The 71,695-nt window shown below is 37.7% G+C and overlaps 5 protein-coding genes and 1 non-coding gene across 6 annotated transcripts; 2 read left to right on the forward strand and 4 right to left on the reverse strand.

Moving 5' to 3' along the window:
* Positions 1–20,523: 20,523 nt before the first annotated feature.
* On the reverse strand, positions 20,524–20,596 carry TRNAK-CUU (transfer RNA lysine (anticodon CUU)). The gene has a single exon. It is a non-coding gene; the product is annotated as a tRNA-Lys (tRNA).
* A 416-nt stretch (positions 20,597–21,012) lies between these two features.
* On the forward strand, positions 21,013–28,195 carry LOC136222407 (casein kinase 1-like protein HD16). Its single transcript, XM_066010144.1, has 16 exons — positions 21,013–21,848; positions 22,788–22,898; positions 22,989–23,062; positions 23,171–23,240; positions 23,347–23,402; positions 23,491–23,562; positions 25,511–25,605; positions 25,701–25,767; positions 25,870–25,999; positions 26,136–26,354; positions 26,443–26,588; positions 26,802–26,976; positions 27,108–27,198; positions 27,280–27,437; positions 27,524–27,712; positions 27,805–28,195. The coding sequence occupies exons 1-16, from the start codon at positions 21,447–21,449 to the stop codon at positions 27,862–27,864; spliced, it is 2,115 nt and encodes a 704-aa protein (XP_065866216.1). The 5' UTR covers positions 21,013–21,446; the 3' UTR covers positions 27,865–28,195.
* Positions 28,196–29,331: 1,136 nt separating this feature from the next.
* LOC136222411 (uncharacterized) lies at positions 29,332–37,139 on the forward strand. Its single transcript, XM_066010146.1, has 2 exons — positions 29,332–29,722; positions 36,361–37,139. The coding sequence occupies exons 1-2, from the start codon at positions 29,377–29,379 to the stop codon at positions 36,903–36,905; spliced, it is 891 nt and encodes a 296-aa protein (XP_065866218.1). The 5' UTR covers positions 29,332–29,376; the 3' UTR covers positions 36,906–37,139.
* A 2,163-nt stretch (positions 37,140–39,302) lies between these two features.
* LOC136224190 (protein STRICTOSIDINE SYNTHASE-LIKE 13-like) lies at positions 39,303–40,855 on the reverse strand. The gene is made up of 3 exons (XM_066012458.1): positions 40,380–40,855; positions 40,010–40,294; positions 39,303–39,938 (listed from the first exon to the last, which is right to left on the reverse strand). Exons 1-3 carry the CDS (start codon positions 40,730–40,732, stop codon positions 39,371–39,373), a joined length of 1,206 nt encoding a protein of 401 aa, XP_065868530.1. The 5' UTR covers positions 40,733–40,855; the 3' UTR covers positions 39,303–39,370.
* A 2,298-nt stretch (positions 40,856–43,153) lies between these two features.
* Positions 43,154–47,026, reverse strand: LOC136221676 (protein SAWADEE HOMEODOMAIN HOMOLOG 1). The gene is made up of 9 exons (XM_066009094.1): positions 46,908–47,026; positions 46,389–46,474; positions 46,244–46,289; positions 45,993–46,155; positions 45,129–45,192; positions 44,312–44,363; positions 44,020–44,163; positions 43,566–43,685; positions 43,154–43,479 (listed from the first exon to the last, which is right to left on the reverse strand). Exons 1-9 carry the CDS (start codon positions 46,938–46,940, stop codon positions 43,405–43,407), a joined length of 783 nt encoding a protein of 260 aa, XP_065865166.1. The 5' UTR covers positions 46,941–47,026; the 3' UTR covers positions 43,154–43,404.
* A 15,402-nt stretch (positions 47,027–62,428) lies between these two features.
* On the reverse strand, positions 62,429–64,557 carry LOC136223572 (jasmonate-induced oxygenase 1). The gene is made up of 3 exons (XM_066011656.1): positions 63,964–64,557; positions 62,892–63,234; positions 62,429–62,744 (listed from the first exon to the last, which is right to left on the reverse strand). The coding sequence occupies exons 1-3, from the start codon at positions 64,482–64,484 to the stop codon at positions 62,553–62,555; spliced, it is 1,056 nt and encodes a 351-aa protein (XP_065867728.1). The 5' UTR covers positions 64,485–64,557; the 3' UTR covers positions 62,429–62,552.
* Between the last annotated feature and the right edge of the window lie 7,138 nt (positions 64,558–71,695).

Below are 71,695 nucleotides of genomic sequence, written 5' to 3' on the forward strand. Positions count from 1 at the left end.
AGCTCCTATTTGGATTTAACCAAATAATTAAGTACCTTGCATCAAAGAAACATATATAGACGTAAAAGTACTCTAATTGAAAATAATTAGCACGATTTCACGACAAAATTGACGTAAAATATTAATGATATTTTAGGTATATTTTGGGCTTATCAGTAGCTAATGTGCCTTAAACCTTCCCTTGTGAAAGTATATTTACTTTACTGGCTGACTACTAGACGCGATGTCCTTGAACTATTCTGCCATTTATGTAAACGATGATATACCCCACACAGATACCAACATAACACGATCTGGTTCTTATGGTTATGTTCGTTATGGTCATGAACATCGTCTGGTTTTGCAAGAGTTTAAGAGAACTAGGCCCCACTAGTCTCCATCGAAGTGACCCCACTTCGCTTTAACATAGGTGATTTATTTGCTCAGAATTTCTGACGCACAATGTATCATTAAAAGCATATAGCTTAACTTTTTTTTTTCCGTTGGTGTCACTGTTTATATCTAGGAATGGACGAGGGTTTAACCCCCACAGTGAACGCGCAAGGTTTATGCAACTAGGTTGTCCTTTTGAACCTAGATCTTGGGATCTCTAGTCAACTAGGTAGGGTTTTCCTTCATATAACGCCTCTTCTCTAATAGGCTTTAGTCTCATTCCTTTCGATGATTTTTCAATTTGATATTGGTTTAACCTCTATGTTAGCGGATCCGCTGTGTTATCTTTTGATTCTACAAAATCAATTAGAATGACACTCGTTTAATGGTGTTATCACATGGAAGCTTTTCTGCCTGAGTTCATCATTCTGAAGCTTTTTATACCGCATATTCACCAATTGATATGATATTTTTCTTTGATTCCATCATTGTGACGTACTTATTTTAAGACGATTTGATTTCTACATTTTTAATGATTTTCATAAATTAAATATAGCCAACTAATGTTCATCTACCAACGTCTAACTCGACTAGATAACATCACTACTCAGATTTGTCAATTTATGACATTTCACATTTCTAATGTAAATCCATCCTTACGCGCGGGAATATCAAATATTTCGCTTATTATCATCATCTCTAAAGAAAACGTATGTCTTTTTTGGCCAAGTCTCAAACTAGTGAATTTTTCTAGACTTTTGTTGTGGCTTACACGTTGCCACTGGAACAAGTAGGTTTAAAACCTTTGAAGTTCCCATGTTCTTAAAACTGGAACCATCTTCAATTAACGTATGTACCATCACATGCCAAACGATAATTAAGAAGATAAACCAATAATTTATTTCCTGAAATTCCAAACAAATAATATTAGAATCAGAAAATTATAATATATTTAAATAAACAGAATCAATATAAATTTTCAATTATAATATGTTCGTCAAGTCAATCCATCAATGTATTCCCATAAGCATATATATCTTTGGAAAAAATATACTCTATTAGTTCAAATAGACAAATGAAACCGGAACCATAATAACAATATAAAATATATTATTAAAACAGAAATTATATAATTAACACTAAATTATAGAAATAATAGGTGGCCGCTTGATAGGGGTATTTTACCCCTATCTTTTAGCGTGATTTACGGGTTGATTTTAGAAGAAATAAATAAGTTTAATTACAAAAATAAAGTGTTTTGAATAAAATGACGAAATAATAATAAACTCTGTACTTTCGGTTAATTTTCCTTGTTTTTTATTAGTTTAGGGAATAAAAACGTCAAGCTAACTTGGCTCTCAAGATTTGTATTTCAGGTACGAGGAAGGAGTGAAAAGCTGCTCAAATACGCAGGGCGTATCCTCATTTACGCGGGGCGTATTATCATTTACGCGGGGCGTATCGTCATTTATGCGGGGCGTAAAACATGGTGTCAGAAATAATTGCCTTATCCGCAGGCACCATGTGGAAATGACTCAGCATACGCGGGGCGTATGACACCTTACGCGGGGCGTATGACACATGTCGGAAATGATTGGCCTAATCCTGAAAGTCAGACTGCACTGTCTCTCGGAGTCAACTCTTTTACGCGGGGCGTAAAACCATATACACGGGGCGTAAAAGGTAGTTCTTCAATGTAAAAAGATCAGAGAATCATTTACGCGGGGCGTACTTCAAATACGCAGGGTGTATTTGAGACAATTAGACACAGAATTGGTCCACATGCAGGAGATTTCTGACGTAATGGGCGTATACGCGGGGCGTGCCTCACCATACGCGGGGCGTATTATGGGATTTCTGCACTTAATGATGTTGCTCCATACTTGTACCTTGTGAAGTTACAATTCTACCCCTAGCTTGATGTATAAATAAGAGTGACTAGCACTCATTTAGACACCTTCTACACCTTCTACTTTCTATCTTCTACTTTTATCTTACCTAGATAGTTGTTGTATAGTTTTGGTTTGAGATTCAGTTTTTGTGTAATAAAAACTCTCCCACCTCGAGAGCTTGTTCGGTTATTCCGGCGTTCCATCAACGTTCCGCTCCATCATTCGTCACCAAGCTCGAAAGTTCCACCTCCAAGTCCTAAGCGACGGCCTTGAGTCCGGTTGGCTAGTTCCGAGGGCCGATTCTTCCCTCTTCGCTTGCTAACTAGCTTGCACTCTTCCTATGTACTAGGCTTGGTTGTATTCATCATTTTTATTCTCCATATTTATAATATATGATTTGCAATTTCCGTTTCTATATACGTGTTAATGTTTATTACTTGCTTTGATACTTATAATTGACTATTGTGTAGGGGAACGCGATTTCCGACGCCATTCGGGCTATCTTTAGGGATTCATATAGGTGTTGCCTTACCGGAAATGACGCTCTGGAAACCGTAGGAATTGACACACCACGGAACTTACGGGCCCTAGTTTTCTGATCCCCAGCATTAGACACGCCTTGACTAAGAATCACGTAGTCTAAGTACTTCACGGGTCGGTCGAACTACACGTAGTCGTCTTTGCAAGAGTAGATTATTAATCGTATATATTCGGAGTCTTTGTTTGTCATATTTATAACTTATCGTCGCCATTGCACTTCGCAGAGTATTTGCTACATGAATCTGTCTCACCATAGTTAGGAGTAGTTTGTAGTCGTGTCTTACTTTACCCCAAAGTAATCACCGCTTAAATAACATACGAAACCGAGTAGTCTAATACTTGTAATTATAAATCCCGTGGATTCGATACCCGGTCTTAACCAGATTATTACTTGATACGATGGGGTACACTTGCCCCTAAGTAGTCGTGACGTCTAGTGAATCTAGAGCACTTATAAATATAAAATCCATAGTCCCGTAGCTCATACATATCACACCAACATCCGTATAAAACACCGCTAGACTCGCGCCCCATCACCGCTATGGTTACTTTGTTTTTTACAAAGTACCATTACTTGGTGTGTTTTCACCATTGGATGATGGAGCATAAAATTAATCCAACGGTGAAAACACACAAAGTAAGGTTTACTTTGTAAAAAACAAAGTAAGCATAGCCTTTACCAGAAATAATGTATCGACGAATTCTATCAGAGTTCACGGCTTCTTGTGAACTGCCGAAGTTTTCTCCTTTTTGAAAAGAGAATGCTTTTCTGCTTCATCCGATTCATCCTCATCAGATGGATCTCGTAATGCTCTTAAATTGTGTTCAAAATCCATGGCTTGCACATCAATCAAACGGATATTAGTGAAGGAGTTTATGATAAGATCAATGGTAAAAACTCATGCAGAGACAAGTCCATGTACTATTTTTAAAAGAGAAAAAAATAATTAACCAAGTTGAGTCATGGAAGAACGAATTATTTATTTTGTTCTCAGTTATAACTTTTCTCCTAAACAGTTGCGTTCACATGGACCCTGATGACCACTGATGCGGATTCTCGCGAATCCTCACTAAGGGATAAGTGTACCCCGTCATTATCAAGTAATAAAATTCTGGTTTAAGTCTAGGTTATCGTCCACAGGATTTATTTCTGCAAGTATCAAGCTACTCGGTCTCGGATGTTATCTAGGCTTAGGGGGTTTTGAGCTTGGTTGTTTTAATTAATCTACTCCTAGGTTGAATTACGCTAATCCTAGCTAAGTTGTCTAATTCTAACTAAGTTATCTACTTCTAGCTAAGTTATTCTACTCCTAACTAGTTACTCTACCCCTAATTGATCTTTCATTAATGAAACTATTCGAAGGAACATGGAATGATTGATAATAATTAAGATAGATTATCAAGTCTATTGAATAAAAACCTAATCTGAGTCACTTGTATTCAAGGCGATTAACCCTACTTACCCTCCTGAGGTTCCTAGCACGTGATTCCTTAAGGCCAAAACTAGGTCTAAGGCTCAGTAAATTGGCGCTTAATCAACTAAGAGGTCGTCAATCTCCTAGGCTCTGACTAGGTCAGATTCAGCTCGCAATATGTGCCTACTAGATTTTGGGGCTTTTGAATGAGTTAAACCAATTGAATAAAGTGTAAGACAGAGATAAGACAAATAATCATAGAACAAAACAAGAACTAAATTATTATTAAAGGCGAGATGATTGTCACAAGATATAATAAGACAAGTTCGGCAACTGTATCAAAGAGTACAAACATGGAAAGATAAAAGGAGATACAAAAATCCCTTTCAGGGAACCTGTTTACTCTGCAGCCGGCGACTTGATCTTAAGGACGGACCTTGATAATTCCTCGAGGAAAAGCTTTGGAGGAGCTTCAATGGAAGTTGAGGAAGATGGAGGAGATGGAGATGAATTACAAGGGGAAAGCTAAAACAATTTACACAAATGAAAGATATCTAATTTACAATTGAAAATTCCTATTTATAGACGCGTCTCGGGCCTCGTTTTGACCTATTTTCGTGTCCTAGTTGGTGTAGGAAGACGTGGGGCCGAGCGTGGCTTCGTGGGGGCGGAATTGGTCTTTTTGACCAATTCCCGCAGGGCTGCTCGCCGAGCAGGCAGGGCTGCTCGCGCTGAGCAGCCCCCTGCTCGGCGAGCAGGCTCTTGCTCGGCGAGCAGAAATGGCCCGTGGGGCCCTGCTCGCCGAGCGTTTTCGCCCGAAGCGTGCTCGATCCAAGCTCGATGAGTTCCGAGCCCTTTTTCGTCCGACTTCACACCTGCACACGCATAAAAACTCCGGAAAACATTAGTCCAAAGGCCAAATTGATCCGTCAATCGCTTATTTTGAGCAAACGCTTTGTTTGGTGCGACTTTTGACGGACCAATTAGCTTCAAAAGATAACGGAATTCTAATATGCATGTTATTTCGGCCGTATTTGCCTAAATTGATCACAAAACGAGCCTAAACGACGAAAAGTAAATAGAACGTTTCCAATTTCTAACTAACTCACACAAAAGCATTTAAATGGGAGAATTGCTCGCTTATTAACCAAATTACTCTAAAAACCGTCCTAAAATCGTACCCAAAGATAGGGGTTTTGACCCCTATTAAACCTCCTCGCACTTAAAACTTTACTTGTCCCCAAGTAAACTAAAAAACTAAACCCGCCACCACAAGCAAGCTAGAAAACCTCCCGATTTGACTAGGTGCTTGACATAACTTCGAACATCTGTAATTACATGCATTCGGAAATACTAAGTAGAGACACGATATCCAAAAGCCGCATTTCAATTATCATAGGTCATAGTTTTAAGCAAATGGACACATGTTCAATTAAACGAGTTTAAAGGGATTGCTAAGTAAAACACCTCACCATTCACTCATTCACACAGTTTTGGTGGCTAAGGTGTTTACTCTCGGCTTATGTTCTTGCTTAGGATTACGCTGATTTTGTACGTTCATCCGAGTTCCTCTACTATGCTACATGACTCCGATGATATCAAAAACAGCCTCTAATTGGGGTTTTAATGTGGTTAGAGGGTTAAAGGTACAACAAAGGTTAAAAGTTCTAGTGCTACAAAAACAAGGTTAAAATGGCTTTAGCAAATACGAAGTGACTGAGCTTTTTATTCATCCCTTATTTTTTATTTCTTTTTGAGATGTTTTCTTGAGACGTTTTTATTTTTAGGAACTGGGGAATGAAGTTTTTCCCTTTTGTTCGTCTCTTTTCTTTTCTTTTCTCTTTCTTTTTTTTCTGTTTTTCTTTTGGGATAGTGATTCTCATTCACTTCTTAGCCTTTTGGCTTGCTACTATAATGCCATAAACAAAGATAAAGCGCTAGAGAAAAACAAAGACTCAATTCGAGCTTTGCAAAAACAAAGGTTAAGTAGCGAACCAAGTTGTGGTTCGCAAAAACGGGTTAGAACGAAAGAAAAATCTACAAACTACAAAAATGTCGGCTCAAAGGGGCTTCCTAGAGTGAATGGAAAAGAAAAAATAAGGTAAAGGAAAGGTTAATTCTAAGGAGCCTGATTCATCGTTTATCATCTCAAATCATTGCATGTAGGTTCAACACAGTATTAGGTGCAAAATCTGTAATCTTCCACAAGTCAAAGCATTCACACAAAAATGTCAAGAAAAAGAGCTTTTTGATGTTCGCTCTTAGGCTCAAATTCAGCTCACAATTCTTTGGGTTTTAATTTTGTGTTTACTAGTTTTCCCCAAACTCAAGTTTAGTATCACATGCCTTCAATTCTTAAGTTATCTACCTAAGTAATGATTTTAGCATTTCTTCAAAAGTAGGGTCTAAATGCAAACTGTAGCTCATGCTTTTATAGATACAAGGGTTGTGTCCTACACCTAAACTAGTTGTCATGCAATTTTAGATTCGGTTCTCAGCCCTCAAAGACAAATAACGAAGTTTAGATTCGAAGGAGGTTCACGGTTTTAGGTCCTACACATGCAAAAACGTAAACAAGACCTAAAAACGCTAAACTAAACTAGACACGACGCAACAAAAATTTAAAAATTATACAATTTTTGTAAGTTTGTCTACCCCTCCTCCTCACACTAAAACATGCAATAAGTTCCAACATTTCATCATAAATCATGAAGTACGAGTGTAAAGAGTTAGGGTGGAAAAGACAACTTACTGATCGGCTGCCCATTCTGTGCTTGTCTGTAGGCGCAGAACTTGCACGTCCGAATCGTTCTTGCCAAGATAAAGCTTTAGGCGGTGCCCATTTACCTTTTGGGTGTCTCCATCCCTCCCTTTGATTTCAACCATACCGGAGGGGTGTGCGTTGATGACCAAGAATGGCCCATGCCATCTACTTTTGAGTTTGCCCGGGAAGAATCTCAGTCGGGAGTTGTATAGTAGTACTTGGTTACCTACTTCGAAGGTTTTCTTTTGTACTTTCCTATCATGCACCCTCTTGGTTCGTTCTTTGTATAGCTTGGCATTTTCGTACGAGTTGTACCGGAGCTCATCCAGTTTGTGCAGCTGAGTTAGTCGTAGTTCACATGAAAGTTTTGGGTCAAAATTCAAATATTTCAGTGCCCAATAAGCCTTATGCTCTAGTTCAACCGGCAAATGATAAGATTTTCCGAAAACTAAACGATAGGGGGACATTCCTATTGGAGTCTTAAAAGCTGTCCGATATGCCCAAAGGGCATCATCTAGCTTAAGGCTCCAGTCTTTTCTAGCATTCCCTACTGTTTTCTCAAGAATACGTTTTAATTCCCTATTTGACACCTCTACCTGGCCACTCGTCTGAGGGTGATAGGGTGTTGCAACCATATGAGCTACGCCATACTTTTGGAGCAACATGTCAAATTGCTTATTGCAAAAATGGGATCCCCCATCACTAATGATGGCCCGGGGGGTCCCGAATCTGGTAAAAATATTCTTTCTCAGAAATCTCATCACTACACGAGCATCATTTGTGGGCAGAGCTTCTGCTTCTACCCATTTGGAAACATAATCAACCGCCACAAGAATGTATAGGTTGTTGTGTGACATGGGAAAAGGTCCCATGAAGTCTATGCCCCAAACATCAAATAGCTCACACATGAGTATACCTTGTTGAAGCATCTCATTTCTCCTAGAGATATTTCCTACTCTCTGACATGCATCACAGTATTTAATATAACTATTAACGTCTTTATGCATTTGTGGCCACCAAAACCCACTTTGGAGGATTTTTGCCACTGTCCTATCTGGCCCGAAGTGGCCACCTGGTTCCCTAGAATGACACATATTAATCACTGAATCTACCTCTTCTTTAGGTATATATCTCCTAATTATGCCATCAGTGCAGAATCGAAATAAATATGGTTCTTCCCAAAAATATTATTTGTTTTCAAACATGAACTTGCGTTTCTTGCTTGCATCTAAATCAGGGGGAAGAATGTTACCGACTTTGTAGTTTGTGATGTCTGCAAACCAGGGGAGAGATCGTACCAAATACAATGTTTCGTCCGGAAATACCTCCTTGATTGTCTCATGTTCTAAGGTTTGTTGATCTGACTCTAACCTGGATAGGTGGCCTGCTATTACGTTTTCCACCCCTTTTTTATCTCTGATCTCGATGTCAAACTCTTGGAGTAGTAAAATCCAACGGATCAGCCTAGGTTTTGCATCCTGCTTGCTCATCAGATATCTCAAGGCTGCATGGTCAGTAAAAACAATTACCTTAGATAGAACCAAATAGGATCTAAATTTATCAAAGGCAAACACTACGGCTAGCAATTCCTTTTCAGTTATTGAATAATTCTGTTGTGCATCGTTTAAGGTTTTGCTAGCATAAAAAATTGGGTGAAAAAGTTTATCCACCCTCTGCCCAAGACAGGCTCCTACGGCCAGATCATTGGCATCGCACATCAACTCAAAGGGGAGGGACCAATCCGGGCTTACCATGATAGGTGCTTCAATTAATTTCTTTTTTAGCAATTTAAATGCAAGCATACATTCTTCATTGAAATCAAAATTAGCATCTTTCAATAATAATTGAGTGAGGGGTTTAGTGATTTTTGAAAAGTCTTTTATAAACCGTCTATAAAACCCCGCATGTCCTAAAAAGCTCCTAACCAATTTCACATTGGTAGGAGGTGGCAGTTTTTCAATCACCTCAATTTTTGCCGGATCGACCTCGATCCCCTTCCCAGACACCTTGTGTCCTAATACTATACAATTTTGGACCATGAACTGGCACTTTTCCCAATTAAGTGCCAAGTTCTTATCTTTACAACGTTCTAAGACTCGGTCCAAGTTTTCAAGACATTGGTCGAAAGTAGGTCTTACAACATTAAAATCATCCATGAAAATTTCTAGGAACTCCTCGACCATGTCAGAAAACATAGCCATCATACAACGTTGGAATGTGGCAGGGGCATTACATAATCCGAAAGGCATCCGCCTATATGCAAAAGTCCCATAGGGGCAAGTGAATGTGGTTTTCTCTTGATCCAAAGGGTCCACAGGAATTTGCATATAGCCGGATAGCCCGTCTAAAGTACAGAAAAATTCGTGCCCTGCCAAACGTTCCAACATTTGATCAATAAATGGTAAGGGAAAGTGGTCTTTAAGGGTGGTCTCGTTTAATTTCCTATAATCTATGGATACACGCCAACCCGTAACCTTTCTAGTTGGGATTAATTCTCCTTTTTCATTTTCCATTACCGTTGTTCCCCCTTTTTTAGGCACGCATTGAACTGGGCTTACCCATTGGCTATCAGAAATCGGAAAGATGATACCTGCATCGAGGAGTTTTATAACCTCGACTTTTACCACCTCTTTCATGTTAGGGTTGAGCCGTCGTTGAGGTTGGGCAGATGGCTTGATCTCTTCCTCAAGAAAAATTCTATGCATTCAGATTTTGGGGTCGATGCCTTTGATGTCGTGGATTGACCATCCAAAGGCCCCTTTATGTTCCATCAGCACCTCCACCAATTTTTCTTCCTGTTCAATTGTCAACAAAGAAGAAATAATAACGGGTAAATCTGTGGGAGGTTGAAGAAAAACATATTTCAGGTTGTTAGGTAAGGGTTTAAGCTCCAATTTTGGAGGTTCCTCTAGCGAGGTCTTAGGCTTAGGTTTGATCTCACGATCAAGGTCCTCTTTTCTACCCTTAACCCAATAACATTTTTCAGGTGGGAGATCTTCAAATGGCTCACTCGAGCTTTCACATTCCTCACCACCTAGACCGAGTTCTAAAGAGGCATTTCTTATATCAAGTTCAACTTCCTCAATACATTCATCTATTAGTGCATCCACAAAGTTACAACTTTTGGAGCGTTCTTGAGGAAATTTCATGGACTCATAAACGTTAAATGTTACCTCTTCGTCCTGCACCTTTAGGACTAATTTACCTCCATGGACGTCAATTAGTGTCCTACCGGTTGCAAGAAACGGTCTCCCAAGAAGAATGGAGATGGAGTCATCTTCTTCCATGTCGAGGACCACGAAATCGACCGGGAAGATCAGTTTATCCACTTTTACCAACACATCTTCAACTATGCCTCTAGGCCGTGCAATTGACCTATCCGCTAGCTCCAGTGTCATGTTTGTTCATTTAGGTTCTCCGAGCCCCAATTTCCTGAAAATTGATAGAGGCATAAGATTCATACTTGCTCCTAAATCGCATAATGCCCTATCTATGTGCATGTTGCCTATCCTACACGGGATGGTAAACCTCCCTTGATCTTTAAGTTTGGGGGGTAATTTATGGGTGATTATGGCCGAGCATTGTTCTGTTAAAGCCACTATCTCATTTTCCCCAAACTTTTTCTTTTTCGACAACATGTCTTTAAGAAATTTTGCATAGTTCGGCATCTCCTCTAATGCTTCCATTAATGGAATGTTTATTTCTAATCTACTAAGGATTTCCAAGAACCGGGCAAATTTCTTATCTAGGTTGGCCTTTTTCTGCTTCTGAGGGAATGGCAATTTTGGTGTTTAAGGCCTAACCACTTTTTCTACAGCTATTTCAAAAGCTGGGGTTTCAGATGTGGGACCGGGGTTGCTTACCACTTCCGGTTCCCTACTTACCTGAGGTGACGGAGACAATTGCGATGGAGATGCCATGAGTGTGTCCACTTCCTTACCGCTCCTTAGGGCGATGGCTTGAATCGCCTCTTCTTGCAAGAGGAACGCCTCGTGGCATTCCCTTTCTCCCTGTCTGATCGTGGCGAGCTGGTTACTCAGGGTCCTGCATGTCTCCTCGTTGGCTGCCAGTCAGACGGATATCTCTTTTAGGAGAGCCATTATTCCTTCCGAGTACCCTGTTTGCCTGCCATAAAAATCAGAGTTAGAATGAGGATATGGAAGGGTATCCATGGGTGCCATGTAGGGCGCTGGTGGATATCGTGTATGCTCCTGATCGTAGTAGTTGTAAGTTGAGGGTTCAGAATTATACCTTTGATGATTACCCAAATAACTTACATTCTCACCTCTAGGTACGTAATAATTGATGTGGCATACCCTATCGGGGTGATTCTGGCCGCATCTCTCGCAGAATGGTATCCTTGGTTGGTTATTTTGGTTGTATGAAGCCACAAGGAAGTCCATTTTTGTGTTAAGATCGTTCATGGACGGGTTCGGTGCTCTGTTGTCCATAGTTGCTGGATATACGATCGAATTTAAGTAAAAGTATATCAACAAGTATTTATATATACAAGTATAAATGATATTAACAAAGAATATATTCACAAAGAATGCCTAAAATAACAAGTCAACCTTTGGTTCGATATTGCAGAAGAAATAAATCCCTGGCAACGGCGCCAAAAACTTGATGCGGATTCTCGCGAATCCTCACTAAGGGATAAGTGTACCCCGTCGTCATCAAGTAATAAAATTCTGGTTTAAGTCCAGGTTATTGTCCACAGGATTTATTTCTGCAAGTATCAAGCTACTCGGTCTCGGATGTTATCTAGGCTTAGGGGGTTTTGAGTTTGGTTGTTTTAATTAATCTACTCCTAGGTTGAATTACGCTAATCCTAGCTAAGTTGTCTAATTCTAACTAAGTCATCTACTTCTAGCTAAGTTATTCTACTCCTAACTAGTTACTCTACCCCTAATTGATCTTTCATTAATGAAACTATTCGAATGAACATGGAATGATCGATAATAATTAAGATAGATTATCAAGTCTATTGAATAAAAACCTAATCTGAGTCACTTGTATTCAAGGCGATTAACCCTACTTACCCTCCTGAGGTTCCTAGCGCGTGATTCCCTAAGGCCGAAACTAGGTCTAAGGCTCAGTAAATTGGCGTTTAATCAACTAAGAGGTCGCCAATCTCCTAGGCTCTGACTAGGTCAGATTCAGCTCGCAATATGTGCCTACTAGATTTTGGGGCTTTTGAATGAGTTAAACCAATTGAATAAAGTGTAAGACAGAGATAAGACAAATAATCATAGAACAAAACAAGAACTAAATTATTATTAAAGGCGAGATGATTGTCACAAGATACAATAAGACAAGTTCGGCAACTGTATCAAAGAGTACAAACATGGAAAGATAAAAGGAGATACAAAAATCCCTTTCAGGGAACCTGTTTACTCTGCAGCCGGCGACTTGATCTTAAGGACGGACCTTGATAATTCCTCGAGGAAAAGCTTTGGAGGAGCTTCAATGGAAGTTGAGGAAGATGGAGGAGATGGAGAGGAATTACAAGGGGAAAGCTAAAACAATTTACACAAATGAAAGATATCTAATTTATAATTGAAAATTCCTATTTATAGATGCGTCTCGGGACTCGTTTTGACCTATTTTCGTGTCATAGTTGGTGTAGGAAGACGTGGGGCCGAGCGTGGCTTCGTGGGGGCGGAATTGGTCTTTTTGACCAATTCCCGCAGGGCTGCTCGCCGAGCAGGCAGGGCTGCTCGGCGAGGAGGGCTGCTGGTGCCGAGCAGCCCCCTGCTCGCCGAGCAGGCCTCTGGCAGCCTGCTCGGCGAGCAGAAATGGCCCGTGGGGCCCTGGTCGCCGAGCGTTTTCGCCTGAAGCATGCTCGATCCGAGCTCGATGAGTTCCACGCCCTTTTTCGTCCGACTTCACACCTGCACACGCATAAAACTCCGGAAAACATTAGTCCAAAGGCCAAATTGATCCGTCAATCGCTTATTTTGAGCAAACGCTTCGTTTGGTGCGACTTTTGATGGACCAATTAGCTTCAAAAGATAACGGAATTCTAATATGCATGTTATTTCAGCCGTATTTGCCTAAATTGATCACGAAACGAGCCTAAACGATGAAAAGTAAATAGAACGTTTCCGAATTCTAACTAACTCACACAAAAGCATTTAAATGCGAGAATTTCTCGCTTATTAACCAAATTACTTTAAAAACCGTCCTAAAACCGTACCCAAAGATAGGGGTTTTTGACCCCTATCAACCACGTAAATTTGGCTATTCACCGTTAGATCTAGACGGATTAAATATAAGCCTTAAGATATTTTGAATCTCCGCTTTATGATTTTAATCCGCTTAGATCTATCAGTGGATGACCAAATTTACGTGGTCACCAGGGTCCATGTGAATGCAACTGTTCTCCTAAATAGTGAATGGAGACTTTCATCACATAAAAACCTCTTCCAAAAGCCTTTTTCTTTTCTTTATGATATCCTCCTAAATATCACAAAAAAATATATCAATCAATTGCACATGTTTTTTTTTATCTCTGCCAACATAACTCATAAAATGAAACCTCCCATGCGCATGAATAAGCATAATACTTCTGTATGTGTTTCTGTGTATATTTTTGAAAATCACAAAACAATATAATCTGTCTTAAGAATGTAAGACAAATAACTACTTCTGTCTTAAAAATGTTAGATTCTTAAGAAAATAATCTATTTGTCTTAAGAATGTTGGATGTAATTAGAGCTGTAATCGAGTCGAGCCGAGCCGAGATTTGGCCTGTTCAAGCTCGGCTCGCTATAAAATTAACAAGCTCGAGCCCAAGTCGAGCTTGCTATAAAATTAACGAGCCGAGGTCGAGCCGAGCTTTGGCTTGCTCAACGAGCTGGAGCCGAGCTTCGAGCTTGTTTTGAGCCAAAAATCCTCTTTTGGACTTGGTTCATTAAGAAAATTATCTAACCATGAATTGTTTGTGAGTAAATTGTTAATTATATTTGTGAAATTTTCTCGCAAATAGCTCTTTAATTGTGTACATAAACAACCTCACAAGCAAAGTTCGTCAATAAATAAACAAGATGCTTACAAATAGTTTACCTATTACTCATTTATTATGTTTGTGAACGAACTTATCTAATAGCAAATGAAATAATGTTAAGTTTAGATATTTGTGAACTAACATAAAACTATATAGTTTTCTACAATACTAAAATTTGTTCATAAATGATCTAATCGAGCTTGCTCGCGAGCTTTGACCTGCTCAAGCTCAGCTCTTTTACGAACCGAGCCAGTAAATCGTCTTCATGAGCGGCTCATTTACAAATCGAGCCGAGTCGAGTCGAGCTTCTATCGAGCCGATCACCGAGCCGCTCATGAACGGCTCTGCTCATTTACAACCCTAGATGTAATTAAACAAAAAAAACAAATTGAACATAGAAAAATATACAAATAGTAAAACTGGAAATTAAAAAGAAAGAGTTAGACAAATCTGAGGCCTGTATTAGCAGTTTCCTTAAAACAGATGTCGTCGCTATTGACGATCGTCTCCCAGGATACAACAAATTACGTAAGCAAACTCAAACCGTGTGTAGGCTCGTTATCACCGGAGTAGGAGATAAGAACAGATAAAGAGTTTTTTCAACCAAACTTTAATAACTTTTTTAGTGAATTACTAAACCTAGCCACTAATACCCACCTCTAGCCCCTAGAATTGACCGAACTACCCTTTGGACTAAATTTCAAAAAATCCAAAACCTCTCAAGAACCCTAAACGTTTTTTGCTCAAATTCGGACAACACATTGAGCCGAATCATGGATGGCGACAGAAGACGTAAAGGAAAAGATAAAGTGGTAAGATTCACCGCTTTATTTCGTTGATTTCGAGCTAAAAACGAATTCTGTGTTCTTAGTTTTCATTTCGCCGGAATCGCAGGTCGGGCGTATGAGTATCACGCCCTACCTGCAATTCGGACGTATGAGTATCACGCCCTCACAATGGTGAGGGCGTGATAGCCATACGTCCGAATCGCAGGTAGGGCGTGATACTCATACGCCCTACCCGCTTGTAGGACGTGTTGATATCACGCCCGAACCATTGTTAGGGCGTGATACTCATACGCCTTACCAATGTTTCGGGCGTGATTCGCTTACGCCGACGTGTATTTTTATTAAAAATTTATATTATTTAAAATATTAGTAATTTTAGTTTAATTTTAGTATATTATTAGCATGATTTTTACAATTTTATTAATTTAGGGTAATTTTATATTTTTAGTATAAATTGATTAAAACTTTAGTAGAATTTATTATAATTTTATAATTATAGTATATTTACAATTTTATTAATTTAGTATAATCTTTTTATGTAGACGGAGCGGCCTACTAGGGGTGGTAAATCCATCCCGTCATCTGCTCGTCGTCTAGATATGGACGACGAGGATGATACACCACGCCAAACGAGATTGCGTGGTGTAGATGTATCTAGTCGTAGGCTGAGAGGGGCTGCGACGGTGCAGTTGAGGAGGGGGCCGATTGCGGATCAGGTAGATATTCATGGCTCAGAGGGGACGACTGATTTTGATAACAGAGAGCCGGGTAGCGATTCTTTGCAGGACTATCTGGATGTGGCAGCCCGGTCAGTGCGACAGTCCGCTGTTGCACATGATCGCGAGGTTGATGAGAGCGATGAGCAGCCGACCCCGGGGAGACAGCCGACCCAGCGCGTAGGAGGTCGTTTTGCGAGTACAGGTATTTTTTAGTATAATTTAATCCAATTTAATATTTAATTTAGTAAAATTGAGTATAATTTAGTAAAATTTAATATTTTTAGTATAATTTAGTACAATTTAATATTTTTAGTATAATTTAGTAAAATTGAGTATAATTGAGTATAATTTAATATTTTTAGTATAATTTAGTACAATTTAATATTTTTAGTATAATTTAGTAAAATTGAGTATAATTTAGTATATTTGAGTATAATTTAGTATTTATAGTATAATTTAGTATTTTTGCGTATAATTTAGTATTTATAGTATAATTTAGTATTTTTACGTATAATTTAGTATTTATAGTATTTTTTAGTATTTTTGAGTATAATTTAGTATTTATAGTATAATTTAGTATTTTTGTGTATAATTTAGTATTTAAAGTATTTTTTAGTATTTTTGAGTATAATTTAGTATTTATAGTATAATTTAGTATTTTTGTGTATAATTTAGTATTTAAAGTATTTTTTAGTATTTTTGAGTATAATTTAGTATTTATAGTATAATTTAGTATTTTTGCGTATAATTTAGTATTTATAGTATTTTTTAGTATTTTTGAGTATAATTTAGTATTTATAGTATAATTTAGTATTTTTGTGTATAATTTAGTATTTAAAGTATTTTTTAGTATTTTTTAGTATAATTTAGTATTTATAGTATAATTTAGTATTTTTGCGTATAATTTAGTATTTTTGCGTATAATCTAGTATTTTTTAGTATAATTTAGTATTTATAGTATAATTTAGTATTTTTGCGTATAATTTAGTATTTATAGTATAATTTAGTATTTTTGCGTATAATTTAGTATAATTGAGTATAATTTAGTATAATCTAGTATTTTTTAGTATAATCTAGTATTTTATAGTATTATTTAGTATATTTGAGTATAATTTAGTATTTTTGCGTATAATTTAGTATTTATAGTATAATCTAGTATTTTTGAGTATAATTGAGTATAATTTAGTATAATTGAGTATAATTTAGTATAATTTAGTATAATTTTGTATAATTTTATAATGATCAGGGACAAGCAAACGTTCCAAAGGTAGTGAGGACGATAGCTGGGTAGTTACTGGACCGGTTGCTGGTGGTCCCGTTGATGGATCCGTGATTCCTAGTTTTCTAGGACATGTTGCCTCCCGGATGTTGGGAGGAGAGATTCAGTCGTTTCTGACATGCTACAAGAGATCAACAGCATGCCGAGATTTGTGTCAGTGGTTTTTAGGTGCGTCACCCGAGGTAAGAATAATATAGTGTGTCAACATTTATTGTAATTCGTATTTTTAACTATAAACATACAAAACATTCTGTAATTTTATAATTTTATGTGTCATTTTACAGCTGAGGGAGATGACCGAGAGGACTGGTTTGTCCCACCTTCCACGTGCCATGTTCAGGAACCTCGACACTCCGCTATTGACTGCGTTCGTGGAGCGGTGGCAGCCCGATACGAACTCCTTCCACATGCCGTTCGGTGAGATGACTATCCAGCTGCATGATGTGTGGCATATTCTTCGGATTCCGATCGACGGTCCGATGGTGTCCGAGTCTCCCCCTGTTGACTCGCTTCATGCCATGTGCATGATGATGTTTGGGGTGAGTCAGGATGCGCTTCTGTTGCCGACTAGTCGTTTATGGTCAGGTGGAGGTGTATTTGTTGCGGCTGTACAGAGGCTACTGGGCGAGGGTAGGGATGACGCTACTCGGGCAGCGGCGTGGATGTGGCTTATGCTTGGATCCACTCTGTTTGTTGACAAGAGTGGAGATAGGATTAGGCCGGCCCATCTTCATGAGGTTTACAGCGGTGTCAGCGGGGCAGCTGGACTATCATGGGGGTCTGCCACATTAGCCATGTTGTACCGGCAGCTGGGGATAGCGAGCAGAGGAGATTGCTCCGGTATATGTGGATGTTTGACCCTGCTACAGGCATGGATATATGAGTATTTTCCGGTTTTCCGGCCGCATAGAGGAGCTCACCTGATCCCAGCTGACCATGCCCGTGCACTGAGATGGGAGGTCGGGGTCCTAAGCAAGACGACCGCCCGACTAGATACCTTTCGAGGGCAGTTGGATCGTATGACGGCGGCAGAGGTATTTTATAGTATAATCTAGAATTTATTTAATTATTATTTATAGTATATTATTTTATTATTGAGTATTACTTTTTTCCAGGTGACGTGGTTGCCTTATGGTCCTGTCGCTGATGATGATCGGCTTCGGGTGTCCTACGCCGGTTGGATACGGTGTAGAGACATCGTCGAGCCGTATATGCCCAACCGAGCACTGCGACAGGTCGGATATACTCAGCCTATCCCAGCTGAGCGTATTAGACTTGATAAAGCAGTATGACCATGGAAGTCGATATCGTACAAGCTCACGCATTCCTTAGTCACAGTTGAGGACACCTGGCGGAGATTTCCATCGGCTCGGGGCATCGATCGGAGGAGATACCGACCAGTCGGATACGATCCCACTGCCTGCGATCCTGCTTATATGGATTGGTATATGCAGTATTCGTATCCCCATCTCCTTCATGCACCACAGGCTGGACCGGTACAGCATACTCGCGCCAATAACGAATTGGTAAGTTTATTATTTTTTAATATTATTATTTTGTATTGGTTTATATGTGTTTAATTTTAAATATTTATTTATTAATTTTTTTTGCAGTGGGTTAGCTGGTTGTGGCGTGTCACCCAACTAGCGGCTACCCACCGATCTGACGAGGATGTTCCACGCATTAAGAGGGAGATGGATGAGTTTATGGATGCGTGGCGTCGGGCGAACTAGATTATTATTTTTTATAACTTCATACATTTGAACACTTTTTGTTGTATATATTACGTTTATAAATGTTTATGTTTATTAATTTTTATTTTTATTTTTATGTTTTTAAATTTTTATAACGGACTATTTACGGGTTTAACGGCCTATATACGGGATACATAACACATTTTTTTTTGCTCTCTCGATACACGAGCGTGTGAACATCACGCCTTCCCGTGTGGTCGGGCGTGATAGCCCTACGCCTCACCGAGTGGTCGGGCGTGATACTCCTACGTCCGACCACTCGGTGAGGCGTAGGGCTATCACGCCCGACCACACGGGAAGGCGTGATGTTCACACGCCCCACCATGTGGTGAGGCGTGATATCCGTACGCCCTTGCATCAAGAGAGAAAAAAAGTGATTTTCCCACCCCAAAACCTATGAAAGGGTAATTTCGTCCTTTCGCGGGGCTAGGGGTGGGAAAATGGGGCTGGGTTTAACAACACCCCTTTAACCACTTGTGAATTTGATAATACATTCTATATAAATAGAACTCGAAAGGATATGTCATTTCATGAACGAATACGACTGTACATGGACAAACACGACTGTTTATGTACGAACACGAGATACGACTGTTCATGAAAGGAGGTGTTTGTTGGTATTTAAATTAAAAAATTTCCAACAGGAATCACACCATATACCTGGAGCAAATCACATATAAATTCAAAATAAACTAGCAATTAATTCCTATGATGACAAAACAGAGAAATGAGATTTTGAAAACTGTAAAAGAAAAAAAAGTTAAACATATGCTTTTTGGTGTAATTTCTTCTTTTTTATTTTTGTTACATCAAGCCTTTTATGATAAAAAGAAAATAATTTTGAACATAAAATATTTTATCTTTCGAAATTTGTATTTTTATCTATTGAAAGCAATTTTTAATACGTATAATTTGATTATAATAAACTATAAAAATCTTAATTCAAATTAAAAATAATAATTTTAAAATCATATTTTTAACTGAATTAGATTTTACGACTAAATAATTTAATAAGTAATTAAAAATAAATAAAAAAGTTTGACGTGTCTAAATAAAAAATCAAAACTAAAGAAATTCAAATATGAAGTTGCTTTCTATGCTTACTTTGTTTTTTCTACCATTGGATGAACTTACTTTTGTGAAAGTTTATCACCATCCAATGGTGGAAAAAACAAAGTAAGACTTACTTTGTCAAAAACAAAATAAGAATAGCCTACCCAAATATGAAATATAAAAGACTTCGTAATGCTTTTTATCTCTTCCAAAAAACTTAGTCTTCTACCTCTTCAAAAAAAAAAAAAAAAAAACCTTAGCCTTTTACCAAATAAAAATTGGACCGATATTAGCCTTATATGCAAATTCTGCGGGTGAATTACGCTCATGGCGAGTGAGCTTTATACATTTTAATATTATGGTCACTGAATTTCAATTTTTAACGGTATAGTCACTAAATTGTATATTTTTTTTTAAATTGGTGGCTACTCAACATCTCAAAATGATTATTGACGGCCTAAAAATAAAAAATTCAAAGAGTTAATAATATTCTAAGGAACTTTAATTTTTAAAACTTTTCATTTTTAGGCAATTTAGATGTTGTTTGGTTAGGATAGAGATTGAATTTTTAGATAGAAAGTTCCAAAGCTCCAAAAAAATATGATTTTCAAAAATAAAAATTATGGTTTCATGGTAAATATCATTTTGAACAACTGTTATTTTGAGGAGTTAGTTAAAGTTACCTGACCGTCGGTATTAAAATGTATCAAGTTCAGTAGTCACACCATTAAAAAGTTCAGTAGTCACACCATTAAAAATTAAAATTCAGTGACCACAATCTTAAAATGACTAAAGTTCAATGGACATGGGAGTAATTTATCCCATTCAGCATAATACTTAAAAAAAAAAAAAAAGATAACACCCACCGTGGGGTTCGATGCTTTACACGCAAATGCTTATAACAGTTAAAAAGAATAAAACAGGAAAAAAAAATAGAACGCCCACCGTGGGGCTCGAACCCACGACCACAAGGTTAAGAGCCTTGCGCTCTACCAACTGAGCTAGACGGGCTACTTGAAATAACTAACGCCAGTAAACAACCTTAGACGTATTTAGCCTCTTATATGTCGCTCACTCGTGGATTCTTCAACCAGAATGAGTCACACAAATACCAAAATTTGAGAGAAGGCAATAACGCTTTAATTAACCTGTACAGTATACAGAACCAGATCGAACGGCTAATATCAGAGCATCAAAATACGTTAACATGAGCTGAGGTACACTGGAATATAGTACAGGAAGTTCAATAGTTGGACTAATGCTGCCGTGGGCTAGACCCAAGCCCATTCTGGTAATTTTAACTTCATTCTTCTCTAAATATAAATTCCGTACTCACAAGCAAAATTAAAATTCCCCGTCTCTCAAAAGAGAAATAAAAAATTCCCCTTCAGCCCCTCATCACACCATACATTCCTTCCTCATCAACGGCATATAATAATCTTTGAACCAAATATATTTTACAGAGAGATATTTTTCCATAGTCTATTTTCTCTCTGTAAAGCTTAAGCACCCCATTTTCTCTCTCTACTCTCTAGTCTCTTAGATTGCCTCTATCAGGCGATCCCTAATGCTATAACCTAATTTTCTGGTTTTCTGATTTAGTGCCGTAAAGGTTCGTTATTTTGTTACATTCTTCTTCGCTTGCAGTGCTGAGTTTCTTCTTGACTGCAAGCTTTTTCGGTATTTCTTGTGATCAGCAAAGCACGGTTTAGATTGGGTTCGGCGATTCTTGAGTTTCTGTCCAAAAATTTGGGTTTCTTGCAGGAATTTTCCCTGGGGATTTAGTGTGTGTGTAATTATTTGGGAATTTGTTTGTGAATTATTGAATTTTGTGACGAGAAGTGAAATCAGAGGATGAACGATGCCGGTGCTGCGTAACGGAGCGCGCAGGGGCAAGGGAGCAGCAAAGCAGCAAGCGAATCCAACGGAGCCGGCGGGGGCGATCGCGACAAGGACGCGCAGAAGGCGTGCGGCAGCAGCGGCCGGAGGTGCTGCGCCTAAAAACACTAATACGAACAACAATAACGATAAGGAACAAAGGCTGCCAGTAAATGAAAACGTAGCTCCTGTTGCTGCAGCAGCGGAAGGGGTAGCAGCGCCGGAGAAGCAGCGGGATATTAGGGGCATAGAGGAAAAAGTGGCTGTTGGTGTAGGGGCAGAAAAGGAGGTGGTGGACGAGAAAGCTATGGATGACTATGATAGTGGGGGGAAGAGTATTGATAAAGCCAATGCCGGTGATGACACTGATCCGCTTCCGGAGAAGGTTGTTGGGTTCTAGTTTACATATCTTCTGAGTTCTTTTTTATATATGATTTATGGAAATTGTGCATTTACATGCAATTTATTTTTATTTTATTTTTTACTAGTTGTATGAGTTTATGATATTGGGGTTTGTGTTCGTAACTCTTAAAAATGGATTTTTTGATCGCGGATCTAGTAGGGAATATTTTTATTCTTAGGTTTCCACTTTGTAAAATCTTAAGTATATAATTTCTTGCAATTTTCCGTGTATAGAGTATGTGACTTAAGAATGAGATTCGCTATATTAATGAGTGTAACTTTGTCTTTTCTTGGTTAAAGGATCATAGATGTATTAATTTTCTGCTATTTTAATGAGTGTCAGGATTATCTTTTTTGGCACTTCTATAGTATATGGCTTAGGAGCTAAAGAAAAGCCATTTTAGTTGTTAAGTTACCATAAAGAAGTTCTTTGATGTTTTGTTTTTGTTTACATTTTGAATTTATTGGAAAGCCTTCATTTTTCTTTTTATATAATTTGTTTTCGTTCTCAACTGGCATATCCTAAGCTTTATCAAATGTTTGAGACATTGATCAGTCCTTTAATACCATTGGTTGGTATATACTGAATTGAAGTTCCTAAACTGCATAATTCCACTTCCATCACTTCATTAAGAGTCAATTTCTTAAATCTAATTTCCGAGTACCATTTATGATGCACATACACCATGTGTTTTTTCACATGAAGCTTTTCATGTTGGGTTTTTCTATTTCTTTTTAATCCTTCAGTCTGAGCAAGTGCATGCCTTGTTTTCCTTTTATGGAATTATCCTCTTCACTTATTAATTATTATGTTCCAATGATGTACATTTGTTTGCCTTTTCCTTTCCCCCTCAAGTTACTGAATTGCCAGTCTTTTCTTTTCATAGTTATAAAAGTTTGATTCCTTGTTATGGTGCCACAGGTTCAGATTGGGGGTTCTCCTACATACAAATTAGGAAAAAAGTTAGGCAAAGGTGGCTTTGGTCAAGTCTATGTTGGGCGACGTATTACTCCTGGCCCTGGAGCTGATGAGGTATAGCTGCCACCATGTGTTTGGTTTAATGTATTTCACTCATTTTTCTACTTTATGTTTTATTCACTGTCCGCAAGCTTTATGTTTTAGGTGGCTCTAAAATTTGAGCATAAAAGCAGTAAAGGCTGTAATTATGGACCCCCAAATGAGTGGCAAGTTTACAGGTGAATTTGATTATATTTATCGTTATTGCTTCATGCTAGTAACATTTCCTAGCTCCCTCCACGAGGATAATACTTCTAAAGAAGTGTACTTTTTTGTGACTTGAACAGCATTCTTGGAGGCAGTCATGGCATACCAAAAGTACACCACAAGGGTCGCGAAGGGGACTATTATATCATGGTAGACTATCCTTTATTTGGTGATTCAATATTGTAGGAACTTTTCTTTAACCATTTCTGGGCTCTATAATTGCCGGTTAACGTAAAATCATTATCCTATTATATAGGTTATGGATATGCTGGGGCCAAGTCTGTGGGATGTCTGGAATAATAATTCTCACACGTGAGTCAAATTCTTCTTTTTTCTGCTAACTGTCGTCTACCCTTTCTACATTAGGTTGGTTATATTAACCCATTCTTGTGAATTACAGAATGTCAACTGAAATGGTAGGATGTATTGGCATTGAAGCACTATCAATATTGGAGAAGTTGCACTCTAAAGGGTTAGATTTTTGTTTTTTTCTTTCTATACCCTTTGCTTGGTTGGTGGTTTTTCATGGATGGTATGGTATGGTTACATTCCATAAATACCCATTTTTGGATGGAGGATATTCTTACATGGTATGGTTTTTGTTGGTAATTTAATGGTTATAAAACCATGAATTTGCCCCATTTCTTAACACTCCAAATTGGGGTGTTACATGGTTTTGCATTTTATATTTCCAATTATATCTTTATTACTTCATCATAATTACAATGATGTCTTTTTAGAAGACATTATTCAATCTGCCCTTTAAAATTTAAAAAGAGATAAAAAGTCGGCGTTTCACACGTCTGAAGACAAAATCAGAGGTGGGACCAACTCTTTAATCGGAAAGTTTGGGATTCTTTTTGTGTGTGACGCTCTTTTAGAATGGTTGAAAGTCAGTGCATTCCTCTTTCTCCCAGACAGCCGCGTGCTTCACACTCCTCCTTCCCAAGACTGCAGATGCTTCTTGGCATTTTTTCTCCAGGAGAGTTGCTGGCGAGGCACAATTAGAGAGCTCTAGTGGTTGCAATTCCCTGGCCAATTACAAATTGGTCCCTCTGAGCAACCACTAGAGTTGCTCTTAAGACTCACAATCCATTTAGCTATGTTAGTAATTACTGCTATGGCGATCTCTGATTTGTTCTCCCAACTTTCAAATATGTCCAATCAAATCTAGAAATATAGATAGATGCAAAGAATTTTTCAAAAATTTCAATGGAGATAAATAATAGTAAATACATATTAGAACACATAAAAAATGACAAAACCAAGAGAAAGAAGCATGATTCTCTTTTCTCTCCAAATGCAATTTTCTCTCAACCCCCAAAACACAAATATTTAATATTTGTACCAATTATGCCATCCAAAATTCCATCAATTTTCTAATTCAACCATCCGATTTCACATAAACCTAAGCCAAATCAATGTCCTCGTAAATCTATCTTGCACGGTAGTTTTACCGGTGTGAAGGCGATGGCTGGCACGCTGAGACGATAAGCTTAGAGTTATTCAAAAGTTCATCAACTCACCTCCTTTCAATTTATCCAGTTATTTTATCTTTGATTGGCTGCGTAATTGATGTCTGGTGAGCAAGAAGAATACAGAAAGGCCCCTTGTTGAGATCTCTTGTAAAAGAGCCGATTTGGTAGGATACTCTATTGATTGAATTTCTATTGAGAAAATGAGGTTTGAGGGAGCGGAAATAAGATTTTCCATGGGAAATTGAGAAGAGATGATGATGGAATAAGGGTTGCAGAGTCATTATCGAATATTTTGGAAAATGAAACGCTAGGAAGATATAAAGACAAGAATCAGTTTTAAATAATTTGTTTGTAAGATACACGTAGGGGAGAGAGATGGACAAATATGTTTTTCTAATTTGTTTCTATATATATATTATATAAGTAATAAATTCGATAATCTATTCTCTCTCCTCAGTTTTTACACATCATATGAAAATGCTAACGTGGCAAGCTGAAACTTCTTTCTATGTTTCAGCCTTTAAATATCTTATTAGATAGATATTACCATATCCAATACCATCAAAACAAACACAACATCATTATTAAACCATGATTTTACCTTGTAAAAAAACACAACAAGGTACTCAATAGTCTATTACAATACTTTTCCATACCAAAGCTAACCATATATTACATTATTAACACTCCATCCATCCAATTGAAGTGTTATACACTTTTTCATTTTTGTGGCGGTTTCTATATTATACCCTTAATTATTGGATTAATCTTGTTGTATTGGATTGGGTTGGTTCACTTGAACAAGTTTAAGTGACGATATAAACATATCCGTGGCTTTTTGTTTGATATGCAAATCCTTCAATTTGACATTTTTTTTTTATCATGTTGTATAATGTAACATGATCACAACTCTCAAACTAAAGAAATTTTTTTTTTCTGCAGTTATGTTCATGGAGATGTAAAGCCAGAGAATTTTCTGCTTGGACCTCCAGGATCTCCTGATGAGAAAAAGTTGTTTCTTGTTGATCTTGGATTAGGTAATTCAATGCAGCTGTTTTTGGTTTCCCTTTGACTGCTAGATGTGTTTCAGTGCTTATAACTTATTTATTTTGTGGATCATTTCATGGATCAGCTACCAAGTGGAAAGATACTTCAACTGGTCGCCACTTTGATTATGATCAAAGACCAGATGTTTTTAGGTATTGGTGTTGCTAGAAACAATTATAATTTTTTTGCTTGAGATCATTATATTTCTTTTATAGACTAGTTACTCCTGGGTTGGTATTTTTTAATTTCTACAGAGGTACAGTTCGTTATGCTAGCGTGCATGCCCATTTGGGAAGAGCAGCCAGTAGGAGAGATGATTTAGAATCTCTTGCTTATACTCTCATTTTCCTTCTGCGAGGTCGTCTACCTTGGCAGGGATACCAGGTTGATTCTTTTGCTTAACTTGCAAATAAGTTTGATCCATTATATGGTCATCTTTTCTGGTCACTGTTTTCCTTTATGTACATTTAATATTTGCTTGTATAAGTGTATTATTCTTTTAACGTCGTGGTTTTCTTAGGGTGAGAACAAAGGGTTTCTTGTTTGCAAGAAAAAGATGGCGACATCGCCAGAGGGAATCTGTTGCTTCTGTCCAGCGCCTTTCAAACATTTTGTGGAATATGTAGTGAACTTAAAATATGATGAAATTCCTGATTATGCAAAATGCATTTCCCTTTTAGATGCGGTTATTTGTCCAAGTCTAGTTAACAGGCCACTTAACACAGAAGGTGCTATGGAGGTACATAAGATTGTAGTTTCTTTTTATTCAATAGTGGTTCAAGACTTCAAGTTCATTCATTGAGCCATTGAAATTGTGTTATTTAAAGGTTATCAATGAGAGTCGTAAGAGAAGCCGATTGAATATGGAGGAGGAGGAGGATGATGATGAACAGCCGAAGAAGAAGATTCGTCTTGGCATGGCAGCATCACAGTGGATTAGTGTGTACAATGCACGTAGACCTATGAAGCAAAGGTATAAACCACTTGCATCAAGCCTTTCACTATGAGCTACTTTGTGTTCCAATGGTTGTTTCATTCATACTTTCAGATATAATGTCTTTTTTAAAAAAAATGATGTTCCATGTACTGTATTTAATTTGAAGCATATAGTATTTGAGTTCTGAAATCTTTTGTGAGATGAAGCTCAGAGAAGGCTGAGAATTTTGTTTCATGTGCTTTTTCATAGGTATCACTACAATGTGTCTGATGCAAGGCTTTCCCAGCACATTGAAAAAGGAAATGAGGATGGATTATATATTAGCAGTGTAGCTTCTTCTCAAAATCTATGGGCCCTGATTATGGATGCTGGGACTGGTTTTGGTGCACAAGTTTATGAACTATCACCACATTTTCTTCACAAGGTACATGTTCTTGTTGAAAGAATTTTGTACTTTGGGCACACTTGAAATTTTTTCTTTGGTGGTTCTTTCTGTTGCTCGTAACTTTTGGATGTGTTAATAACAATGTTATTAATTTCTGCCTGGGCATTTAGGAATGGATAATGGACTACTGGGAGAAAAATTATTATATAAGTGCTATTGCTGGAGCTGCCAACGGAAGCTCATTGGTTGTTATGTCTAAAGGTTAGTTTATATTATTGATATATTTGGTTCTAATACGAAACTCTTGGGCGGTTTGACGGACTTTGGTCTATTGGTGTGTAGGTACCATGTATTTACAGCAGTCATATAAAGTTAGTGATTCATTCCCTTATAAATGGATTAACAAAAAATGGAAGGAGGGTTTCCATGTAACTTCAATGGGCACCGCAGGAAATAGATGGGGCGTTGTTATGTCTCGTGGTTCAGGCATTGCAAGCCAGGTCATCCTTTTATGGTGTTTCTTATTAGTAGTATATTCTCATTTATGGATGTGCAGAAACTGATTAGTTTCGGGTATTAATTTCAGGTGGTTGAACTTGATTTCCTTTATCCAAGTGAAGGCATACATCGGAGGTGGGATAAGGGATATCGTATCACAGCAACAGCAGCAACATGGGATCAGGCTGCTTTTGTTCTTAGCATATTCAAAAAGCCGCCTGCAGATGAAACGCAGGAGACACTTCGAACTTCTGCTTTTCCTAGTACTCATGTGAAGGTGTGATATGTGTTTTGATATACTATAGCAACTTTCTAATTGTACCTGAAATGATGTCTAATTTTTTTTTTTTTTTTACATGGGTCTTGCAGGAGAAGTGGGGGAAGAATCTATATCTGGCATCGATATGCTATGGACGGACAGTTTCATGAGTGCTACCTTCCTATCGCTCATCGACAAAATATGCAGGCATAGAGAAATTTTGACAAGGAAAATAGGTTATATTAATTGTAATCTAAGTATAGTGTAGAAGAAGGTAGCTTTTGGTGGTGTCTGTCATTTGTGCAAAAGGTTGGTCCTCCCAAAGGTTCCTTACCTACCTACCTACCTACATCTCAACGCCCAAAGGGAGGTTGGGCGTCTTACCTTTGTACAGTCATTGGATAATTACTCTCAGTAGGATTGTAGAATGAATCTTTGTGATGGTTTTTCTTTTCATTGTTGATATATTGCTGCTGTGATATGTTAGTGATATTTCTTTTATTCCCCGATCTGGATCTGATCTGATCTGATCTGATCTAGAAGCTATACACCTGATGAGGTGAAATACTATCTATGGTTTCTGAAATGTAGCGCTAGTAACATTATATTGCAGATGATTTCAGTCCGGTTATGTTCTGATCCAGAGTTCTGTAACGCTTTTATTGCAGATCATTTCATTTCGGTTGCCTAATTTAGAATTGCTTAAATATATCATTTATGGTGATTTGGATAAAAAGGTGAATAATATATAGATTGTTATCTTTTTATTTTATTAAGAAACTGGATATTAGAGGAAGAAAGATAGGACCAAATCCCCAATCCTTCTCTTCATCTTCTACAATTCCACCATACACATAGTCCATCACCGGTTGCAAACTGAGAAGTCTAGAACAATGTGCAACACGATTTCACTCATGCCAAAGAGATCCGATTACTCCATAAAAAAAAATTCCCAATTCATTCTTAGGCAACCCCTAAAACATTATGGGTGGGCACGGTTCTATTATGATTTTTTTTGAACCTAATCAAATCTATCAATAGTTAAAGCATTGAAACCGAAACTAGTTCATATATACACGTTAACCGTATTAACAATTAACTAAACTGTATATATTTTTTTCAAACCTAAATATAATGGTTAATCAAAACAAGGGTTAACTATATTGCTTTTATCCAAAGCTAAATATTTAAGCAAAAATAATTATTCAATAAACATTAAGTATTCCGAATAGCTAGGTAGCTAGTTATTAAATATGAATAAAAATATAATTTGCACATGATTTTTGAATACCGGTTGGATTCCAGTTAAACCTCAAACCCGTGATCTTTTATTTTTTCCGGTTGTTTGACCGGTCCGGTTGTGACAACCATGCAAATAACACCTAAATGAACTCAAAACGAAAATTTTCAAGAATTAAAGTTCCTTAGAATATTATTAACTCTTCGAATTTTTTATTTTAAAGCCGTCAAATATTGAGTGGCCACTGATGTTAAAAAGTGTAAAGTTCAGTGATCATACCGTTAAAAATTGAAGTTCAGTGGTTATAATGTTAAAATGTGTAAAGTTCAGTGCCCATGGATGTAATTTACCCCTACTGCTTTCTTTCTCTCTTCTATCCCTTCCTCTGCAGCTTATTTAGTCATAAATTTGAAACCCTAGATCTGTACTCCATCATATAGCCATGGTCCAAATGTCTGCTCTAAACCAGAATAAGCCGATTCGGTGGGGCGAGCTCGACGAAGACGATGGTGAGGATTTGGATTTCCTTTTGCCGCCTAAGCAAACAGTTGGTCCTGACGAAAATGGGATCAAGAGGGTCATCGAGTATAAGTTCAATGATGAAGGTAATAAGGTTAAGATTACGACTACGACCCGAGTTCGAAAGCTTGCCAAGGCCCGGTTGAGCAAGAAAGCTGTTGAGCGTAGGAATTGGGCTAAGTTTGGTGATGCCGTCCACGAGGATGTCGGAGCTAGGCTTACTATGGTTTCTACTGAAGAAATCGTTCTCGAGAGACCTAGAGCTCCAGGTATTTCTCTCCTCTATATATTTGTGCGTGAGGTTTTTTTTTTTTTTGGTATGGAATTCTATGTGATGTTGAGTGCCTGTTTGGGCACGAATGATACTAACATGGAGTATAATGCTTGGGTTACTCTGCTGCTTTTAGAATGACTTGAAATTGATTTTTTTCCCCGTATAAATATGGTAGCTGTAGAGATTGTGGAAGAAAATATCATTTTTTTGTGATGGTGATATTGTTCCTTTCCATGAAGAAGTGAATTTTTTTTTTTTTTGTAAATTTCGTTTATTATTTTGTGGTATATACATCTTCTGTAGTCTTAAGTAGCAAGTATAATTAGTTAGTCACTTCATATCATGAAAAATCATGAACTTGTGAAGTTCTTGTAACAATATGATTCTCAGTGATTGTTATTGATGATAAGTTTAGTATTTATACAGAATACAGTTTACTCTAGGTAAACAACTATAGTCAACAAACTAACCTATATTCTAGGCTAGAGATAAGTAACAGAATAAATACAGATAAGTAATAACTAAATACATAGTCTAATACACCCCCGTAGTCGAAAGGTTCGGAGGGCGAACATTGAGGCTATTCCGAAAATCTTCAAATAGTGTCGATGGTAGACCCTTGGTAAAGATGTCAGCAATTTGATAACGAGAAGACACGTGGATGACACGGACTTCTCCTTTGGCAACTCGTTCTCGGACAAAGTGAATGTCCATTTCCACATGTTTGGTGCGATGGTGCTGAACCGGGTTGCCTGTCAAATATACGGCGCTGATGTTGTCACAGTACACTAGTGAAGATTTCTGAATTGGGCAGCCAAGTTCCAACAACAGGTTTCGGATCCAGCATGTCTCAGACACGACGTTGGCAACGCCGCGATATTCGGCTTCTGCGCTGGAGCGGGACAGCGTTGGCTGTCTTTTTGCGGACCATGATATGAGATTGTCTCCTAGAAATACACAGTAGCCTGATGTTGATCGGCGAGTGTCGGGACAGCCTGCCCAATCGGCATCCGTATATGATATCAATTGACTGAGAGGAGATGCTAGAAGTGTGAGGCCGAACTCAATAGTTCCTTTAACATACCGGAGGATGCGTTTAAGGGCAGCCATGTGTGTTGTTTTGGGATTGTGCATGAATAGGCATACCTGCTGAACCGCATATGAGATGTCAGGTCGGGTAAGAGTGAGGTACTGAAGTGCACCAGCCAATCTTCTGTATTCAGTTGGGTCATGATAAGCAGAACCAGAAGAGATACTGAGCTTTTGCTTGGTGTCCACTGGAGTGGTAGCCGGATTGCACGAGCTGAGTCCGGCTTTTGCAATGATGTCGGAAGCATACTTTCGCTGAGAAAGGAAAAGAGAGCCTGGAGAGTGAGTTACTGATATTCCCAAAAAATAATGCAGAGGACCCAAGTCTTTCATTGCAAATTCGGAACTCAATTGGGACATTATGGAAGCCTGAAGTGTGTCAGACGAGGTTATTAACACTATATCATCAACATACAGAAGAAGATAAGCTGTGTCCGAGCCTTGTTTGTAAACAAAAAGTGAGATGTCAGATATGCTATTGGAGAACCCAATTTTGAGAACAAAGTTAGCAAAACGCTGATACCAGGCCCGAGGTGCCTGTTTGAGGCCGTATAATGATTTCTGTAGCAGGCAGACATGATCAGGATACCTGGAATCCCGGAAACCCAATGGTTGATGCATGTATATTGTTTCATGAAGATCCCCATGCAAGAAAGCATTTTTGACGTCTAATTGCAGAATTTTCCAATTTTTAGACAACGCTATGCTGAGGACAGCACGAATAGTGGCTGGTTTAACCACAGGGCTAAATGTTTCACCACAATCAATCCTTGGCAGCTGTCCTGAACCATTTCCAACCAATCTTGCTTTATATCTCTCAAAGGAGCCATCTGACTTTGTTTTGTGCCTGAAAATCCACCAACTACGAATAATGTTAGCACATTTTGGACGGGGTACAAGTACCCACGTCTTATTTTGAATAAGAGCCTCAAATTCATCAGTCATGGCTTGTATCCAGTTTGGATCACTTAATGCAAGAGCGGGTGATTTTGGAATAGGAGATATGGGAGATTGGGTTAAGACAGAGAGATTTAGCATGCGACGGGGTTTGTGGATTCCATGTTGGGCTCTTGTTGTCATTTTGTGAGTAGTAGGAACCTGTAATTGAGGAGAGATGACAGGATTATCAGAAGATGTTTGTGGTGCAGTGGAGGAGGATGGGGAAGGTGAGACTGACTCGAAGGATTCTGTTTGCGCTGTGCGCACGGACGATGGTGCGGCTGGACTGATATTGCGCGACGAGACCGGAGATGACATTGACGGACTGATTAAATTCGACGGGACAGCAGAGGATACAGACTGATTAATGGGAGTGGACTTAGAGACAGACGACGCGGATTGATTCGACACGACAGGGGACGACGACGCTGATTGGTTTGACACGATAGGAGACGATACGATTGACTCGGGGCTGACAGAATTTCGAGAATGAATAGCAGGTAGAAAATTGTTGTCCGACGCGGAATGAATTGGAGGGGAGGGATCGCGATTTTGAGGCGCGGTAGAAAACGGAAGTGTGGATTCGTCAAATACAACATGTCGGGAGATTATGATTTTGTTCTTAGACAAGTCCAGACACTTATAGCCTCTATGATTAGATGGATAGCCTAAGAATACACATGGATGAGAACGAGATTCAAGCTTATGTCGTGTTTGGGATGGAATTAGAGGGAAGCAAAGGCATCCGAAGACGCGCAGGTGGGAGTATGTAGGTTCCTGGTGATATAGAATTTTGGTTGGTGATTGATATCCTAGAACCTTGTGAGGATATATATTTAGAAGATAGGTTGCTAATTCGAGGGCATGGTGCCAGAATTTAAGTGGAATGGAGGCATGATGCATGACTGTTCTAATCAGATTATTAATGGTGCGAATGGTGCGTTCTGATTTTCCATTTTGAGGTGAGGTGTACGGACATGAGAACCGGAATTGCATGCCGTTAGTTTGACAAAATTGTTTGAAAGAATTATTATTGAATTCACCCCCATTGTCACACTGAAAAACTTTAATTTCTCTTTCAAACTGAGTTCTGACATATGACCGAAAGATAAGAAAAACGGAATATACTTGTGATTTGTGAGCTAACGGAAAGGTCCATAGAAAATTAGTGTAAGAATCGAGAAATAGAACATAAAAACGATGACCACCCGAGCTAAGAACGGGTGATGTCCAGATATCACTATGAATTAAATCGAATGGCATACAAGCAAAATTGTTCGAGGACTGAAAAGGTAATTTTACTTGTTTTCCATTAATACATGAAGAACAAACAGAAGAATCCTTAACTTTATTACAAGAAATTAAATTCTTATTGACCAGGGCGTTCAAAACAGGAGGCCCTGGATGACCTAATCTATGATGCCAAACGGCGGAAGATAAAGCAGTAAAAGCAGAGTGAGACGACGATGAATTGGGGAAGCTAGAGGTGACTGGATATAGATTGCCGGAGCTTTTACATCTCATGATAATATTGCCCGTCCGTAAATCCTTCACAGAAAAACCGAAAGGATCAAATTCCACAGAAACTTGGTTATCTTTAGTAAATTGACGGACAGAAATAAGATTTTTGATAAGATGAGGTGCATGCAAGACATTGGTTAACTTTAAAGGGTGATGTTTAGAAGCTAAAGTTGCATTACCAGATCCACAAACAGGCATACAATGACCATTACCGACAATTATGGTTTCATTGAGACTCGAATTAAAATAAGAAGTGAGTGTACCTTTGTCGGCTGTCATGTGTGATGTAGCTCCTGTGTCCATGTGCCACTGATCAGAAGGTGGAGTTAGTGTCATGGTGTGCATAGCTTCAGCAATATCTGTAGGCACATATGATGGTGATTCCATATGGAGGTGTGCTTGTTGCATGTGAGGACGTGGTCCTAGAATACCAGACTGAGACGGTTGCCTGCCTGATGTGGGATAGGGGCAAGGAGGAGATGCCCATGATTGCGGCGGTGCCCAAGGGTAAGTATATCCCCAAGGAGGAATAGCAGCAGGGCGATAGTGCGGTGGCTGAGATGATCGGTGGTGGTGTCTGCCGCCTCTACCGCGATAGGGACGGCCACCGTGTCTGCCGCCGCGGTACGAGGAGGAGCCGCGATATTGCGCAGGTCGGGAAGACTGGTGTTGCGGCGGCGGAACAGTAGTGTCACCAGACGACATAGTTAATGCAACAGGTTCGGACGGAGGGAGATTCTTACGGGCACGAGCAGTTTCCTCCAGAATCAGCATGGATCGAGCTCTCTGAAAAGTGGGAAGGGGATCCCCATGTCTAATTTGAGTGCCGACAGTATCATACGCGTCAGTCAGACCGGATATAAGCTGTAACACCATCTGATCATTGGTAACCGGGCAATCCACATTTGATAATTGATCAGATAGGGATTTGAGGTGCTGACAGTATGTGGAGATATCAGAATAGTCACTGAGTTTGGTTTTGGAGAACTCTTGTTGAAGAAATAGAGCCAAATTTTTGTTGTTTGAGAAAATCTCCTGAAGACGGCTCCAGGCCCTGGCGGCTGTGGAGTCGGCTACAATAATAGTATGTAGAAGGTCAAGGGAGATGGTGCTATAGATCCATTGAAGAACAACAGCATCAATACGAGTCCAGAGAGCAGGATTGGATTGTTTGAGAGTATTAGCGGAAGGGTCTGTGGGTGAGGGAGGAAGTATGTGGTCCAGGACCTCAAATACCGTGGCATGGAGTTTGAATAGAGCCGCCCAAGTAGGGTAATGTCCCTTTTCTATGTCGAGGGTTATTTTGATGAAGGTGGATATGTTTGATACGGTGAGGGAGGGATGGTGATTAGGGTTTGTGTCTGTGGTGCTAAGGTTGGAGTTTGTGCTGTTGAGGTTCGAGTTTGTGTTTGGTGGGGTTCCGGCGGTGGAGTTTACCGTGTTGGTACTCATGATCGGCGATGGGAGGAGAGGGATGGTGTTTCGGTTTGGCTGGATCGGTGGAGATGGTGGCCGGAATCTGGGACGGCGGCGGCGGCCGTATATTGGAGAAGAGAGATAGTTTTTCGGTGAAGGCAGGAGAGAGGGAGAGGATTAGGGTTAGGTTTAGGTCTCTGATACCATGTAACAATATGATTCTCAGTGATTGTTATTGATGATAAGTTTAGTATTTATACAGAATACAGTTTACTCTAGGTAAACAACTATAGTCAACAAACTAACCTATATTCTAGGCTAGAGATAAGTAACAGAATAAATACAGATAAGTAATAACTAAATACATAGTCTAATAGTTCTTGTATAGATCACATCATATGTTAATTTGTTTTATGTAGAATACATTTGCTTGTATTGTTTGAGTTACCCTTCAGTTTCGTAAATGTGTTTTCTATAGATAACATTTGCCTGTATTTTTAAATGTGTTTCTATAGGTTATGGTGGCCAATTAGCCAGTCACATATTAGCCTTGTGCGGCTGTTATTTTATGTGAATGGTCAGTAAGCTCACCAAAAGCATCTGTCGATGGCTTATAATTGTGAAAAACAGGTTTTATTTCACTTTTAAACCATCAACTACACTCATAAATTAATGTAATTGATTTCATAAGGTTGTTAATTGGAATCCTAGTGCAATTAATATGTAGCTGACTGTTGTATCTTTATAATTATTTGTGTCAGTACTCACATATTTATGTGGGAATGGTGGTTAATTAGCCGGTCACATATTGCCTTGAGGCAATTCTTTTATGTGAATGGTCAGTAAGCTCACCAAAAGTAGCAGTATGTTGAGGGCCTTCCTTGATGAGCTAGAAATTGGGTTTGTCATTTGGGTCATCAGCAACATATTTAATCTGTTGAGACTTCTATTAGGATGTGCTTTCCTTTATCTAGTTTAGTGGTCAATTAGGCAATTACATATTGCCTTGTGGCCGTTGTAAGATGTGGATGCTCAGTAAGTCACCAAAAGTAACATTTTGTTGGTGGCATTCAGTGGTGAACAAATACTTTATTTTTCGCCTTTGTATTGTAGGATCAGCTACATTTGCAACATCTGCAGTGTATCATCAGGATCTACATATCTTACTTGGCTATGGTGATTGGTGACTGACTCATGCTTGCTAGTAGTAGGATTATGTTGATTACATTTAGTTACGAGCATGAGTTATTGTTTCACTTTCAGTCAAATAACGGTGTCGTTGCTTTCGAGGTGTTTGCTAAATGGCTTGGTGTTATAAATTTGCTTTTAGGGAGTCTTGTGTTTTTCTTTTCAGTGCACGTCTTGTTTCACTTTTTTCTTGATTTATTTGTCAACTATTTTAGGTCCGAATTACAATGCTATATTGCTAAATGTTTTTTCTTACCTTGATGACATAAAACTAGAGTACTGTCTTTTTCATTGTTAATTTATACAATGCTGGTGCTTATTCTACCGAGTTATTTGCTTCTCTTATTATTCAAATGTTTTAGTTCTTGTATTTGCTATTTTCTAACTCTTGCCAAGCCTCTGATCTTGGATAAATTTTTATTACTATGGTTTAATTTCTTTTTGTGGTTGTTTAAATTTCAAATATTGGCATGACAACAGGAACAAAAGGGGAAGAAACCAAGTTACCGGGAGATAGCTTGTCGCAGTTAGCTAAACCTGGAGCCGTTCTTATGGTGTGCAGAATTTGTGGTAAGAAAGGTGACCATTGGACATCACGATGCCCCTATAAGGATCTTGCTCCCCCGCCTGAATCCTTTTCTGATAAACCGACTGCATCTGAAACTGCTGGTGCTGTTTCTGGAGTAACCAAGGGTGGTACTTATGTGCCACCAAGCAAGAGAGAAGGTGTTGGGGAGAAGCCTGTTGGATCAGATATGAGACGCAGAAACGAAGAGAACTCAGTTCGTGTTACCAATTTGTCAGAGGACACCAGGGAGCCTGACTTGCTTGAACTATTCCGCACTTTTGGTCCTGTGAGTCGTGTATATGTTGCTATTGATCAGAAAACTGGCATCAGCAGGGGTTTTGGTTTTGTGAACTTTGTAAACAAGGACGAGGCAGAGAGAGCGATCAACAAGCTTAATGGGTATGGGTACGACAATTTAATTCTTCGAGTTGAATGGGCTACACCCAGATCTAACTAGATTGATGTCGTTGCCATCAAATGTTGGTTAGTGAACACAGATCCTGGTGCAGCGAGGACAGGGGTTTCCGCGTTATCCCTGTGAGCTATTTGTTTGTTATTAAGCTGATACGAAGTTTTGAATCTGATGATATTGTTATTGGTTGGTTATTGTTATTGCTTATCATAACTATTGTCACAATGGGCATATTTTTTGAAGGCTCAGATATATATATTATATTGATCATTTTGAGCATTATTATGGATTATGATGAAAATCAGTATGAGAAATACTGATTGAAAAAGAACCTTATGAAAATAGTATAAACTAGATTGAAAATTGTATAAATAATACTTCAAAAAAAGAATAAAACAACTCCAGATATAATAAAATCAAAATGAAAATGAGAATTTATGAGTTTCAAATCATTTAAGGCTTCTCAGATGTAACATTAGCATATTCTGAACTTAAGTCCTTTTTCTGGACATGCTTTGGTTTTTCTTAAAAGACTTGTACGTTAGTTAATTTCTCTCAAAGAGTCATTTGTCTTGTCTAGTATACTAATCCTTAGGTGAAAGTACGGGTAAATTACATATGTGGTGTACAACATTTATCCTAAATCACACTTTGGTGTACAACCAAAATTTTGTCACATTAAACTGTACAATCTTCATGTGACCTCCCACTAAAGTGTACAGTCGGTTTTTGTGACCGGTCAACGCTGGTCAACTATGCCACGTCAGCATTTTTTATTGTAGAATTAAAAAAAGTGGAACCCACTTTTTATGAAATGATTAATATAACCTAATTCCTTATAAAATTACTAAAATACCCTCATCTTCTTCCTTCAACCCCTTCTCCCATCTCTCTCTACATCTTCTCTCTCTCCTCTTTCTGCCATTTCTCTCTCTCTACTAAAATCCCTCAGGTTGAGCTGTTGAACTTCAACTCCGTACTGCTTGCTGACCATACATCCAAAAATGTATACATTTTGTATTTACAAATAATAAAAAAACAATAAATATTATTACTTTTTTGGGGTATTATCCATTTTTAGAAATTAGTGACAGCATTGCATACAGCACAACATACAGATGTTGCTCCAACTGGGTAAACTAAGAGGTTTCTACATCCTGAACATACAAGCTGCCTTTGTGAACCTACACTTTCAAACACAATCCTCTTCTTCATCTTTTTCTTCTTCAATTTTTTTACAATTCTCTACTTTTATCAGTGCTCCATTTTGTATGAACAATTTGGAAACTACATAGCAAACAGTACCTACAGAACAAACCTTCAACACACTCTTCTCCTCCCTCAATTCCAACACTTCAATCACCTACGGTTTCTACAATCTCTCCGCCGGTCAAACCTCCTATGACAAAGTCACCGCAATTTCTCTATGCAGAGGCGACATTTCGCCGGAGGATTGCCGAGGCTGCATCGGAAACTCCACTTGTGAAATCCTCGAAGTTTGTCCGAATCAGAAAGAGGCAATCGGATTCTACGAAAGATGCTCTATACGATTCTCCAACAGATCAATTTCCGATGTAATGGAGACGCAGCCGACGGTTCATATGGCGAATGCAGCAAACGTTAGTGATGTGAATCAGTTCAATCTGGCGCTGCAAATGCTGTTAAGTCAACTTCAGAGTAGGGCGGCGGATTGTGTTGTTGCTGCTGTTCGAGATATTCCATTTTGTTGCGCCGGAAGATTGGGTGCGAGAGTGACGAAGCCGAGTTGCAATATCAGATATGAGACTCATCGATTTTACCAGCCAGCGCTGGATAAAGCTCAATCATTCACGCCAGATCCGGCGATGGCTCCTAATTTCAGGTTCGGCGTTTTCACTTAACAGGCAGTGGTGAAGACGGAAGAGGCGGAAGTGAAGACGATGGAAGCGGTAGAGGCAGAAGTGGTGAAGACGATGGAAGAGGAGAGAGAGATCGGGGTGAGAAAAGATGAAATTAATAGGAAAGAAAAATAAAAAATAAAAGAAAATATAATATAATTGAGGGTAAATTAGTTATTTAATATTAGGTGGATCCATTGTTATTTTTTAGGAGGTTAAAAATGATGAGATGGCGTGTTGATCAGGCGTTGACCGGTTAAAATTACCGGATGTACATTTTAGTGGGAGGTCACCAAAAGGTTGTACACCACGTATGTAATTTACCCGTGAAAGTACACAATTTTTCTTGAAGTTAACAAGTTCAAAAATCTTAATTTATATTGTATCCGTTTCGTGAAGACCTTTTATATCTATTTAATATAATAATTAGTATATGATTAACTTTTTTTTTTATTTTCACCTAAGCATTAAATTATTTTTTTAATTTTTAAATGTACTTTTCGCATTAGAAAATTAAAATGCTTTCCGTGCATTGCATGTGTATTCATACTAGTAGAAGTAAAAAAGAGAAAGTGAATTAATAATGATAGTGTTACAGAAGGGATTATTAATGAAGGGGAGGGGAGGGGGTAATTAAGGATAAGGAAGAGTAGCAATGTGATTATGAGCGACGGTACCAATCCACAACTTACCTTTGACTTGTCTAACTTCACTTACTAATTTCATAACAAGTCCCTTAGGATCTTCAAGAACTTGCAAGATATCTCCATTGTCATTGAAGAGTGAAATAACAGTGTACATTCTCATCCCCATAGCTCTTGCTAAGAAGCTCATTCGGATGGGAAGACGGAAGTAAAAGCTCTTAATCCATGGATTGTGTGTAAGTATTTCCTGTGCTGGAGTTCTGCAACAATCTATTGCTACCCAGAATTCTCCTTTCTCATTTGATCTTATGTTGTCTGGAAAACCTGGTAGGTTTGCAACTAGTTGTAAAGTTCCAGTCTTTGGACCCTCAAGCCAGTATTTCATTATTCTGCAATTTGTGGTCTCAGTGAAGACAAGGAAAGATTGATCCTTGGAGAGTTGGACTCCATTTGGGAATGCTAAACCATCTAATACTATATGAGTTGTTTTAGTAGGTGGATCATATCTAAGAAGCCTACCTGTTGCTTCTCCTTCCAAAAGAATAAAGAAATGATTCCTGAAAAAACAAAATGGAATTAGATGGATGGATATATTTGATATATATTGTGAAAGTAATTAGGTACGTACATTCTATCATATCTTTGACTAGTGTCTGTAAAAAAGATAGATCCATTGTTATGAATGTCTAGATCATTGGCAAAGAGTATTGGGTGACCATTTGCATGATTTGCCAAAGGAGTTGCAACTCCTCCTTGTGGTCCTACTACTAATATACCATAATATGCGTCTGCTATGTATAGATTTCCACTCTTTTTATCAAATCTTAACCCAAGTGGTCTTCCACACTTGTTCTCGTGTTTCCATTGCTTTGCTGTTGTTGACTCTACACCTCTAGCGCAACTCTTCTCTGACCTTTCATCACAACACAATACAACCATATCTTAATTAACTTAACATTGGATAACAAGAAAACTTAATAAGAAATGTAAAAACTAACCAGTTTGTAGTAACCACTGCGAAGGTTTCCCAGCCCACACCTTCCCCCATCCATCTAACTATGCGTCCGTCGGCTAGTCCCGCGTAAGGACCACGACCTAAGCTATCAAACTCCAAAGATTCAGGACCAAAAACTTCATCCACAAACTCCAACGTTCCATTACTAAGACGGCCCATAGGGTCTCTTGGCCAATTCTCCATCACTTGCTTGTAAGGTGCAATGTCATGTTTCACTGGCTTGAACTCATGCCCACCTAATGGACCAATTTTAAAAGGATCTATTACAACTATGCCTAAAGCTAATGAAATCAATACCAAAACAGGAATACCCTCTAAGCTTCTTTTCTTCTCCATTCAATCTTTCTTAGATAGAATAGAATAATTAATGAGATAGATATTGGCAACTTAATCTAGCTCATATTAATGGTGATGGTGAGAAAATGCATGCATGTTTTGTGATTTGAATTAGGTTATCCTTTGTTAGCATTCTCTCTTGCGTGAACCTTTTTCTTATTCTTATGACTCACCACAATTATTTATATCATTTTTATGCTTTATGCCTTTTTCTTTCTCCAACTTTTCACCACCATTTCATCAAATTTATCAAAACCACCAACTTTTCACCATCATTTCATTAAATTTATCAAATTTAATCACAAACATCATTTTATCAAATTCTTTTTATCTTTATTCTTTCTCCGACTTAATTAAATATACACAACGGCTCATTCCCACTCCCTCACATTCCATCCACTGTTATTGAGAATGTTCCTCAACTGCTACTTCTATAATCATTCTCACAACTATTTCGAATTGAAACTTCTATACAAACTAACGTGATGCATTAATTTTTTTTTTATTGTTTTAGGTGTGGAGTTTCTAGAATATATAAAAAAATATTTAATATTTTAACATAATTAGAATAAAATTTTTAAGAAAATGTGAATAAAAAAATACGGTAAAATGAATGGTCAGTATAAAAAATACATGCATACTAATATTAATACAATACATGATTTATCAATTGCTTTAATTTAATTTATGGGCGGACAATTTTGTATACTATTTCTGGAAAGCATTACACTGAGCTTTTATACAATTTTATAGCATTTGAGGTGGATTGAATTCTTCTATGTCATATTTGAGCTATTGGTTAATTTATTTTTTTCATTGATCATTTAATTTTTAAATGGATACATTAAACTTTTAACTTTTCTTTTTTTGAAGAAAAACTTTTAATTTTGATCAATTGTTTTTTTAACATATTAACTCCTAAATTTTTGAAGTAAGCCCTGTATTTTAAATGGATAAACTGACCTTGATCAATTACTATTGGGATAAAGTACAAAATTACTCTTAATGTTTATCGTCAAGAGTAATTTTATTCCTAACATTGACAGTCAAAACTAATTTTACTTCTAACGTCGATAAGTTGGATCAATTAGAGAAATAATTCACCAAATTATCTTATTGGTCATGAATCTTGTCATCTACACTTTCTATGCGCGTCATTTTTTATCGGTAATTAGTAACAGATCACAAACATATGATTATACGTGAAAAAAATTTAAAAAACATACTATATTTTGTGCGAGTTAGATAAAAAAAAATTTCAAAAATTTCAATGAATTTAAGAATATTAATCTCCAATTCTATTATTAAATCCCAAAAAATATGAAATATTTTTTTAAAACAATAGTTATGTAATTGGTGCAGAATAATGAACAAAAATCTATGTTTTATAATGATATATGAAATTGATCCAACTTGCCAATATTATGGATAAAATTGCTCTAACAATCAACATTAGAAGTAAAATTGCACCATTTTATACGCTAAGGGTTGTTAGAGGTAAAATTGTACAATTTTATACGCCAACGATAAAATTACTCCAGACTGTAAACATTAGGGATATTTTTACAACTTATCCCATTACTATTTTAACATATATGATGCCCATGCATGTCAGATGTGTGATAGGCTAGAAAACTCTATTAAAAAATATGGGTTAAGGTTACCCCTAACGTTTTGGGTCAGGAGCAATTTTATCCCTAACGTCTAAAATGGTGCAATTTTGTCCCTAACGTTTGTAGCAAGAGCAATTTTACCCCTAACATTGATAATTTGGGTCAGTTTCAGACACTATTATAAAACACAGATATTTTTGTTCATTAGTTTACACCAATTGTATATCAATTCATTCTTAAAAAAAAGGATTTCATCTTTTGTAATTTAATAATAGAATTGGAGATTAATATTTATAAATTCGGTGAATTTTTTGAATTTTTTATCTAATTCGTACAAAAGACAGTATATTTTTTTTTTCACATCCCAGCATATGTTTATGATTTGTTACTGATAAAATGACGCACATGTGACGTGTAGATGATAAGATTCATGACCAAGAAGACAGTTTGATGAATTATTTCTGAAATTGATCCAATATATCAACGTTAGGAGTAAAATTGCTCTTGGCTACAAACGTTAGGGGTAAAATTGCACCATTTTAGACGTTAGGGGTAAAATTGCTCATGACCCAAAACGTTAGGGGTATTTTTGCACCTTAACCCAAAAAATATTAAAGGCTTAATGTGTTAAAAAAATAATTCATATAAACGGTGAAAGGCTTAATCAATACAAATTAAATTGTATATTTTTCCAGAGTATATGTTATTTGATTACTTAGCCGTAGTTGGAATTAATAGTTTCTCCCAAATGAGGAGGCTATCTAGATGTTCGTTTTTCATTAATGAAAAGCAGCTTAAAATCAATCTTGCTGTATTCAATTCCTTCTCTTGAGTATTTTTCCTAAGCAATATTTTTTAAGAAATTTTGTAAGTATAAAGAGCTTTCTAATTTAATCCATTTCTGCAAATAATTACCTAATAGAAATTATCCTTCGCCGAAAGTTTCACAACTTTTAGTATGCAATACATAAAGAGAGCTGAAGGATTGCCAATTATGATCGGCTATTCGGGCATGCACAACCAGAAAATTTGCAGTTTGACATTAGGAGATTGATGATTTTAGTTTGAGGTAATCTTCTCAGGATGATCAGAAGCCGTCGGTCTGCGACATATCCTTGGCAACAAAACATATTCCTGTTGTTGCAGATGATAATAGAGTCAAACAAGCTTGTAATTTAACAGGGTCAATGCTCGAAATATAATTATTTTCGTGGATTTACCTCAGCATCATCATACTCAAACCGAACCATAAATCTGCACGTGCATTCTGTTGTTTCATGTTGTCGCCTTTGGATTCCTATTATGTGAGCATCAGAGTAAAGAGCATGGTCTTGGCCTTCCTGTGAACCATAAATCAGTATACTGAATACTACAAAATGAAAAACTTGAAGGATGGGAGAAGTCTGGACAAATTGCACCGGCAAGCACTTGATATATGTAACAGACAGAAGGATCAACACGAAAACATAACTGAAAAAGAGTAATTGAATGAGTCTAAAATGAACAATCGTGGTCTTATCGGACTGATTGAATGGAGCAGCTATAATTTGTCTTCAATTTTATTTTATATCAGTTTTGAGCACCAAGAACAGTCTCCAAAATCACTAATTGCTTCCAAGTCAGCAGGCTTTTGAGCGTCTTGTCTTAAAACAGTTATGAGAATAGAAAATTTACCCGAAAGCACAGTATGAGGTCCCCAATTTTCACTTTGTGACATTCTTGAGGTTCTAAAGGAATAGATCGTTCTCGCACTGCTGTTTTCACATTCACCCACTCATCATGTGTGTTAGCAAATCCAACAAATCTTACACGGGCTTCCTGCAATGCAGAAATATTCAAAGATTTATCAGGTTCAACAGACTATCGATATCACAAACAACTACATTTAATCCTTTGTTGCAAGAAGAATCGAATAGTATTTAAAACAATTCGGTAGACGCGAAATATATTTGATGGAATATCTTACAAGTTCACCAGTATGAAGGACTCTGTAGTTGAGAAAAGAAGCAACATCATACCTGGAATACATATTTCAGTAAAAGAGATGGTAAGTATTACCTGCTTGTAAATTTTAAACTAAATATTTATCTTGCTGGATACCAAACAGGCGAACACATTCTATATTGAGCTGAAAGCACTGAAATGAAGCTTGTAATCTATTATACTAGAACAAACAGATCTCTTCCTTTATAAGAGATTTCATGCATATTCTTGTTCCTCTTCTATTTATTTCTTCTTCCCTCTTCTACTAGCTGATTCCCGTCATACAAATGATCTGTTCGTAGTTTTTTCAGGCAAACTTGTTTCATTACTTTTTCATTAAATTGCCCGGTAGCATGATTTTTTATGAATAAAATAATACTAAGTACAAAATACACTCCTATATAGAAGCATTATGCACCATAAAAACCAAACATATAATCAAATTAAAGGGAAAAACAAATTGACAATTTTCTTCTGCTCACCTCCTACCCCAGCGCACGGTAGAAATTTCTTACTTTTTTTTTTTTTTAAGGAAAGGCAGGTAAAAGGGTTGGATTTTAAGGGCCTAGTTTTGTAGCCTACAACCTATTCCTACTTTCAACAACATAGTACTTTTCAAAATTGATGCTTTTTGTTACTCTCTCATATTCCCCTTCCCATCTTGTGCAGAGTAAAAAATAGACCTTTAAGCAAACAGTCCAAAGGCATTTGAAAGATGCATTTATGCCTTATAAATATATATAGGTCGGTATTCCGGATAAAAGCTTTGCATTTCGTTATTAGCTATAGCATATTCTCACCACGCCTCATCTCTCCATGATTTTGCTTCGAAAGATAAATCTGATAGATCAGTGACCTTCCCACCTGTAAAGGGACAATAATTTGCATTTGCTAAGCCATAAATGTATTTGGAAACGATCTTTCTTACACAATATTATAACTGCATTTTGAAACAGTCATGTCAATTTTGACAATTCCAATTCTAACACTAAGATAATGCAGGCAAAATCATAGTAGTCGAACTGAAATATTTTGCAGGACACAACACAAGTACAATAGATATGTAAAGTAAACCTTAGAATCTTTGAAACATGTTGAAGTAGTTTCATGAACGTCCATTGTCAATGACAGGTGAAAACAAGAGAGATTGATTGAAAGACCTGGCTTAACTAAGAAACAACATCCTAGAGTGCCTAGAGGAAAATGGGAAGAGGGCAAATCCAGATAGAAGACAAATGTAGATGAAAATTAAAGGCCTGATACTTTAGAAATTGTCTTAAAGAAGAAAAACATAATATCGACAGAATAGCTGGTTCAAAATGGAAACCTCGCCCACCACCAGAATAATTAGCTGCATTTGCACCACTGAAGGAAACACATGATCTAAAACTTCCTATATTGGAAGCAAGATCTAGCCTCCTAATGAGTTTGGGTAAATGATAATGACGGGTAAACCACTCGAGGTCATTTGAACAAGAAGTCGATATTCAATTCTTAACTTGGTAGTTAGCAATGGCGAATAATATATTTTCTCTAGAGGATAAGGTAATTGTTTTAATAATTACTATAAAGAATGCTAATGTATATGCCTAAAAGTTAAATTACATGGAAAGAGCATTAAACAGACTGTATAATAAAATTAAAAAGAGTGTTCTCGTGCTAACCTTTGGATTTGCCAGGTGTTTCAGGTGGATGGTTTAAACAACTTTCATTAGAAAGACCGAGCAATAGTTCCAGACCCAAAGGAGAAAGATTCAAACTAGCTTGTTTCTCCTTAAGTTTTTCTCCTTGTTTCTCCTTATGTTTCTCCTGAAACCAACTTTGCACCTACAACAAAAGAAAAACAAGATAGAAGTTAGGGAACAATCCCTTTTAGAGCAGAAATTTCTCAGACATCAAAAGAAAAAAGAAAAACCTGTTCCCATGCTATTGCTGGCTTTCCAGTGCGTTTTGCAGAAAAACTGAAGCAGATACAGTCATATATAAGTTATATTTGTTCTATAAAAATAAATTACATGTATGAGAATCAAATTTGAGGCAGCAGTAGCAAAGGTTTTCACCTAAAACTGCTAGCAAGCCTCTGGCAGAACTCTGCATTTAATGACTCTTCTCCTATGTCCTTATATGTATTCTCCAATTCCACAAGCTTTCAGCAAATGCAAAAATATAAGCGAGTCAGGCAGATAACATAATGTACTTTCTTTGTTAATGAACAATGCTATAACACAAACAATTTTACTTAGAAAACGTCAAAGACAACAAATAGGGGATACCTAATAATCTTCGATTCTCTGTATTAATAATTAGTAATTGTCAGTCAATTGAGAAAGATAGATGAACACAATATAGAAGATTAGCAGTACCTAAGAATTAGTTAATGAGAAACCCCTCATGCCAAATAGCTAGTAGAATCAAATAAAATGATATGAATCGAAACCCTTTATAGAGAAACCGTGAAGAGACGAAGAACTTAAGCAAGGATTCGAAGGTGGAGGGCCTAAATTCGAAGCAGAGAGAAGTGTTGAAAGAAAATATTATACATGAAGGAAATGGAGAAGAGGATTGAAGTTTAATTGTACCTCTGCAAGTGTGAATTCAGGTAGAGAATCCATTAATGGTGGTGATGTGTGCTGCGACTGTTACAGGGCTTTTTGGTGTTTATGTAAAGAGAGAGAGGCCTATGAGTGGGGTCTCTTATGCCACCTAATGATGCAATAGACTTTTCCTTTAGAAAGAAATATAATTGGCTTAATACATCATTTGCCCCTGAACTTGTCCAAAAAGCTTGATTGACCCCCTAAACTTTCAAAGTGTTCCGATAACTCTTTGAACTTGTAAAAAATATTCAGTTAGCCCTCTAAACTTGCATAAAACGTAATCAATTCATCACTCGGTCGTAAAAAAGTAAGTTAAATGTGGAAGATATATTTCACGTATCTTAAAATGTTATTGCATAATTAAAAAATAGATTAAAAAGGAAGTTATTGCTTGCTCAACTATACAACTTGTCTTCTCTAATGAGAAGAAAATGAATTATGAGATTATAACCCTGATTTCTTTTTTTCATTACACTCGTTTGAATAAAAATCACCAATTGGTTCAAAATCAGTTTAAATGGTATTCAACCAAATGATTTTTTTTTATGGGATTTCAATTGTTGATTTTTTTTTTAAAAATAAAGATTTATTTAATAACTTTTACTTTAATTCATCGATTTGATTGATAATTTTGATAGTTTAAGGTTTTAACGGACTTTAAAACCTTAATTTGAAAAGTCAAATAAATATTATGTTTTTTTTTCTTCTGCAAATACCCTATTCTCATTTCTTATACATAATTTCAAGTAGGGCCGGCTCTAGGGGAGACCACCTAGGGCCTCCGATCGGAATTTTTTTTTTAAATTTGATAATTATTAAAAAAATTTATGATTAAAATGTATATAGATTTAAATATATAGCAAAAGATACTACTAGGCTGAATGGTTAAGGTATAGGGGAGATATCTATAAAAGGTTTGATTCTTTAGATTAGTATTTTTTGTTTACATTTTCTCTTTTTTTTTTCTTCAACAACGCGAATATATAAATTATTACTTTGTTATTGTAGTTATTTTTAATTTTTTAATAAATTACAAGATGAAAATCACTTGTAAATTGTAATTTGGTGCAAAATGTTATTTAGACTCTGATTTATTTAAAATTTTAATATTTGGCCATTAATTTATTATTTGATCACATTTAGACAATAAACTATTTAAATTGATGAAATTTCACTCAATTTTGATGATTCTTTGGATCAACATTTATTGGTTCATTTTTTCTCTTATTTTTTCTTCTTTCTTCTGACAACACCTGTACTGATTTTTTCTGAACTTTTTTTTTTTATATTTGGAAATAACGTAAGGTTTGATTCTTTGGATTAGTATTTTTTGTTCACATTTTCTCTTATTTTTTTCTTTATTTCTTTAACAATACGAATATATAAATTATTACTTTGTTATTGTAGTTATTTTTAATTTTTTAATTTTTGAATAAATTACAAGATGAAAATCACTTGTAAATTGTAATTTGGTGTAAAATGTTATTTAGACTCTGATTTATTTAAAATTTTAATATTTGGCCACTAATTTATTATTTGATCACATTTAGACCATAAACTATTTAAATTGATGAAATTTCACTCAATTTTGATGATTCCTTGGATCAATATTTATTGGTTCATTTTTCCTCTTAATTTTTTTCTTTCTTTTGACAACACCTATACTAATTTTTTCTGAACTTTTTTTCATATTTGGAAATAATGTATAAATTATTATTTTGTTATTGTAGTGATTTTTAAATTTTTTATTTTTTTAATTACAAGACGAAATGCACTTATAAATTACAATTTGTAATTTGGTATAAAATGTTATTTAGACTCTGATTTATTTAAAATTTTAATATTTGACCACTAATTTATCATTTGGTCACATTTGGACCATATACTATTCAAATTGATGAAATTCTACTTAATTTCGATGAAGTCTTGATAAAATTGTTTTCTTATGATATGTGGTGATATTTTGACATATGGGCTTGACATGCCGTATGTTTTAAAGTTGATTTATCCAAATAATTAATGAGATTAAAACAAGAAAACAAAACTCTAAACTAAAATTTATAAAGTCTAGTTATCAAAATATCATCATATGTCAATAATTCTATTAAGTTTCCATCCAAATTGGATTGAAATTTCACCAATTGGGATAGTTCAGTGGTCAAATGATAAAATTTTGGATAGATCAAGTTCCAAATAACAAGATTCCTTAGATCAATCGATGTTCAAATAGTGATTTAAGCCCGTAATTCATAATAAATACGTGACTCAACCAATTTTTAATCTCGAAGATAAATTCTTCTCTTTCTTTCCATAGAATATTGCGATTAGGTTCAAGTTCAGCCATCCAAGATTAATTTCCAGAAATTAATATTTTGTCGTTTGCTTGCTTCTCGCATGACTAGTGAGAAGAAACTTGATTTTAAATATATAAAAGAAAACTCGATTTTACATCTACAAAAGCAAGAAAAATAATAATTTCTTAGCTTTATGTTGTTATTTATGACTTGAATTGTAGTTAATAATTTATTGATTTTATTATTTAATATTTATTATTTTTAAAATAGTATTAGATTTAGATATGAAAAAAAAATACACAATACGCCTAGGGCTTCCAAAATGCTAGAGACGGACCCTGATTTCAAGGGGAAAGACAATTATCTATTATACTTCCCGTTTTTCATTTTGAGTTATTGTTTGACAAAGAAATATTTGAAATAGTAATTTTAGAAAATATGAATGCATAAAAAATAGGCTTATTTAAACTCCTGAACTTTACCTGTTTTAAGGATCAAGCCCCTGATCAATTATTTTTCGACATTGAACCCCTGATCAATGATTTTGTTATGGATTTGGCCATTATTTAACTTTTCTGTCGAGCTTGGACTGCATACATATAGGGCGATTCGGCTTGTTGACATAGACAAATAAAAAAAAGATTTCTTTGACTAGGAGAGATAAAAATTAAAAATTAAAACGAAATTAAAGAAATTAATTTTCAGTATATTCTTCTAAACTCGATTTTCTTCTCTCCCATTTTGTGATTTTCAACATTAGAATTGCCAAATCGATCTTCTCATCTCCTAAACTCGATTTTCTTCTCTCCCATTTTGTGATTTTCAACATTAGAATTGCCAAATCGATCTTCTCATCTCCTAAACTCGACAAAAAAAGTTAAATAAGGGCCAAAACCATAACAAAATCAATGTTCAGGGGCTCAATGTGGAAAAATAATTGATCAGGGACTTGATCCTTAAAACAGATAAAGTTCAGGGGTTTAAATATGCTTTTTGCCTAAAAAATAGGGTGTTGTTAAACCCAGCCCCAAATTCCCACCCCTAGCCCCGTGAAAGGACGAAAATACCCTTTCATGGGTTTTGGGGAGGAAAAAGCTATTTTTTTGCTCTCCCGACACGCGGGCGTGTGCCTATCACGCCTCACCTTTTGGTCGGGCGTGATAGCCCCACGCCTCACCGTGTGGTCGGACGTGATCGCTACACGCCCGACCACACGGTGAGACGTGGGGCTATCACGCCCGACCACAAGGTGAGGCGTGATAGGCACACGCCCGCGTGTCGGGAGAGCAAAAAAAAATAGCTAGTCCGCTATTAAATTAAATCCGTAAATACCTGTTACGTAAACAAAATTAGTCCGTTATTGAATTAAACCCGTAAAAAATTAGTCCGTTGTTGAATTAAACCCGTAAAAAAATTTAACTAAAATTAACAAAATAAAGATTTAGTTAAACTAAATTAAACAAAATAAAATTTACAACATAAAAATTTAGTTAAACTAAATTAAACAAACTAAAAATTACAAAAAAAATAATTAAATTAATTAAAACCCCTCGGGCGTATGAACATCATGCCCGAACCATAGGTCGGGCGTATGAACATCACGCCCGACCTATGGTGCGGACGTATGAACATCACGTCCGAACCATAGGTCGGGCGTGATAGCCTCACGCCCGAACCACAGGTCGGGCGTGATATTCATACGCCGGAACCGTAGGTCGGGCGTGATGTTCATACGCCCGACTGCGATTCCGACGTTTTTAAAAAGTCACCCACAAATTCAATTTTTAAGCTTAAATCAAAAAACAAAAACGGTAAATCTTATTATTTTCGCTTTCCCTTTACGATTGTTGTTACACTCTATGTTTTGATTCACAAATTAGTCCGGATTTGATCAAAGAGTGTGTAAGGTATTTGAGAGGTTTTGTGTTTTTTCAAATTTTGGGTAAAGGGTAGTTTGGTCTTTTCATGGGGCTAGGGGTGGGAATTCATGGCTGGGTTTAGTAATCCACAAAAAAATATGATTCTAAGATTTTATTCTAATCTAATTGAAATGTCTTTTTTTTATTAGGATGAATGTTATAACACGTTTTTTAAACTCATCAATGTCTCGGATCAAGGTACTAGAATATATACAGGTAAAAACTCGCTTTCTTGATCTTAGGGTTGTGCTCGAATGGTTACGAGGTACCTTGACTCCTTTATTTTCCAGCTTATTCATGAACAACTTGACAATCCTTTTATAGTTGTTCCCATGAATCATCTAAGTATCATCTAAGATCTTCTTAAGTTTGCTACTACGAAAAGAATCTTTGAGGTGTTCATATATAATCCATTTATTATACCCTCTATCAAGGCCGCCTGTTCAAATGCAGTCTTGCAAAAATGCAACGTCTCAATGTGACTTGTAATGGCCTCAATGTCATTCCAGATAATATTCTTATCCAGACGACACGTTCTAATGTTCCTCTCCATCCGTCTCACTCTTTTTTGATGCCCATGTAAACGAATTAGGAGTGGAACCTTCGTAATGCCTACTATGACTGTCAAGGCAAAAAAAAAAAAACAGAAAGATTAGATCATGAACTAAATTTTTCGAAAATAAAAAAAATAAACTTTGGTCTATTTTTTGAGGAGCAATACATTCACGAAAAAATAGTTTTTCAGATTACGTGCGTGTATGACTTATTAATCACGCAATATGCAAATAAATTACAATCATATTTATATATATGCAACAGATGTCATATATTTAAAAATAATCTTTTTTTTACAGTAGCAAAAGATTTTATTCAGAATCAGAAGTTAAAGCATTACACGCACGGGGGAGGTGTAGACCACCAAACCCCTCTATCAGACTCGGAACGCACCACCCTTGCAAACACATGGGCCGTGTGGTTCACTGATCGACGAATAAAGCTAACCTTACAAGCTCTTATATCCTTGATCAAGGATTTGCAGTCCTCTATTACTAAATCAATAATAGAACAAGTCTCCCTACTGTTCTGCAATGCGCATACCAAGAGTTGAGAGTCAAGTTCAAGGTGAACATTCTCCCACCCTTACGCCTTTACCCAGCTCAAGGATTCACGGCACGAAAGGGATTCGACCAGAAACGGGTCCAGCTAACACCATAGAATGTCGTTTGCTCCCGCCGCGAAGGATGTGTCTGAAGTTCTGATCACAAAACCGAACCCCGCGAACCCCAGCTGTGGGAATAGGGCACCGTTAACATTTACTTTGAGTGTCCCAACCGGGGGAGCAGACAATGTTGCATTAGCCTGGGTAGGCTGTCCAAAGCCCTGAGGGACTGGCCTTGCTGCTTGCCAGCTTTCCAAGAAGACGCTCGCCTGTGCAAACTGGCTAGCCTGCGTTGACTCCTTCTAGTCCCAAACTCTCTCATTTCGACCCTACCATATTGCCCAGCACACTACCGCTGCCTGTTAAAAAAACGTTCGGTGCCAGCCTGCTGATGCGGTTCTAAAAAGCAAGTGAAATTCGCTTGCAATGCACTGATATCCCCTAGCCGAGAGAAGTTTCATACCTTCCTCGTAAAAGGGAAGCCAACAATCGCGTGATACACATCCTCCCTAACCACAGCACATCGCAGGCACGTCATTGAGACGTTAACAAAACGATTCGCCAGGGCCTGTATCGTGGGCAAACAACCGATCAATGATCTCCACAGTAGATTCCGCACTTTAGGAGGGACCTTTAATCGTCACATTTGCATCCAATCTATTCCATTGGTCCCCTGTTGTTCGGGTGGTACCGTTAGTGACTATAATTGTCGACTTCTACTCTTCACGCTAAATCGACAATGTATATCCCACTGCCAGCACCATGCATCGCTAGTCTGTATCTCCTTGCATAGTTAGGCAAAGATTGAATTACATATTTGAGCTGTATCTCCTTTCCAGACCTAGATAAAAACCGAGACTTCCAGCTATTAAGTCTCGCATACACCCTTTCCTCAATATAGCGGAAGACCTGTGTGTTGGTCCCGTGTAATTAGTTCCAAAGGGGGGGGGGGTTAGGAACTAATGTAACTTTTTCGCTTTTAATTATGCTGACTTAAGGATATTTAGGAATTTAACAACTTGGCGTGTTGGTCAGCACGACTGATTCTTAAGTAACACAGTGTTAGTGCTATGCTGACTAATACTGCTTTACTTGTGAGTTGAGAATTGACACTTAATGAGTCAGCTTCTAACTCAGCACTCAATATTTACTCAATTTCAGTTTTGACAATTTATAGGCTGAGTAAATTTTGCAAGCAACACATGCACATATATATATGTATATATATATATATAGAGAGAGAGTTTAGAAGTTACTCAGTACGACTTATCCTGGTTCGGCCTCTCTGCCTACATCCAGTCCCCAGTTCATCCTGGGATTTTCAATCCAATGCTGAGCTCTTTCAAGGTAGAGCACAAACCCTTTACAAGGCAGTGAGTATGCAAGAGTACGTCCTCTATTCGTCTACTCAAATCCTACTAAGCACTACAACCCAGTACTTAGATTTCTCTACCACTGAATGCTTACAACCAAGCACTCAGACTTTTCTACCACTGAATGCTTACAACCAAGCACTCAGCATACACTCCCAATATTACAATTGATGAGCTAACTGCCCTTTATCAGGTAAAGAACACTTTAGAAGATTACACAGAATCACTCTAGCATTTACACAAGAATAGAAAGTTTGGTGTAAGATCTCTTTTGTATTTGAGTGCTTTTTAGATTTTTCTCTCTTGGATTTTTATTGCTTTTCTTGGCTCTTCTCTATATATTCATCCAAGGATTCTGATTGTCCTTATATAGGTGAAGGATCCGGTGTTTGAATCCTTTGAGAATGATGTAGCCGTTGAATCCAAAACGGCTCTTTTTGGGGAACATCTTCAGGTCAGCGCCATCCTTTTTCTCTGATTTCTTCAGGCGTCAGATTTGTCTTCTTCCTTCAGTCTTTGTCTTTTAGTGACAGTTGTCTTTTACCAATAATCCGACGTCCCATGATTCTTGGAATTTTCCTTCTTTGTATTTTCGAGACTTAAATTATTGGTGCAGAGAATCGCCAGACTTTGTCCTTTAGTGAACAGATCTTTTAATGTTGTCCTGACTATCACTCAGCTTCATTCGTTATCTTCGAATGTTGTCAACTTCTGTGCTTAGTCAGCTCCATTCTGCTCGGATAATTCTGAAGGAATCCTCTGATGCTAATTTCCGCTCAACTCAGCTTCTATTCTTTCATGCTGAGTTCCTTTCTACTTAGCTTTCATTCTTCTATATTGAGTTCTTCTTTTAGTCAGCTTAACTTCTGCAAGACGTCTGACTTAGTTAGCTTCGTTCTGCGAGACAACTTTGGAGAAGACTTATGATTTAGTCAGCTTCATTCTGAAGGAAGCTTCTGATGTTGAGTTCCACTTTACTCAGCTTTCATCCTTTTATGCTGAGTTCCGTTCTACTCAGCTTTTGACTTATGTTGACTTCTGACCTGTCTTATTTTATATGTATCTTTGCACTCAATATTGAACAAACACATTAGTACAATTAAATCAAAGCATCTAAATTTAATTGCCTCTTAATCATGGATGATTTTGTCAAATCAAAATCTTGTGGAAAGGTGTTTCAACACTGTGTTCTATTGCGCCCAATCAACGATAGCAGCCCAAGGTATTTACCTTTAATAGGATCTGAGTTAACCCCAAACATAGTACTGAGGAAGGAGCTAACCTGCGCTGTACAGTTACGATTGAATGAGATTGAGGACTTGCTAAAGTTTATTTGTTGCCCTGATGCCTTCTCATATTGCAGGAGGCACTCTTTCACTACCGCTCCTTCAGTACCAGTAGCCCTGAAGAACAAATAACAATCATCTGCGAAGAACAACTGCGAGATCGGCGGGGTTGACTGTGCTATCCGGCAGCCGTGTATGAGTCCGCGCTCCTCAAGACTGGCAAGGGCGGCTGACAGACCCTCAGCACAGAGCAGAAATAGGTATGAAGAAATGGGGTCGCCTTGTTTGAGCCCTCGGCTAGGAGAAATTGGCCCAACACTGTGATTCCCACTAACCACGTGATAAGTGTCTTTAGTCACACATTCCATTACCAGGCTAATCCATCTGTCAGCGAAGCCCATCTTCCTCATAATGTGCCTCAGAAAGTCCCACTCCACCCGGTCATAGGCCTTTGACATATCAAGTTTCAACGCTGCATATCGAACTTTCCCCTGAGTTTTCCTATTCAACTAATGATTTACTTTAAATGCTACCATAACATTATCTGTAATAAGTCTTCCTAGTACAAATGCACTCTGAGTGGGAGATATGATTGCCTGTAATACACTCTTTAGAAGATTAGCAATAGTTTTAGATAAAACCTTGTAGAGGACATTACACAGTGCAATAGGTCTCATATCAGATATCACCTCTAGTTTCGACACTTTAGGGATTAGAACAAGGTTGGCGGCATGGATAGCCACTGGAAAGGAACCTATATTCAAACAGTCAAGGCATGACTTAACCACATCAGGCCCTACTAAGCCCCAGTAGTGTTGATAGAAACAGGGATTAAACCCGTCAGGCCCCGGGCTTTTATCTGAGTGCACTGAAAACACAGCTACTTTGATCTCATCCTCTGTGAATGGTCTAAGTAAATTGTCATTCATCTCCGCAGTGATCATAGGGTGCACTGCTGCCAAAATGTAGCCCGGATCGCAACCAGCTGAGGTAAACAGCTAAGGTAAACAGTGTATACTGACTTAGTTTAATGTTGGATTTCACAAGATTTGAGCTTTTTGAATTTAAGTCATCTTTCAAAAATATTTAGAAGTATGTTGTTACTCAGTTTATTACATAAGTGTTTTGTATACTGAGTATGTTTTACTTCTTGATTTGTTTGTTCAATGTTATCGACTGTATTTAGAAAATAATACTTGGCATAGATTGAAGGAAAATAACAATCATATAGATGAAAATTTCTATGCTAAGTTCTACACAGTGACTAGACTATATCTAATTTTTCTTCTTCGGGGTTTGGTGATCAGCTATTCCCTTGCCTTTGTCTTTGCTTCCTGCAGGCTGAGTTCCTTGACTTGTCTCCCCCGTTTTGCCAGCATCATGTTTATAGACGAAGGTATCGGTACGGACATGAGCGGAGAGGTGAGTTGAGTAACGTTGGAGCCTGGTAGTGCTTTCGCGCAGACCATCAATGATAGGAACACTGTCATCTTGGACATGACGGGGAACCCGAAGAGATCTGCTGATCATGGAGAGGATGCATTCATGAGATTTGCTTAGCCATGTTAGTGAGGTGGTGAGTTGACCAAACGATTGATGATACAGCGAGAAGCGTAGGAAGACCGAAGCCCCAGTCATGCTAGGTCCCGCCTTTGTTCTTAAGCCGTAAGAGAAAGTCCTTCCTGCGCCTGTTAGTAGCAGCGGCATGGAAATATTTAGAATTTAGGTCACCTCCTTCTAGCTAAAGCTTATTCCCTTTCTGCTTCCAGTAGGCCTCCTGCTGTAATAACAATTCATCTAGTTACAACGAACAGATCCTGCATCCTATGGTCAGCTCGGGGTTTTAGCCACTGAATTTGTCTCCGACAAGCCTGGATATCCTTCCGAAAATGGTTCCGTATCTCACAGCCCCACTCCACGAGCCGTTCGCTGCACAAACGCTGCTGCTGAATCAGCCCAGAATCATTACTCATAGCCCACACGGTGGTGACCTTAACCCGACAGTCGGCTTCTGCTAGACAGGCATTTTTAAAGCGGAACCTTCGAGTGAAAGAGGGAGCAATGGGGCAAACAATGAGAAGGAGAGCAGAGTGGTCAGAGCACGCTGCGTCTTTGTTAATGACAGTAGCGCATGGGAATAAGTTCCTCTAAGTCGGGTTTCCCATAGCACGATCAAGTTTTTCCTCTATACCGTTATTGGCTCCCCTACTTCTTTCCCAAGTGAATTGGTGGCCCACCATCTTAATTTCAGACAAATCACAGTAATCAACCGCTGACGTAAAGCCGTTTCAGAGAGATTAAGGATGTCAGTTTCCCCCACACTTCTCAAACTGAAATAATAGGTCGTTAAAATCTCCAATTACAAGCCAAGGCAGCTTAAGAGGGTTATACAGAGACTTCAGTAAATTCCACGAATCGGTACGGCGAAACCGCTCAGGATAGCCGTAGAAGCCGGTTAATCGATACTCCGGCAAACCTGGTGAAGAGATATTAATGTCGATAAAGTTCATAGAGAAACCCAGTAAACGAACCGTATAATTAATTTTCCATAAAAAGGCTAAGCCACCTCCCGTGTTAACGAGATTAACATAGAATAAACCAGCAAAAGATGACTTCTTCTTTATTAATTCAACCTTACTACGGTTACAACGCACTTCCATCAAAAAAATAAAATCTGGTTTCAATGTAGACACTAGGTCTACTAACATACGAACTGTACGGGTGTTCCCTAACCCCCGACAATTCCAGCTCAGCACACTCATGGCGCGTGGCAGGGCTGAACACCAGCTCCCGCTATAATATTGAGATCGAACCCACCAAGTACCCCTGAGATACTGCTATACTGCTCCTGACGTCTGCGTTTAGGGTCTACAAGGAGAATCCCTTCCTCATCAGACTGCTTTTCTTCATCTATGTTATCCACATCCCCAGCGCCAAGCATGCTACTAGTATCAGTTCCAGTGTTTTGCTGTGCGGCTCCCCCTACTTGCATTGGACCACTACCAGGTACTGAGTTTTTAGTCACCGGCCTTGTTTGGGGCGTGCTAATGTTGGTAACCTTGCTCCCAACCGGCGGCCCCGACGCTACAGGTGGAGAATATAGTAGAAAATGGGACTGAGGTAGAGTCGTGGTTCGACGATTCGGAGCCCGCAGCCAAGTTCCATACACTTTCTCTGCCTTGTCTGGTTCACTGATTTCTAGCAGGGCTGAACATAACTTATCAACGTGGCCGATCCGACCACAAAAGAAGCAAAAGGTGGGAAGGCGTTCGTATTTGAAATGAACCCATGAGAAAGAACCTGCCGATTTCCTAATCTTCATTTTCCGTTTTAGTGGCCGCTCCACCTTCACTGACACACAGATTCTTATATAGGTCCTACTCATCCCGGTAAGTTGTTTGTGTCAGATTCAATAAACTTCCCCATAAAATTGCCGATCAGAACAACCACTTTCTCTGACATAAATCCCAAGGGCAAGTCATACAATTGTACCTAGAATTCCGCAGCAGACAACGCCATCTCTCTTGGGTTCTGAACCTCATCAAGTCGTTTAGTAAGAAGAAGATGTTGTTCATAGGTCAACGTTCCCCCCCAGATCACTCGGTCCCGCTCCAGCGGGTGGTAAAACTCAAAGCGAAAGAGGTTTGGTCCCAAGTCCTCAATACACATTACTTTGGTCGGGCGCCAGAGCTCAGCTAAGGCATTCTTCATGAATGGGGTTTTCACGTTTCTATCAATCAGAAACGCTCCTACAAGGCTCCACGATGGTGGGCGATCATGGTCTGTAGTTTCTTCCGGACTAACAACAAGGCTCGTCTCATTCTCCTCCTCCAACGTGATACGAGCACTCAGTTCAGAAAGGGCATCCATGACAGAGGGACGCAGGGTGTCGGAGAGCAGCGGATGGAGGGCGAACGGGACTGGTAGGGTGGCGGCTAGGGCTAGTCGTGACCTCTTCAACAGAGAGGATATTCTTAATTCTTTATTACTAGTGTTTTCTTTATTTAAAAATAATCTTTAATTATCAATCCTGTAATAATAACCATTTAATTAGAAAAAAAATGCATATTCAAATATATATATATATATATATATATATATATTATATGAAATATTTAAAAATTTAAAAAACATAATCAATTATCTATTAATTTAATTTTTAAATCAGAAATGTGTCTTTCAAATATTTACTTTTTTAGAATATGAAATTAAGTTTTAATTTTCTGATTTTAGCTTTTAATTTATATAATTTATGGATATTCTTAAACGACTTTTACATATTAAAAGCAATTTTAGAATACCTAATAAATTAATATTAATTATCCTAAATATCCAAAAATAAATTGAAAAATATAGAAAAAACCCTCAAATAAGTGCGAGCGTATTGGAAAAAATGATGTTGAGACGATATCGGGAGAGGCTGGACGGCAGTGATAGACGACGCGTGTATGGTACACGCCGCCCTCCTGACGAATTCTGTCGATGGGGGGGGGGGGGGTTTGGATCTAGGAGTACGTTGGTGTGGTCGATTTTGAGTTTTGATGGTCGAGAATTAGGGAATGACGCAAACAGTCCCCTTACCGCACGCGCATTATATTGAAAAAATGTGACACATAATATTCTAGCAGTCCCGGGGCGAACTTTGACGAACCAAAATCATCCCGAAACACAAAAAACACATAGATCAAGACATGACCCAACCATACAAATATTCATTAAAACTAATAAAAACAATAAAACAATCGTTAATCACACAAAAGGGTTCATAACAGACATAACACGGAGCTAATGGCTCTGATATCAATTGGATCTTATACCAATGAAGGGTAATCTTTAACCTCTAAAGGATGGTAATGAACCCGGATCTATCAATTAATATATAACGATATATGTTTACCTATTCTAACGCATATTGGTTGATTTGCAGCAGAAGAATCAAACCATGATTTCGTATCACCGATCTAGACAGAGACTACACCAAAGGACTAATCATTGTATATTCAAAAACTAAGAACACATGGAGATGGAAAGGGCGACATCTTGGTAGGGAGAGGAGGAGAGCAATTGCATTTTTTAGGTTAGTCGCAATATATGCCTGTTATTTTCTCGTGCCACGTTTAGCATTCCTTAGCTATCTATTTATAGTTACGCTAAATCCTAATCCCTAATCCATAAATTCTGGGCAGACTTAATGGATTTGTGTGAACCAAGGTCCATTTAATCCATTAATTCCTACATTAGTATTTGAGCATTTTTTTTAAAGTTGTCAAAAGTGATGTGGATAAAGGAGAAGATAAAATATTATATTTTGGGATAATGTGTTAAGTTTTAATAACTTTTGAAGTTACTTCGGAGTTAAATAATGATTTATGGGGCCATAATAACAACTTTTGATGATGTAATTAGTTTCTTGTTTAAAAAATAAATTAATTTTTTCTCGCACTTGTTTTTCCCGAGTTTTACAATTGAAATCCTTTCGAAATAAGAATCCCAAATAGATTTATAACTATCTCAATACTAGAATTTAGAATTTCCTCTCTTCCAAGGGGGGTTACGTTTTGTTTACCACAGTTGTCACCGATGCAATACTTATCCCGTCCATTTGTTGAGGACCACCGTCCCGTTTTAATCTCACACAATCGCCACATCGTCATAGTCCTTACCCCGTCCCCTTTGACAGCTTATGAATCATTCGAATATGGAGTTTATCATAGAACATAGTTCCATGATTACATTGGACAATAAGGAGAATGAATCGGATCGCGTGCTATGTCCAGATGATGTTTTGGTGAATCAATGCCCCCATCGTGGAGCCTGGAGGGTTCATTTATAATTGATAGAAGTGTGAAAGCACCATTAACGAAGAACGGTTTGGCCGAGCTCTGGCGCTCGGCGAAAGGGATGTGTATCAAAGACCTTGGGCCGAACCTATTCAAGTTTGAATTCTACCACCCCATTGAATGTGAACGTGAAAGTGTTATCGAAGGTGGTCTGTGGACTTACAAACAACACCTATTGCTAATCGCCGTGTAGCTGTAGATGTCAGCTGTTTGAGATGCTCAAATGAGGAGGATACGTTTCACACTCTGGTCGGATATATCCATACTCGTCGGGTATGGAAGCATTCTCCTTTTAGTGATATTAATGCAAGTTGTCGTACTTTCAAGGATTTTTGGGCTTCGATCAGCAACATCCATGCTTCTGTGTCTAATCGGGGAGTGTGAATATCTCATCTACCCTTATTTGCTTGTAACGCTCTTACTACTGATTTATAATACACTGCGGTAAAAAAATCCCAAATACTCTTACAAAATACAATTCTTGGCCCCCTGAACTTTTAAAGTGTTCTAATAGCCCACTCAACTTGCATAAAATGTTCAGTTAGCCTCTTGAACTTGCGTAAAATATAATCAATTGATCACTCGATCGTAAAAAAGTAAGTTAAATGCGAAAGATGTATTGCACGCGTCTTAAAAAAAGTAAAACGGTAAAGATCGGGGTATACGGTTCTAATATTAGAGAAGATAAGTTTTAAAGTTGAGCAAGGAATAACTTCATTTTTAATCTATTTTTGAATTATGTAGTAACATTCTAAGATGCGTGGAATACATATTTTTCGCATTTAACTGACTTTTTTTACAACCGAGTGATCAATTGATTACACTTTACGCAAGTTCAAAGAACTAACATAATATTTTATACAAGTTTGTGAGCTATCAAGACACTTTAAAAGTTCAAAGAACCAATCAACCTTTTTGTATAAATTGACAGGAGAAATGATGTATTAAGTCTAAAAAAAAAAGCAAACAACTTATCAAAGAACCAATCAACCTTTTTGTATAAATTGACAGGAGAAATGATGTATTAAGTCTAAAAAAAAAAAGCAAACAACTTATGTTCAGTAAAAATCACTTTCCTAAACATCTTCCACATCATCAAATATTCTTTCAAGCACTTTCTTTTATTTCTTTTACAAGTGACATTCACAACTTGAATAAAGTTATAAACAATAATTTTTTTAATTTTTATTATAAATTGATATGGTGTATAATTAAGATTGGTTCTTGATGGTTCTCCAAAGCCCATTAATCCATATTTTTGGATCGGTCCACTAAGTGTCCCAGAGGCTTTTAACAAAAAACAACAGGATAAGTGGCTTTGGACCTCAAGTACACGCCAAAGCTATTTGGTATGAGAATTTAGATTTCGGACTAATATGGTGGTGACACGTGTATCCAAACTCATTTCCAAATATCTATAAATAGGAGTCCAGTTAAAAGAGGAATGTACACAATTCTAGATACTCAAACTCCATTATATTCTCTATAAACTTTGTATTCACATATTAACTTAGACATCGAAGAGGGTTTGCCGGTCTCTGGTCCATGTATAATTGTTTTCCGTCTCATATGTCATATATGATGTTGGTGAGAGAAATAACCCTAATGAGGGAAAGGGTGAAGAGAGCCGAGGAGAGGATACTGAAAAATTCATAGAAACTGTATACCGAATTTATTTTTTATTTTACAAAACACCCAAAAATAATCAATTAAACACAGAGCACCCTAAACATCTGGTGTGAATATATGTATAATCTTAGAAAAATGAACAAAAAAATTGGTATAAAAGAGTGACAAGTAAAAAGAAAACAAGCTGTTGGGTCAGGGAAATGGTGTCTGGTTTGTGAGAGGTTGAAGAAGGAGAGTAGAGAAATGCCATTGAAATGGAGTCCTCTTTTTTCAGAATCGGCCTGCCTAACACTTGCTTGTACTTTCCACCACTTTCAATCTGGAATTCAAATGTATGATTACTTTATTATATTTACAGTTGTAAAGAGGATAATGACTTGTCATTTATATCATTGCAATTTTAAGAATCCCTTTACCTAATTTAATCTAAGAATAAAAATATGTGGAGTTTACATGAGGTATGTACCTGAATTTGATCTCCAACAGTGACAATAATGGCATGTTTGTGAGGGGAGAAAGAAAGCCAACCTTTCTTAGAGTAGACATGAAATTGAGAAAAATTAGAAGAAAGGTGGAAGGTGAATGCATGTGAATGCTCATTTCCTCTTACCAACATTCTTATGACTTCATACCCTAACAAGTTACCCCTTTTTTCATCTGATTCTTTATGTCTCTGAAAATAACAAACTGACCCAACTCCAACCATCTCTTTCCTTCCATTTTCAAATATTTCACTCTTTTCCTCCACTACTTTCTTTATTTTCTTTCCCACTTTTTCCATCTTTGCTACCACCCTCTCCATTTTCTCACTGCATATAACAATTTTATTTGGCATCAGATCATTTGCAAAATAATAATAATAATAATAATAAATTGTCTTTAAATTTTTTAAGGAACTATAAATATAGTTCTGATAAAATTGTGGATGTTTTCAATTTGAGTCAATTTTAGATCATTGATATAACTGTGCATAGAGTCATTTTGAATCTAGATAACAGAACCTATAAAACGGATTCATATTTAGCCCTGGAGACAGAGGGAATGAGATGTTATAGCGCGTCCTTGACTATCAAAAACCACCCCTTATGAGACTTTATCGTCTATGTACACTCCTTGTGATAACATATGTGAATATTCCAGAAATCTGATCTCAAGCTATGTCGAATCCTCCACTCATTTATTTATTGTTATTTAGAGTCGGTTTTTCTAATCAGATGAGGAGTCTCATTTCTTATATAAAAGGTCTAATTATTCCCTTCATTATTACGACATAGAATCTTATTACTCTGTTGATTTCTCTCTTATATCATTTCTATGGTCGTCCAATGGTGAAAGCTCATGAAGTAATGCATATTTTGTAAAAAACAAAGTAAGGATCTATAAGTTACTATTTCTTAGGTTAGGGTAACTATATACGCAATTGTCTTATCCAACCAAAAATAAATAATGTTAATTAGGCTAAAATCCAATATTAATTATGATAGCCTACTTAAATAAAAAAAGCACAAACTTGGAAACCAAATAAGTAGTTAAATTACCTGAAATTTGAATATCCAGAATGAGGCCATATACTCTCCATATCTAACTTCAAATTCTTATCTCTACACCACACAAACTCTTCATTTTCCTCCTCCCCATGGACTTCCTCAAATCCATAGGCTCTCTCCGGCGACCTCGTAACAGCAGCCCTTTTATCCGGCGGGGTTGAAAAAATCCCGGCAGCCAAGGCCAGCGCCAACTTGATCGAATCACTTGGAATCCCATAGTTGACCAATTGAAAGCACCCAATTCTCGCAAGGGAATCCAACATCCTACCAATTGAATCAGAATCAGAATGAATTAAAGACTGGAAATCAATGACCGGCGGCGTTTCGAAAATGATTTGTCTAGGAAAAATATTATCAGGCAAAACTAAATCAGGAACGCGTAAGTGCTCAAGGAATTCAGTAAGAACATCATCATTAGCGAAGGATGATTTTCGACCGGAGGCAATAGGAGATGGCGGCGGGGCGCGGAAATCAACGGGATTTTCAGGCATTGGTTCAGGTGAAAATGCCATATGAGAATGAGATGGATATATTATTGCAATTTGTATTAAATAGTGTATGAAATCTTTACTTTATCTTTAATAAAAGAAAAGAAGAAAAGTGAGGAGGAGCAGCAATGATGAGACGTGATGGGCATTATAGACAGATGAAGAACCGTCACTGTTAATCAAACTTACTTTGTTTTCAACATATGAAGATGTCTAGCTTTTTCTTAAAATAAAATTAGTGAGGTTGTGCGAACAACAAACAACCTTATGAGCTAGCTCATGTAATAAACTTCCTGTCCCAACAACACCAGCAGCTTTATTCCGCAATCTATGGTTTAGTTAAAGTTGATCCTTTCATGTTGTGGTTAAAGTATTGAATTTGGTGAGAGAGTTTTGTATCCAACAGCCGATAATTACCTATAGGGTTCGCATATGATTAGTTTAGAATACCGAATGGTTTTAGATGGGAAACAAAAAACAAAAGAAAAAAGAAACAAATATATAAATGATACGACTAAAATTAAAACTATAAAGTTCATTATTTATTTTTTTAAAGGAAAAAAAGGAAACTTAATAAGAATTTTCAATCAAAACGTTACAAAGAAAAGGAGGGGAACATGATCTCACACTCCACAATTGGATCTGGAAAGCTCTTGCTACAATATGAGCTACACGATTCGCTGATCGACTAACAAAACTGATACGACAGTTAATGATATCCGTACAAATCTATCTCATCTATATAACATGAAAAATATTAACAAATGTTTGGAAATATATCTTTGTAATTGTGCTCTTTCAACCAACTCAATACTTCCCGCATACTAAGACTGGGGATGTAATCGAGCCGAGCCGAGCTTTGACCTGCTCAAGCTCGGCTCGCTATAAAATTAACGAGCTTGAGCCCGAGCCGAGCTTGCTATAAAATTAACGAGCCAAACCCAAGCCGAGCCGAGCTTTGACCTGCTCAAACTCGGCTCGCTATAAAATTAACGAGCTTGAGCCCGAGCCGAGCTTGCTATAAAATTAACGAGCCAAACCCGAGCCGAGCTTTGGCTTGCTCAACGAGGTTGAGCCGAGCTTCGAGGTTGTTTCGAGCCCAAAATCCTCTTTAGACTTGGTTCATTAAAAAATTATCTAACCATGAATTGTTTGTGAGTAAATCGTTAATTATATTTGTGAAGTTTGCTCGCAAATAACTCTTTAATTGTAGACATAAACAAGCTCACGAGCAACGTTCATGAATAAATAAACAAGATGCTTACAAATAGTTCGTCTATTATTCATTATTATGTTTGTGAACGAACTCATCTAACAGCAAATGAAATAATATTAAGTTCATATATTTGTGAACTAACACAAAACTATATAGCTTTCTACAAAACTAAAATTTGTTCATAAATGTTCTAATCGAGCCTACTTGCGAGCTTTTGAGCCGAGCTTTGACCTGTTCAAGCTCGGCTCGTTCACGAACCGAGCCGGTAAATCGTGTTCATGAGCGGCTTGTTTACAAATCGAGCTGAGTCGAGCCGACCTTTTATCGAGCCGATCACCGAGCTGCTCATGAGCGACTTGGCTTATTTACAGCCCTAACTAAGACATTCAATAAGGGGGTCTAAGGGATAAGATAAAATCCCAGCTGACGCAACAACCAGGTTACTAGAATCACCTCTGATAACGAAACCAAAACTAGCAGCGTCTTGAGTAGCGAAAATCGCAGCATCGATATTACACTTCAACATACCAGGCGAAGGCGGACACCACTAAGCAGCTAGTCGAGCAGTCGGAGAAGATGGACTGGCAGACATCGAACATAACTGAGTTTGTCTCCAAGTCGAAAACAAAGCAGTAGCTTGACTGAAAATCAGACCAGCTAGAGCGTTCTTATTGTTCCAAACCATATTGTTTCGATAAGAAAGTTACATTAGAGTTTTTAGAACTAACAACATAAGTCTAGAAATCATGAAAGGAGCTGAATGAGCCACTAACATTTCCGATCTCCAAAAAACTCCAAACTTGACGAGCTTTAATACAACCAACGAGAGCATGGAATGAGTCTTCCAGCACAAGAATAAAGTGGACAATTTGTGACAATAGGAACATGAGGTCAACGAAGAGCACACAGAGTAGGAACCGAATTAGACAAAGTACACCATATAAAATTACGCACTTTAGGTGGAATATGAAAATTCCACAGTAAATTCCAAGAGCTAAAGTTCGATTGCGAGTTACCTTCTGTTGGTCCCTTATAACGTAACAAGTTATTTCCAAGGGGGGGATATGAACTATTTAAAATTTTGTACGTTTAAGTCTGATTTCTTTTTCAAAGAAAAGATTTACACAACGTGCTGAGTGAGTTTAAGACACTAGCTTAGTCAACTTGTGACTAAGTCAGCTTCTGTCGTTGAGTCAGGAGATAGCACTTGAGTCTATTCCTGAACTCAGATACTCAATACATACAACTCAGCGTGACCTCTTTACTTGGTCAGTTTTGTTTAAGCAAGCAATATATATATAAGGAGTTTAAGGTTAGAAAGATGTTACTCAGCAGATTTATCCAGGTTCGACCTCTAAGCCTACGTCCTGTCCCCGGAACACGTTCCGAGCTTTCTAATCCTCTACTGCTCTTTAACAGTAGAGCATCAAACCTTTTACAACTTAGAAACTGAGTATGACAAGAGTACCTTCCTCTATACCTCTACTCACTCATAATCTCTCGCTTAGTACTATAACCGAGTTCTCAGCCTCTCCTTTCTAATCTCTAGAAATGATAATGATTTGTCCTAAACAACAATTGCTAAGACACCTTAGATGATTGAATAATCACTTTAGACTTTTACACGAAAGATATAGAATTTGGTGTAAGTATTTGCTTTGCTTTTTCTCACAGAACTTTGAGTAGAATTTTGGTCAGCGTAATGGCTTGATGAAGTTATGTATTTTTGAAGCAGCTGAAAGACCCTATTTATAGAGACGTCTGAGACATCAGTCATTTCGAATTTCGAAATAACCGTTGGAGGGAAAACGGCTTCCTGTCGTTGTCACTCAGTCTTGCTCAGTCCTCTTGGCCAATCAGATTCAAGTATCTTCTGCCTTCGGTCAGTATTGAGCAGCTTTTAGTCAGTCCGGCAGAATGTCTCTCTATTTATGGTAAGGGCAACTATATAGCTTTCTGTGTCTTCTGAACTTTACCCAAAGTGGAAATACTTGGTCTGGAAGTTGCTCTTGCTCAGCTGCTATCTTGTACTCTTTATCGATAAAACTCAGCAGCTTTGTTCCGAAGTTGTTCAATGAAGGTCTTCTCGATCATTCTCTCGCTGAGCTATGTTTTGCATATAACGGCAGCGTTTTGCACACGCGGGCCGAGTGGTCTTGATCTGTTTGACTTGGGCTTTGACTTCCGTATTGGGCTTTAAGCCTTTTAGTCTTTATGTCTTAAACATTGAACAAACACATTAGTGTAATAAATCAAAACATTTAAACTTAGTGTGTTTAGAATATATTTAATTTTACTTAAACAATTTTGTCAAATCAAAATCATGTGGAAAGGTGTTTCAACAAACTCCCCCATTTTGATGTTGGCAAAACTATTCAGCGAAGAACTCAGTGTTGGGCTCCCCCATGATAGTTGACCTAATATTACTTAGCAGACTCCCCCGTCAGGGTTGAGCTACTGACTTAGTTTTACTCAAAACATTTTAAGGTTTAACCAAGTAAGTCTAAGGTCAGTTTACATATATAGGTCAACTCAAGAAATATATTCTATTTTACTCAGTGTTAAGCGGAAGATTTAGCATTCAGAGAGCGCTGAGTATTTTATTGTTCAATGGGTCTTATGACACAGTGTTTAATAAGCATACAAGATAATGTCAAACATTTGATCAGCGTAGCATACAATCAACAAGTATTAACACAGTTGATGTATTAGAAGATACATAGTAACATAATACTCAGCATCATATAAAATAACTCAGGTTTAGATAAGAGATACAAGTATTGTATTGAAATACGGTAGTCAGCATATACAGCAAAAAGAAACATAGAAACTACAAAGTAAGAACCAAAAACTGAGTTAGACTATTTCTAGTTCTTCTTCTTATGCTTAGACCGACTACTTCTAGCAGCCTCATGCTGATTTTTAGCTTGTTCTTTCTCCCCCGTTTTGTCAGCATCAGAAGGAGGAGGAATCTGAAAAGAGTCGGTTAAGACCGCGGTGGTCAGTGCAGCGGACAACTCCTTAAACTTGTCAGCACTTTCATTGATGCTGTCGAAGATAATAACGCCTTCATCCAAGACATCTTGAGGGATGCCGAGTTCAGCTGCACTGAGCAGGCTGAGTATGTAGGCTTGAGACTTACCCACCCAAGTAATTGATTCTGACAGTGCAGCAAAAATTTGATGAAATGTCTTCAGCAGGGCTGAGTCGTAATATTGACGCTGGATATTGGAGTGACGCATATGGGTGAAGGTCTGTTTGGTTGTGACCAATATCTCATTCTACTTCATGGTGTCAGTGTCCATTTCTTTCTTATTCAAGTACAGCAATCGAACGGCTTCACCAATTTGCTCCACTGAGCATTGAGAGTAGGAAGCAAGCTGATCGTTGGTCTTAATTTGCTCAGTATAAAGCTGGTCAAAAAGCATCTTGACTTCAGCATAAGTGGCATATTGAGTGTTCACAGCTGACAAGGTCTGAAATTGTCATTGAAGAGTGTTGAGATGTTGAACCATTGTCAGTTGGAGCTCAGCCAGCTTTGTTATTGAGTCCTGCTTGGGCTGTTGTGATTGAATTAAGATCATATCACTTAGCAGATCCTTCAGTCCTTTAGCTTCATTTAGAAGGTGAGTGATTTGGGACAGCTGAGTTGACTCATTATGTGTGGACCCAGCAGTAGGTTCAGCTTTTTAATGAAGATCCTTGATTAATGACTGCACCGAGTTGATGAGTTATCTACCAGACTCGATGGCATGCAGATAGCTGAGTGATGCTTCATTAGTTTGCCTAGTTTCCTTAGTGTGACCAGTTGATGGAAGAGTCGAATTTGTCTCAATGATGACATGGTCAGTGACTGGAAGGGGGTTTTCAATCTGCACTTGATTCTCTGGTAGAGATGAGTTAGCAGCAGGAATGATTGTTGGTGCAGGTATAAGCTGACTAGGTTCCGTGCTGACAGGGGCAGGAATGTCCTAAGTCAGTACAGTGCTTGGAGCAGCAGCATTTGCAAGAACTTGCTCGGGTTGGCTTGGGGGGTTGGCAGAAGCATTCAAGTCGGCTTGTTCCTGTAGTGAAAAAACAGAAGCTTGCTTTTCTAGAGCAGAAGGAGTTTGTTTACAGAAGAATTTGAGCTTAAGTGTAGAAGGATCTTTGGTCGGCTTTTGAACAGGAAGGTCAAGGACAGTTGTCTGACTTGCCTTTACTAGTCTTCTTCTTCGAGGAGGTGTATTCTCAGCTGGGATAGACTCTACTGAATGAGAAGGAGAAGTTTCTTCTTGATCAGCGTTGAGCTGGTCAGTTTGTTCTTCTTGTCCTTTTTCTGCAGCCAACTCAGTATTAGTTGGGTCAGCAGTTTCCTCGTCACTAGGTGTCTTCTCAGTGTCATCCTAACCACTTTCATCATCTTCCTGTTGATCATCCCATTCATCTTCTTCTAGCTCTTCTTCAACTTGTGTGATGAACTGATCATCCAGTTGTACACCATCTTCTTGATGCTCAGCTTCAGTTCCCTGACATTGTGAGAAGTGAGAGTCACTTGGATTAATGAAGTCAGTGGGGATAGCATCAATAGGGGTCAGCACTAAAAACTTCTTCTTCTTCAGAGGTTGCTCAGCAGTATCAACTCTTTCTTTTGAATTAGGCTCATCTTGCCTGCTTCGTTTCATAGCTGACTCAGGTCTCACTTGACCTTTTTGAGCAGCTGACTTCAGCTTCTTTGCAGGAGACTCAGCATCTTTTGAAGGAGTCCCAACAACTTTCCTTTTGTGGGCAGCTGGAGCCTTTGTTCTTTTGCCCTTTTGGATAACAGTCCCCTCAGCACTTGGTTCAGCAGCCATTTTTCATTTCTTGATCGGCTGATCAAATTTTAGGGCAAAAAGGGAAGCGGCAATAATCTCAGATCCTTGAGCCTTAGCTTCGTCGGTTAGATCCACTTGGTGGTCGATGAGGATCTTTGTGATGAGTGAACCCAGCCTTAGCGTGCATGTACTCCTTTGAAAACCAGCTATCAAGAAAACTGGCATATTCATGGGCTTATAGGTCAGCATGTGCTATATAAAGCACTGTTCGAAGTTCGTTGTTGAGGTGGTGCAGTATATCTTGGGGTAGATAGAATAGGTCAGCAGATAGTGTGCCATCTTTTGGTGCTAACCCATTGAGGTACTGGAGATTTCTCTAGAATGGCCAGCGGGCTTGCAGAAGGTGGTAGAGTACCCAGTTCCTTCATGATCACCAATTCTCCTCAGTTTTGTTCCTTCATTCTTCAGTTTCAGCAAGTTGGCAAGATAGGTAGGATTGATAAAAATTGTTTTCTCCTTTACCACAGTTACCAGGTGGTCCTGGTTATCGTCAGCAACCCGCAGATTATGGTAGAATTCCTTACTAAGTCAGGGTAAGTTGGATCTCTGATTGAGAACAACTCAGTCCAGCCATTCTGCGATATCCATTCACAAAATGGTTGTCGGTCTACGAAAGCCTCAGAGAACCATCTTGAGTGGTCTATCTTGAACTCTTTAATGTTGTCGTAGACCTTAGTATAGGTTCTGACTTTGGTCGACTTTCCTTTAGAGGAGGTGGCTTGGCCAGCTTTGCCTTTGCTCGGTGTAGTGGCCTTAGTCGTTCCAGGTGGACTAGAATGCCTAGAAGGTTCATCGAAGCTGGACTTAGAGTGAACAAAACCGGAGATGTTCATGCAAACCTTAGTCATAGTTTCAGAGAGGGGTTTGGAAGTTTTGAGAATGCTTAGAGAGAAAGTGTTTATGCCAGAGAATTCGGTAAGTGTAAAGAGATAAAAATTGGGATTTGCCCATTATTTATAGTTGTGAAAGGTGGATCTTATCGAATCCATGTGTCTTTTTTGCCTTGGGATTGTCAACCGACAAGGATCCTGACATTTATGACACATTCAGCGCATACGTCATCCTAGGTTGCTATTCGCGTGCTATGGCATTAAGTGCAACGCATCTTATACTCAACGTTTAGAATTTTAAACGTTCTATATTCTGAGTAGTCAGTTTTATAC

Source organism: Euphorbia lathyris, chromosome 3 (assembly GCF_963576675.1).
Source record: "Euphorbia lathyris chromosome 3, ddEupLath1.1, whole genome shotgun sequence".
NCBI classification, from domain to species: Eukaryota; Viridiplantae; Streptophyta; class Magnoliopsida; order Malpighiales; family Euphorbiaceae; genus Euphorbia; species Euphorbia lathyris.

Coding starts and splice junctions, on each gene's coding strand:
- LOC136222407 (XM_066010144.1), top strand. CDS start 21,447: ATGCCGGTGCTGCGTAACGGAGCGCGCAGGGGCAAGGGAGCAGCAAAG. Junction 21,849..22,787: donor CTGATCCGCTTCCGGAGAAG/GTTGTTGGGTTC, acceptor ATGGTGCCACAG/GTTCAGATTGGGGGTTCTCC. Junction 26,000..26,135: donor TACCTTGGCAGGGATACCAG/GTTGATTCTTTT, acceptor TGGTTTTCTTAG/GGTGAGAACAAAGGGTTTCT.
- LOC136221676 (XM_066009094.1), bottom strand. CDS start 46,940: ATGGATTCTCTACCTGAATTCACACTTGCAGAG. Junction 46,475..46,907: donor CTGAATTCACACTTGCAGAG/GTACAATTAAAC, acceptor ATTTGCTGAAAG/CTTGTGGAATTGGAGAATAC. Junction 44,364..45,128: donor TCATGGAGAGATGAGGCGTG/GTGAGAATATGC, acceptor TATGTATTCCAG/GTATGATGTTGCTTCTTTTC.
- LOC136224190 (XM_066012458.1), bottom strand. CDS start 40,732: ATGGAGAAGAAAAGAAGCTTAGAGGGTATTCCTGTTTTGGTATTGATT. Junction 40,295..40,379: donor GCAGTGGTTACTACAAACTG/GTTAGTTTTTAC, acceptor TTGTGATGAAAG/GTCAGAGAAGAGTTGCGCTA. Junction 39,939..40,009: donor AGTCAAAGATATGATAGAAT/GTACGTACCTAA, acceptor TTGTTTTTTCAG/GAATCATTTCTTTATTCTTT.
- LOC136222411 (XM_066010146.1), top strand. CDS start 29,377: ATGGTCCAAATGTCTGCTCTAAACCAGAATAAGCCGATTCGGTGGGGC. Junction 29,723..36,360: donor CGAGAGACCTAGAGCTCCAG/GTATTTCTCTCC, acceptor GCATGACAACAG/GAACAAAAGGGGAAGAAACC.
- LOC136223572 (XM_066011656.1), bottom strand. CDS start 64,484: ATGGCATTTTCACCTGAACCAATGCCTGAAAATCCCGTTGATTTCCGC. Junction 63,235..63,963: donor TCTGGATATTCAAATTTCAG/GTAATTTAACTA, acceptor TGTTATATGCAG/TGAGAAAATGGAGAGGGTGG. Junction 62,745..62,891: donor CTGTTGGAGATCAAATTCAG/GTACATACCTCA, acceptor TTTGAATTCCAG/ATTGAAAGTGGTGGAAAGTA.